The sequence below is a fragment of the Primulina eburnea genome, chromosome 18 (assembly GCF_022965805.1).
Source record: "Primulina eburnea isolate SZY01 chromosome 18, ASM2296580v1, whole genome shotgun sequence".
Classification (NCBI taxonomy): Eukaryota; Viridiplantae; Streptophyta; class Magnoliopsida; order Lamiales; family Gesneriaceae; genus Primulina; species Primulina eburnea.
In genome coordinates, this window is record NC_133118.1 from 5951981 (window position 1) to 6012928 (window position 60948).

The 60948-nt window shown below is 35.5% G+C and overlaps 2 protein-coding genes and 2 long non-coding RNA genes across 5 annotated transcripts; 1 reads left to right on the forward strand and 3 right to left on the reverse strand.

Moving 5' to 3' along the window:
• Window positions 1-32447: 32447 nt before the first annotated feature.
• LOC140820104 (uncharacterized) lies at window positions 32448-48644 on the forward strand. 2 transcript variants are annotated; one of them, XM_073180426.1, is made up of 3 exons: window positions 32448-32543; window positions 32650-33060; window positions 33227-34487. In XM_073180426.1, the coding sequence occupies exons 2-3, from the start codon at window positions 32907-32909 to the stop codon at window positions 34105-34107; spliced, it is 1035 nt and encodes a 344-aa protein (XP_073036527.1). In that variant the 5' UTR covers window positions 32448-32543; window positions 32650-32906; the 3' UTR covers window positions 34108-34487. The 2 variants fall into 2 exon arrangements, 1 of the variants encoding a protein (XP_073036527.1); XR_012115346.1 differs by lacking the exon at window positions 33227-34487 and adding an exon at window positions 47540-48644 and having other exon boundaries at window positions 32453-33060.
• LOC140820106 (uncharacterized) lies at window positions 32523-43622 on the reverse strand. The gene is made up of 3 exons (XR_012115347.1): window positions 43481-43622; window positions 35408-35467; window positions 32523-34893 (listed from the first exon to the last, which is right to left on the reverse strand). It is a non-coding gene; the product is annotated as an uncharacterized lncRNA (long non-coding RNA).
• Window positions 48645-56423: 7779 nt separating the features above from the next.
• LOC140819790 (uncharacterized) lies at window positions 56424-60234 on the reverse strand. Its single transcript, XR_012115272.1, has 3 exons — window positions 59945-60234; window positions 59781-59831; window positions 56424-56563 (listed from the first exon to the last, which is right to left on the reverse strand). It is a non-coding gene; the product is annotated as an uncharacterized lncRNA (long non-coding RNA).
• LOC140820121 (uncharacterized) lies at window positions 56645-58485 on the reverse strand. Its single transcript, XM_073180444.1, has 2 exons — window positions 56823-58485; window positions 56645-56692 (listed from the first exon to the last, which is right to left on the reverse strand). Exons 1-2 carry the CDS (start codon window positions 58461-58463, stop codon window positions 56645-56647), a joined length of 1689 nt encoding a protein of 562 aa, XP_073036545.1. The 5' UTR covers window positions 58464-58485.
• Window positions 60235-60948: the final 714 nt, after the last annotated feature.

The window sequence follows — 60948 nt, forward strand, 5'->3', positions numbered from 1 at the left end:
GTTAATTGTATGTTTTATCACCGTAAAATCTCGAGATTGCTAAAAAGTCTCATGCAAAACTGATTTATTAGTTCCTCGTATTTTCAAATTTTAAACACACATACTCTTGTTCATACGTGTTTTCTAATTACGGGTATTTTGTATTGAAGATTTGAAAACACGAAGAGTTAGTAATCATCAGATTTTTTTCAGCAATCATTAGATTTCATAGGAGTATATAATTAAAAAAAAATTTAAAACATGAGGATGTTTCTCAATCAGGTTTTTTTTTATAAGATAAGTTATCAGAAGTAAGACATGGGAAAATTCAAAAATTAATATAATATAGATGTTTTTGGAATTTTAGAGAGTTACACTTAGAGGTGTAAACAAACCGAATCAAGTCAAATATGATGAAATTTTGAAAGCTCGAATTAGTTATATTCAAGTTCGAGCTCGCTTCGAAGTTCAAAACTGTAAAAAAATTTGCTCAAGTTCGGATCACATTAAATCTGGAATTCGAGTTCAGACTCGATAGATTAAAACATGTTCACAAACTATTCGAACTATTGCTAAAAAAAATACTCGAATGACTCAAAATATATTTATTTAATATATAATTATATTATATTAATAAAATATTAAAGTTAATAAACAGCTCGCGAATTATCAAACAAAATAATATTAGTAAAATACTAATAATCAAAACTATATTTTTTTTTCCAATTTTATATCCAAAAATATCTCTATTATATATATTTTTATTATATATATATAATGACAAGACAATATGATGTCACCACGTAATCCCATGTACGCAAATGGATGATGGAATTTCAAACTGATTTTAGGCACCGAATTCCTATATAATATACCCTTTTGCAAAATCCACTTAATGAACTAATACTTTGGTTCTTGTGAATAAAGAAAGATGCATGTTTTATTCCCCCTTCTACCATTGATATCTAGCTAGCAATGATCACACATTTGACACAAAATCTACTTAAAATACACAAATCAATATAGAATAATCGGAAAATTTCGTCGAAAAAATGATAAATATTCGATATCATATAAATTTTCTTATAACAAAAAATGAAAAGGGCAAAAAAAAAAAAACTTAAATTTTTTGGTTTAGTTTTTAGGTGCAAACACAATATATACTTAAGCTAAATATAAAGAAATCCCCAACCAATTGGGAGAAGGAATCAAACAATAAATATTCCTAGGCTGTTGGATTCCACATGGATTGCGATTCCAAGGCATTAGTGGGAAGTCTAATATCCCCATTTGCTCACATCATGTTTTGCCTCTACTTTTTGTTTTTGCTCACCTCCTCCTATTTTTGACTTGTCTCATTTCATATATCCAAAGATTTGGAGTGCATTAATGGTGCAAATTTACACACTTTGAAAATAAAATGTGTATACATACATGTGTCAATGCGTGTATATCTAGAAGTGTCGGTAATAAATTTGACAACATAGACGTTTGACAGTTCTGTATTAAAAATATTTTGAAAATGGTTAAAGTCGAAATTTTTTGGGCCATGGACCCCTGCTATTAGCATTCTTGCTATGTCGATGGGGCATGGATCGGCATGGACGGAGCTTCCCTTGCTCCAGTGCGACCAGTGGTGAAGCAAGGAATTTGATACTATCCAAGCTAAGAAGTTTTAGGGTCATGGATCCTCGTATCAACCGTGCCTAATTCGTGTAGCCCCACGTGTTGTGTCCGGTGCATGCTATTTTAGCCATGGACGAGGCATGGCTCAGTGATTATCGTGTCGCATTAGACAAGCTCGACTAAGTTGTACGGTTGAATGAGCTAAGGATTTCGGGTGCGTACGTTCTTTCAATTTCGAAATCATTTCGCAAAAGCTTCTTAATAATGAATTTTGATGCTTATGTAGTTCTTTTTTGTTATTGCATGCTATATATGTATGTTATATGTGAATTTTGTAACTAGTATTGATATTTCATTATGCATGTTGATCATCTCTATTTGTTGGAATTTTGCTTCTTTGTATTGGTATGTTCATTAGTCGGCTGAAGAGTCAGCTCTTAGATAAACACATAATATTTTTATATTTGATTTATAGATTTTACACATTTACTAATGAGAAAAATAGCAAAATATATTAAATTTATTTGTCAGAATAAATTACAAAATTTAATAAGAATGTTGTATTTTTCCATAAATATATAATTTTGTTTGTAATGAATATTTAAATGTATAATTTATATTTATTAAGTTCAGTTAAACTCGATAAAAGATTGAATAAGCTCATAAGACATAAATATATATATATATTCGTTAAATAACAGCTTGACTCGGCTCGATAACATCTCTAGATCTTCTTGTTTTCCAATGATCATGGTAACACGTACACCTATTATGTTGTCATACGAATTACCTTTTGGTTCTTCTGACTCAACATGTTGTGTGTACGACAGTGTACATATTTTCATGTACTTTACTATGATCAATGTAGTGCATTAAAAATTTTGTTTTGCGTATGTGAGTAATCAATCCCTTGACACTCCGTGCATTCTGGCTACTAAATCGACTCAAGGGTAACAAAAAAATCTATCGTAACAATAAATAACATCGTGACAAGACGCATAATTCCATTATTCCAAAGGAAAACAGAAGGACAAAGTATATATCATAATTACATCATGCAAACCGTTAACCATAACGAAACAAGATGTGGCTAATGTATCATCGTACATGAAACGCGATAGATAGTACTCTTTCGGATAAACATCTAACGAAAAAGATGAGTATATAGAATACATGTTGGAGATTTGTGGAGGACAAGTTAAAGAAAGACGTGCGATATGACTTTATGGTTCGTCTACGAATAAAACATACGAGACATGATAATGTAAGAAGTGGTCCTCAATCCTAGTTGAATCCAAGTATATATATATATATATATATATATATATATATATATATATATATATATATATATAATCAACTTATTCTATGCAACAATATAAAGTATCTATATTCTACAAATAATTTCGTATCACCAAACTTTATAGAGATGTCTTCATCACGATTAGGTCGGCTGCACCAAAAATTGTACGAAATATTTAGAATATATATATGCTTGATTCTTGTGGTATGAGGTCCAACAAGGATCATGGATAAATATTTTATAACATGTAAATTATATCAAGCATGAAATTAAATTATAATATATATATATATATTATTCGTATTCATTGGTTAAGAAATACTTCCATAAACAAGTGAATGTAAATATTGAAGATTAGGTAAATTTCTACATAACCAATGGGGTATATATGACATAACCTAATGTACGTGTAGAGGACAAATGATATAGTTTTCAAAAAATCTTCTCACATTTGATAAATTTTTTACTTAATTTAAAAGGGTAATATATGTGTTATGATCAAGTGCTTATCATTAGACAAAAAATTATAGCTATCAGACAAGGCGCAATTTTATTATCTTACTTACTCGTGGCAACGTAAAATGCACCTACTTAGGGATCATGAGTTTGGGGAGTTCTTTTTCTATCTGCTAATATTATTTCATTTCTCTTTGTGATCATTGTTACCATTTCTCTAACGTCGGCCATATCCTAAGCAGAAATAGTATTACTCATTAACATCTTGCGTCGACTCTTTTACACACACCTAGCCAACCAGATCAAGCAGTCCAAAGTCAGCAATTTGACGTACGAGATACTACTAGACCAAAAACTTATAGCTATTAGTCAATACACAACTTTATTTACTCATACTCGTGACAGAGCAGTGTATACCTACTTTGGTACTAATTAGTCAGGCTGTTAGTCTCATGAGTGTGGAAGCTGAGTGTCTCTGTTGGTGTTGTCTCATATTCCTTAGAGACCGGTCTTACCCTTTACCTACCGTCAGTCTTGTCTCTAGTAGATATAGTATTATCCGTTAAAATCTGACGTCACTTTTGTAATGCTCACCTAGTCAACCAGATCAAGCCTCACAACTTCAACAGCTTGACACAAGAGAACTTCTCATGATGTCAACCATATCAATACTACTATTATTCATACATGCTTAACCCAACAATAAGTTACATATCAGATGACTGAGCAGATCAAATTAATTTTTAAAATAAATTCACTTGGATTGTGTTTGGATTGGTGGAATTCAAATATATTCATATGCTTTTATCCTAGTTTAGTGAAAGAAAACAATAAACTTCAAATTCACATCTTCCATTTTATATAACGTTTTATGTTAGTTATGTGGGATTTCAAGTTCACCCAATAATGGATGCATTTTAAATTCATTTTACTTCGTATAACAATTGTGTAAACAAGTAATGTGTGGATTTATGATTTCATCTATTGTTTCATTGTTAAAAATAAAAAAATATAGTCAAAATCTATAGATTACAAATCCAATGCAACCTTAATTTTTCGAGAAAAACAAAAACGAATTTGTCAATTGATTCTTTGAGGCCATCGCCTCATGGACCCATCTCAAAATTTTGAAATTCTTTACGAATACCCATCTATTTGCTATTAATTTTTAAGATATTCATATCTATACTATATATAATATAGTTTATAAAGTTACTGTATTTGCTCTTTAATCTTTATTTTGTATTTTTATTCCTCTTTTATAGTCCAAGTTAAGAGATTGATGAACTAGAGGACATCAGAGGTTAGATCTTTAATGAAATAAAAACACACAATATGATTTTGTAAACACAATATACAAGTAATGAAAAATAAGAAATAATAATTGGTGTTCGAGTTGGTGGAGAATGTAAACGTTTGGCCAGTGGTCAGGAGTTCGATTCTCCATTCCAACACTTTTCGAGCAAATATGTCGCACATGGCTTGCAAGTGTTGTTTACCTGGCTAACGTGATTTGCAGGTTATTATGTTAGTTCGAGTATTTACCCAATGTATATCAAAAAGTAGTGACTCTGTGTTCCTACGTAATAAAAATAATAAGGAATAACAATATTGATGTTAGGATATTGTGGGGACCCGAACTTAATTCAATTCTTAATCACTTTCTGAGAATAATTAATCAATTATAATAAATAGGGTCTAATTTTTTTTTTTAAATACGAGAGTACGCAGTATATGAAATAAGTCTTATCTCATTTACAAGATCACTAATCAGATCTAAGTACAAGTCCTGTACAACAAGAAATCATAATAACTACTGTTTCTTTACTACATCTTAGGTGATATAACAGATATACTCCTAAGTCCGGATCTCCACGCTAACTGTCTTCTCTGATATGATTCATATATGATGTTCTTGGCATGTTAGACATCGTATAATCGAAACCGGACTGAGGAACAGATACCATATGAAATTGTTATGATTTTTAGAGTTGAGTTGATTCAGAATTGATATCAGGATTGGAGTATTATGAGTATGAGATGTTAGGGTTGATATCTGACCAATATGGTAGTGCTGGATATATTGAAATTATGACGTTATGTTGTTGAAACGGAATTTGATTTAATTCTGATTATATCCTGTATTGATTGAATGATGTATTGATATCGTACCCTTGATATTGTTATTATCAGATTGAGTATTGACAGGCTTGGGGTTCGAGACTTCGACTGAGTCAGAGTATCAGAAAGAAAGTTATAAATTAATGTTGAGTTGGGATTGCACAACTCGAGTGAGGTTTGACTCGAGTTTCCCTAAATCACATACTTAGTTTATTGCATTGATATTTTTAATTGATGAGATTGATGTTTGTAGTTTATTGATTTATAGTCACTGCATGTATTGACTACTGATTCGTTTATTCAATGGCTGATTCACCTAGTCACCGACTGATTCATCTAGCTATCGGCCGATTCGCCTAGATATTGGCTGATTCGCTTAATTAATGGCTGATTCCTCTAGTTACTGGCTGATTCGCTTAATTCTTGACTGATTCGTCAATTCTGTGGCTGTTTCGCCCAGACACTGGATGTATGAATTATATCGATGCCGTTTAGGGTTGATTCATTCCTACCGACTGAAATTCGATATTATTATTAATATCCAGACATCGGGATCCCTAGGTTAGAGTTGAGTCGAGTCTAAGACGACGCGTTGTTTGAGTCGAGCCTGAGTCTGAGTCTGAGTGTGAGCCATTTCTTGATATTGATTTATGTTTCTGATTTGATACATGTTATGAATATTTATTATATGCTTTTGTACATGTTTTATATGATTGCATGTGTACATTGTTTATACTGGGATTTATTCTCACCGGAGTTATCCGGTTGTTGTCTTGTTTTGTATGTGTGCATGACAACAGGTGGGGCTGGATCAGGGTCAAGAATATATATATATATAGATATATATATAAATACGCTGCATGCAAGGAAAATGGCACATCACACATTTTACACGTCTCGCGCATATGCGCGACATCATCGGCGCATATGCGCGAGACTTACTGGTCTCGACGAAAAAGCTCCTCGGCAGCTCGCGCATATGCGCGCCCCATCATCGCGCATATGCGCGAGACCTACTGTCTCGTGCAATGCAGTTCGCGCATATGCGCTCTTCCATCCGGCGAATATGCGCCAACCTTTCTGCCATGCGCGCGCAGGTGCGCGGATCACATTGCGCATGTGCGCCCAACCTTCTGGACTTGATACTCACCTTACGCATAACTCGTGCACATGCGCGCCCATATCTCGCGCATATGCGCGAGGTCTTCTGCCACCCACGCACATGTGCGCGGCTCCTTGTCGCGCATGTGCGCGAGGTGTTCTGTCCTCGCACAATTCTCGTGTTTTCTTCCATCTTTTCCGGTCCGATCATTTTTATTTATAATCACCTTAATTATCTCCAAATCATTTCAAATTACGGTAATCGAATTCTCGGGCCTTACATTTCTCCGCCCTAAGATACGATTTCGTCCCCGAAATCATAGGTAATCAATTCAGATATATCAGAAAAATCAGGGGCGGATCTAGGATTTAGGGACAGGGGGGGCAGCTAAGTTTATTTTGCGACGGTTTTCTCAAAAACCGTCGCCATATGGCGACGGTTATAAGAAACTCTCGGGAAATTTGCGACGGTTTTACAAAAACCGTCGCTATATGGCCATGGTTTTAATAAACCGTCGCAACTTTTGCGACGGTTTTCGTCACAACCATCGCTAAGCCAGAAAAAATAAGCGCTCCCAGGTTTCGAAATCGGGCGGATGAAACATCATAAGTGGCTTTAGCCACTGAGATACATGGACGTATCATTCATTTTGGGGGGGCCATGTATATATATATCTATTTATATATTTAGTATAAAAAAATTTAATATATACTAAAATTTTTTTTTAAATTTTTTGGGGGGGCCGTGGCCCCCGTTCGCCCTACACTAAATCCGCCCCTGAGAAAAATGTATAGTATAGTTTAATCAGAAAATTTATCTCACTGAATCCATTCTGAAATCAATCTCATATCAGATTCTGTTTTCCAGGTAGTCTCTTAAATAGTCTGAAAATCTTACTAGGTTTTCAACAACAGAATAATTTCCATTCTGAAATATCTTTCTTTACGGATCTCTGATTTCAATCTGGAATATTAATTCAAGAAGTATAATATCATAATACCACTTGACATAACTCTGATCAAATCAATCTCGCAATACTGGCTATACAACATCCGTATATATTAACCAACGATTCGTAACAACTCAACACCATCAGCTGTTATCGATTTTTTTTTATCTCAATCAAAGATATATTCGATCTTTGGTCTCAAATACCAACAGTCATCATCCGACGTTGGCATATTCAGTCTGTTTATTATGAGCTGTTTTCATTTTCTTCTGAAATAGCTTCATCTTTTCAGTCATATCTCTGATCATATCAGGTTCAATCTCAGAAACCTCAGAGAAACTATCCCAATAAAGAGGGGATCAATATGTTTTTCCATACAACGCTTCGAAAGGAGCCATCTCAATACTCGTTTGATAGTTGTTATTGTACGAAGACTCACAAATGACAATAAATCATGTCAATTAGTACTAAAATCCAACACTATAGTTCTTGGATATTATCCAGTATCCGGATAGTTCGCTCCGACCATCCGTCAATCTATAGACGATAGGTGAAAGAGTTTATGATCTATTCTGCCAAAAATACAAAATCAACCGAAAATCATGGTATGATATCATCAACTTTGGCATTCAATACAGTCTAATTACATTTCTAACATACCTTTTAATCGTCTGATTTTATCTATATATCATCATGTATAACATCATACATGCGTATTCGAGCATTCTGTTGATTACAATACTGATCACATCGTATCATAGTCTTAGGAAGATTTCGACAGTTTCCTCACCGATCCATAGAAATGTACTCCCATTTCTATTTAAAAATCACTAATCTATATAACCAATCTCCGGGTTTCCATCGTTCTGTTTTATCTATCGGTGATTAGACATTTTAGTACTAACTTTGCCACATCTACTCTCATCTGTTTCTATCAACACCTTTTCTGCTATCAAACTGCACATTGAATAAATTATTGCACACTTCTGGCAATATTTATAATTTTAAATTCGGAACATCTGGCACAACAGATTGGTTATTCATATACAATACATTATTACTTACCTGATTCAAACACGGATTCAGAACAATAGCAAGATTCAATCAGATTCAAAACATCACTCATTGGTACTGATCTGTTAAACTCATAAAACCGCAAATATCTGACACCAATATCCACCTCGGCCAACTAATTACGGTCTAATTCTGCTAAAATCAACAGATACATCATCTTGAGATATAACACCTCCTGAATTCAATCTGTCTCAATCAGGCTTCACCATTTCAACCGTTTCTGATATCAAATCAAGGCTAAAATCAATCTCTCTAACTGGAATCAGGTCTGAAGTCTTATCTGGGGAAAACATCAATAACTTTCATATCATTGGTAAATCAGCCAATGATAGACTCAACTTCAGCAAATCAACTGAATACATAAGGAGTCCCTCTGCTCCTTTATGTAATAATCGAGTCGTAGATAGTACGGATTATCAAAGGAATTCTCAATCTAGAATCCTTATCTTACAATATTCATCCCTTGGCCATCTCAGGTCCGATTCTCTTCTGGAACTAATCTATGGTAGCTCTGTACTTGATCAGCATATCAATATCAGTAATGCAGTCCCAAAATCAGAGAACATTAGTACAATACCATCTACCACACAATCTAACTCGATCTCATTCTCATCCTACTGTAGTATACAATATTTTACAGAATTCACTGATATAAAACTCTCCCCAACCGGTAAGGAGATACACTACAGTATATAAAGACTCAACAGGCAATGCATGACTCAATGCAATTCGTTCAAAAATAAACGTATGGGAAGCGTCTGTATTTATTAATACAAAAACAGGATAACTACATTAAGAACAGTTACCTGCAACATCATCATCTGGTGCTTCCTGAGCCTGCTCCTCGGTCAAAGCAAATACTCTGGCCTGCTGTCTAGGAGGCTGGCCAACTGTCTGGCTCCCTCCTGGCCTCTGCTGTGACTGAGATGGTGCTGGCTGAAATGAATGAACAGCAGCTGATCATCTACTCCACTGTGCCGCTGATCCAAATGATTCGGCTCCCTGGGATCTTTGAGAACCCTTCTGTGGACATACTCTGGCAAAATGTCCCTGTTGTTTGCAGAAGTGGCAACTACCAAGTACTCCTTGGCATTGCTCAGTGGAATATCTCCCTCCACAAGTTCCGCAATAAACGCCAGTATAACTCTGTTGAGAACCACTGGAGCTAGAAGAGCTGCCCCCAGACTTCTTCAACGGTTTTCCTCTGGCCTTCAGAAAATCCTTCTTTCCACCACTGCTACTGCCACTCTCGAATCGGGGAGGTGGTTGTTGTGGTCTCGGTGCGGGAGGAACATCTGTAGCTCCTCTCTGCCTTATCAGGCCCGCTTTAGCACCCTTTGCTCTATTCATGGCATCAGCAAAGTTATTTGGTCGCCCTGTGTTTACTAATGTCAAGATATCTGGATTCAAGCCATTGATGAACTGATCAGCAACGGCTTCGTCATTTTCAGCCACATGTGGAGCAAACTTCAACAAGGTAGAGAACTTGGTCACGTATTCTTCAATGTTCAGCTGACCCTGTCTCAAATTGGCAAACTCCGCCCCCTTGTCTTTCCTGTACGACACTGGGAAAAATCTCTGATAAAACTCAGTTTTAAATACATCCCAAGTAATAGTCGTACTCCAAGGCCCTCTTCATCGTAACCCACCAGCTCTTTGCAATGTCCTGCAACTGGTGTCCTATCAGCCGAACTCGTCGTTCATCTGTATACTCCAACGAATCAAACAACATTTCTATGTCATTCAACCAACTTTCACAGTCAACCAAAGACTCTGTTCCTTTCAGGGTTGGCGGTTTGAATGACTGAAATCTTTTCAATAACTTTTCCACAGGAGTGGCTGTAACATCCATGGGAGGATTCGAAGTACTACCCTGTTCCGGTATTCTTCTCGGAGGCATATCTGATAATCAAATGGATTAGTAACCCAATCCAATAAACCTGTTTCACTTCAGTCCCATTTTCCGATCATCTTACTGCTGATCGAGAATCGGTTCAAATTCGTTCCCAATAATACATATTACACAATCAAATCAGATAAGTCAAGTAACATGTATTATATAAAGTAGTACAGCATGCTAGCAATCACAAGCAAGGAAAGAAAATTCAATCTACCCCACTCACTAGCTTCTATTTCAGTCTCAAGAACCTACAGTTCTAATACCTACTGCTCTGATACCACCTGTTGTGGGGACCCGAACTTAATTCAATTCTTAATCACTTTCTGAGAATAATTAATCAATTATAATAAACAAGATCTAAATATTTTTTTTTAAATACGAGAGTACGCAGCATATGAAATAAGTCTTATCTCATTTACAAGATCACTAATCAGATCTCAGTACAAGTCCTGTACAACAAGAAATCATAATAACTACTGTTTCTTCACTACATCTTAGGTGATATAACAGATATACTCCTAAGTCCGGATCTCCACGCTAACTGTCTTCTCTCACCCTCTTCTTGCCCCTGATCCAGTCCCACCTGTTGTCATGCACACATACAAAACAAGACAACAACAGGATAACTCCGGTGAGAATAAATCCCAGTATAAACAATGTACACATGCAATCATATAAAACATATACAAGAGCATATAATAAATATTCATAACATGTATCAAATCAGAAACATAAATCAATATCATGAAATGAATCACACTCAGACTCAGACTCGACTCAAACAACGCATCATCTCAGACTCGACTCAACTCTAACCTAGGGATCCCGATGTCTGGATATTAATAATTATATCGAATTTCAATCGGTAGGAATGAATCAACCCTAAACGGCATCGATATAATTCATACATCCAGTGTCTGGGCGAAACAGCCACAGAATTGACGAATCAGTCAAGAATTAAGCGAATCAGCGAGTAACTAGACGAATCAGCCATTAATTAAGCGAATCAGCCAATAGCTAGGCGAATCGGCCGATAGCTAGAGGAATCAGTCGGTGACTAGGTGAATCAGCCATTGACTAAACGAATCAGTAGTCAATACATGCAGTGACTATAAATCAATAGACTACAAACATCAATCTCATCAATTAAAAATATCAATGCAATAAACTAAGTATGTGATTTAGGGAAACTCGAGTCAAAACTCACTCGAGTTGTGCAATCCCAACTCAACATTAATTTATACCTTTCTTTCTGATACTCTGACTCGGTCGAAGTCTCGAACCCCAAGCCTGTCAATACTCAATCTGATAATAACAATATCGAGGGTACGATAGCAATACACCATTCAATCAATACTGGATATAATCAGAATTAAATCAAATTCCGTTTCAACAACATAACGTCATAATTTCAATATATCCAGCACTACCATATTGGTCAGATATCAACCCTAACATCTCATACTCGATAATACTCCAATCCTGATATCAATTCTCAATCAACTCAACTTTAAAAATCATAACAATTTCATATGGTATCTGTTCCTCAGTCCGGTTTCGATTATACGATGTCTAACATGCCAAGAACATCATATATGAATCATATCAGATTCTAGCAATACAATAATTTCAAACATATCAAAACGTAGCAAAACTTACGTCCAGTTGTAGCGAACGTCGATAGAAACACAGTACCGCAGTCAGATTCAAAATCGGATGGACGGATTTCTCACAAAAGGCGTAAGGATTTTCAACCACGCATATGCGCGACATCATCGGCGCATATGCGCGAGACCTACTGGTCTCGACGGATAAGCTCCTCGGCAACTCGCGCATATGCGCGCCCCATCATCGCGCATATGCGCGAACCTACTGTCTCGTGCAATGCAGTTCGCGCATTTGCGTTCTTCCATCCGGCGCATATGCGCCAACCTCTCTGCCATGCGCGCGGATCACATCGCGCATGTGCGCCCAACCTTCTGGACTTGATACTCACCTTACGCATAGCTCGTGCACATGCGCCCCCATATCTCGCGCAGATGCGCGAGGTCTTATGCCACCCACGCGCATGTGCGCGGCTCCTTGTCGCGCATGTGCGCGAGGTGTTCTGTCCTCGCACAATTCTCGTGTTTTCTTCAATCTTTTCCGGTCCGATCATTTTCATTTATAATCATCTTAATTATCACCAAATCATTTCAAATTACGGTAATCGAATTCTCGGGCCTTACAAATATGTACTTTATTTCATCTATATAGTTATGGGTATAGGATGGATTAACCAAAAATATTGTTTAATATATCTTTTCAGTTCATTTTATATGATTTTCTAGTGAAATACCTAAATCTTTTAGCCGAAATGAATAAAATCATGTTTTATTATTTTTGTATTAGTTTATTTACCCTATTTTTAGAATTTATTAATATAGTGTCGAACTTTCTAATGTTGATTAAAAACTATCCATTTTAAAAATGTTTCAATAGTGGTAAGAGTGTGTTTCATATGAGACCGTCTCACGGATCCTCATCTGTGAGACAGGTCAACCCTACCCATATTCAAAATAAAAAGTAATACTATTAGCATAAAAAATAATATTTTTTTATAGATGACCCAAATAAGATATCTGTCTCACAAATACGATCCGTGAGACATTCTCACACAAGTTTTTGCCTAGTAGTAAACTTTGAAAAATCATTAAATTCATTTACTTTGCATTGGGCGTCTTTCAACCAAAAAATTGTCCAACCAACTTATATGCTCACATTTTCACTATGAAATTATAGATACGTATATTTTTTCGCCAACCTATACATACATTAAAACATAAAACTACTGTCCAACATACGAATGACGTAAAATTTAAGTTGTCGAATATCAAACCAACATACGAGCGACGTAAAATTTATGTTGTCAAATATCAGACCAACTGGTAATGGATACTAAATAATAGATATATATTCACAGATGCCAACTTACTGGTACGAGATTCGCGAAGATATAAAACTAATGATTTTGCGGCGCAAAATTTATTTGGAGAAATAATTTCACAAATTTCGATTATTGGGATTCCTTGGCGCAATTTGCATACGCATGCACCATCAATATACAAAGCACATAATTAGTGGAAATCTGCTGAGGCTAACTTTGCGTAAATTCCACTCCACAAATACTAATGCATCCTTATTCATTGCCTAATGCATTGATGGCTCATCACTATATATAATTATTCACGATTTTAAATTTCTTGAGATTTTTTGGAGAAGAAATTTATATTAATTTTTATAATCGTTTTTTTTTATGACGTGGGTGTTAGATTATTTTGTTTAAGTCCATAAAATAATTTAATTATGGTTAGTATATTTCATTAAGATAAATACGAGAGACATCTCATATTTAAAGGAAGGAAAATCAATAATATCATGTATATTAAGATGATAAATATATTGAGATTTATTTAACATATTACGAATGAACATCATCAAGATTCGTCAAATATTTTTTTTTCTGATGATGGTTAGAGAATGTCTATAATAATGGCGTTTAGAGTCCTTAAGCACACACACCAAAGTTACACAACACTACAATGGTGAGATTTGGAGTACTTAAAAAACTCTCAAACAATTAGAAGAAATTTAAGGAGGTGTTCAAGGTGTTCTTCATACTCAATGGCAGGAGGTAACATCCGATCTATTTTTCCGTATTCAGTATCATGTTTTTAAGTTTAAACATCAATAAATTCTTAGAATTTGTATTAGAGCAATGAATGAAAATCAAGAATATTATGTATATTAAGATGATACATATATTGAGATTTATTTACCTTATTACGAATGAACATCATCAAGATTCGTTAAATCTTTTTTTTTCTAATGATGGTTAGAGAATGTCTATAATAGTGGCGTTTAGAGTCCTGAAGCGCACACACACCAAAAGTTACACAAAACTATCAATGGTGAGATTTGGAGTACTTAAAAAACTCTCAAACAATTAGAAGAAATTTAAGGAGGTGTTCAAGGCGTTCTTCATACTCAATGACAGAAGGTAACATCCGATCTATTTTTCCGTATTAAGTATCATGTTTTTAAGTTTAAACATGAATAAATTTTTAGAGTTTGTATTAGAGCAATGAATGAAAATCAAGAATATTATGTATATTAAGATGATATATATATTGAGATTTATTTACCGTATTACGAATGAACATCATCAAGATTCGTTAAATTACTTTTTTCTTTCTGATGGTTACAAAACATCTATAAATAGTGGCGTTTGGGGTCCCTAGGCACACACACCAAAAGTTACACAACACTATCAATTGCGAGGTTTGAAATACTTAGAATACTCTCAAACAATTAGAAGAAATTTAAGGAGGTGTTCAAGAAAATCTTCATACTCAGTAGATGTTAGTAACATTTGATTTATTTTTCCGTATTCAGCATCTTGTTTTTAAGTTCAAACATGAATAAATTTTTAATTTGGTATCAGAGAAAGTTTTACCTCTGCCTTGATAAGATTAAACAAAATGTTTTTTTAAAATCCAAAATCTTTTTTTTTTTTAAGTAATTTTCGAAAATCAAAAAATTTGGACAACAAACCCTAGCCTTGATTTTTTTAAATTGGCTGTCGTACGGAACTTAATCTGGGGATTGAGGATATCGGTAAGCCACTGGATAGATATATAAGTTGGAGTTTGAATGGAAAATCGGGCTTCCAGCTTGCGTGATTTTGAGGTTGATTTTTTGCCGATTTTCGATCAATCTCCGACCATTCAGGGAGCTGACATTGAGGAGAAAAGCTCGCCCAGATGTCCTCATCATGATGGAACTAATACCTGACCATACATCACCGTTGATTGGTCGGAATTTTGAAGAATCTTGTCGTTGCTCCTGCGCGATTTTATGAAAAATTCTTATTTTCGGCCAACAACACGGTATCAAGGGATCGGCGAGTGGTCGGAAGAGGTTAACCATCCATGGGCGATGGCTTACGGCCGGTGATTTCACCGGAGAATGTGGCAAGGATGAGATAGAAAATTGGGTTAGGGTTAGGGTTCAAATTCGAAAATTGGGTAGAAAAAATTAAGGAATGTTTGGCTGGTACAATATTTTAAAATTTTGAATTTTTAAAGTTTTGTTCTTTTGAAATATTATCTTACAAAAATTCATGGATATTTTGCATGTTTAAATTAGTTGGTCAAGATATGTCAAATATTATGATTTATTTCCTTATCTGGCATGCAAATAAAAATTATGTTAAATTTTTATACAAATGAGGAACTTGATCATATTAAATTATATTTGGGTTCATAATTTTATGAAATAAATGAAAATTTGGCTTATAGATATCCATATTATGGATAATTAAGAAATAATAATTATAATAAAGACATGAAAAAAATAATCTGAGCGAGTTCTTCACATACTAGATACTAATGCTAGGCCCTAGAGCCTATCAACCCTACAAATCTTTCCTAGGAGTGCTATTGGAAAGTGTTAATTGTGTTATTAATAATTATTATATAGACAATTAAGTGAAGCCAAAATGTTGTCTAGCGAATCGTATGATTTTTTAAATAATTAAGGTTTAGCCAAAGCACACTTTGTTATGCAAAAGTATTTATTAAATTGATTTGGATCACATTATGGAAAGAAATTGTAATTAATTATGTGAATATAATAAATTTTACCCCACATTATTTTTTAATTTTATTTGTTGATTAATTAGGACAAAATTTCAAAATATATTTTCTTAATTTACCCACATGAATTAAGAAAATTATTTTGATAGTTTTATTATAAATTTACATAAAGTCTAATTGAATTAAAACTTTAGCCCATAAGCAAGTTTTATATCCCTGGATTTTTTGTACATGATTTACATTGGTAAAACATGAAATGTCCTCAATTTTTTTTGTAATATGCATGTTTATTAACTTTATTGCAGTACAACCTGTTAATTTCCGTGACATAAGTTGTGATACACCCGAACTCAAAGGGGATAATTATAAAGTTTGGAAGGAAAGAGTTCTCCTATGATGGATATATATTGACTATGTCATAAGGAGAACAAACCATCTACAATAGATGAATTTAGTGAACCTGATGAGATTAATCTTTATGAAAAGTGAGAACGATCTAATCATCTATTAGTTATGTTCATAAAGACAAAGATATTTGTTGGTATTTGTCATTCGATTGAGGGGCATGGAAAGGTCGAGGACATACTTAAGGCAATTGATTGAACAATTTGAAATTTCAGACAAGGCCCTTATCAGCACCCTGATAATGGAGTTTTTTTTTTTCATAAAGGCTCACAAGTGTGAAAGGTGTGCTAGAGCACATCATCAAGATGAGGGACATAACAGCTCGAGAAAAGAGGAAGAAGACTATTGATAGAAATATGGGACTATCTGATAACTTTCTTGTGCACTTCATTTTATACACTCTTCCATAGCAATATGGGACCTTCAAAATTTCTTATAACATAAGTGATCAATCAAGGACTTGATGACCATGTCTGTTCAAGAGGAAGAAGATTATTGATAGAAAAGAGTGATAATGTTTTTCTGGCTGCACAAAGAAATTAAGTCTAAAAAGCAAGTCAAAGTAAAGGGAAAAGGGAAAGAAAAAATTTCACCTCTATCTGACATTAAGAAAGAGTCCAAGTGTTTCTTCTGTAAAAAGAAAAGACACATGGAGAAAGATTACACCAAATTTAAACATTGTCTTGAGAAAAAGATATTCTTATTTCATTTTTTTACGATATAATCATGTGATGGATTGCCTCTAGTTCTATAATCCATATCACATATACTTTTCAGTGTATGGAAAGCATTAAAAAGCCAATGGGAAGTGAGCGGAACATCTATTAGGGAAACAAGATGCATTCACATGTTGATGCTATAGGGATTCCAATTTATTATTGAATAGTGGTTTTATTTTGGTTTTGGAGAAAAAAATTTATGTTCCAAGTTTTCTAAAAATTAATTTCAATTTTAAGTCTTGTACCGATTGGATACTCATTTCAATTTTTGAATAATTTTGTGAATTTACTCAATATCTACTTTTTTCAAAATAAGCATAAATCGTTTGATGCATGTTTTTAAGGCTTAAGTAGAAAAACAATGTGATAAAAAATTAAAATCACGAGATCTGATAGAGGTGGTGAATATTATGGTAGACATACAGAAAATGGACAAGCTCTTAAGCCATTTGCGAAGTTTCTTCAAGAAAATTGGATTGTTGCCCAATATACCATGACTGGTTCTCCGGACCAAAATATTGTGGCTGAAAGAAGAAACTGAACTTAAATGGATATATCTAGGAATATGAGGAGTAAATATAAACTTCCCAAGACCTTGTGGATTGAATATATTAAAACGCAGTGTATACATTAAACCGAGTTCCAACCAAGGTTGTTACAAAGATGCCATTTGAATTATGGAAAGGTTGGAAACTGAGTTTGCAACATATATGCATTTGGGGATGCTCGTCTGAAGTGGGACTTTATGACCCACAAGAAAAGAAACCGGACCACAGAATCATAAATGGATATTTCTTTTGGAATGTTGAAAAATCCAAGGGGTACAGATTTTATTATCCATCTCACAGCACTAGAAATGTGTAGTCAAGAAATACGAAATTTCTTGAGAATGACTTGATTAGTGAGAGTGATAACTTGGAAGATTTAATTCTTGAAGAAGATCATAGTAATGATCAAACCTCTTGTTAAGTTATCAATTGGTTGTCTTTCGCACCCCTCAAGCCCCAACAAGTGATGGACAACCAATTGTTGAGGATCCACAAGTCGCTGATGAAAATCTAGTCAATCGAAGTTTTAATGAGGAACAAGAAAAAATTGTTGACCAAACAATTGATCAAGAATCTCCTCAAGATGAAAGTTTAAGAAGATATACAAGAATAAGAAAATCAAAAATACCTAGTGACAATATTGTGTATTTGCAAGAATAAGAATTTAACATAGCAGTTGAAAATGACCTTGAATGTTTCCACAAACAATAACTTGTAGTGAATCAAAATTATGGTATGATTCCATGAAGTAAAAAATGAATTCGATGGCATCAAATCGGGTTTGGATCTTGTTCGTTTGCCTAATGGTGCGAGGATCATTGGATGAAAGTTGGTCTTCAAAACAAAGAAAACTCATTGAGTAACATTGAAAGATATAAAGCAAGACTCGTTGCTAAAAGATTCACTTAAAAGAAAGAAATCGTCTATAAAGATATATTTTTTCCTGTTTATATCAAAGATTCTCTTCGAATAATTATGACATTAGTTGCAATTATGAAGTTAAAAAGCAAAAAGTCTATTCAAACAAATAAATAAATTAAACATATAATTATAATTGAATATATATAATTTTGATATACTACATATTTACAGTGTACAGTTATATGAGTATCGATGAGGTGGCACTCACATATTAAATGTGATAAAACATAGAAAAATTGTACTAAGTGTGCATGTTGATGTGCAGCCAAGTGTTATTATATTCTTTTTATTTATTTTTTAAAAATTAAAAATTCACATAATTTTATTTAAAAAAATAAAAACAAAGGTGGCGACAAATGATGACCCTACACGCTGCAGGGTAACAAGACTATATATATGCAAAATATAGTTAGGTTTAATATACTTTCCTTCTAACGTTCTGCATTGTCAAATAAGTATACCAAAGTTGAAATTCCTTTTTTTCTCATAGCTCTATCATGTGAAACCTCAATCACACAATTAATATCTTAAAATATAATTGTCATTCTTGACCATAGACAAATACCATCTACTTAATTTCCATTGAAACAACCAAAAAAAATAATCTCCACACAAAATTAATGATTTTTTTTTTCAAAAAACAAGTCTTAAAAGAATAATTTGCCCTCTTTACGAAAACATTCACTCCCCTTTCATTTTACACCATCAAATACATAGATATTTCGTTTAAGTTCAACCACTTTCCTTTTTAATCATAAACCAAAATCATAAGCTGATATTAAGGATTTATAATCCAATATTATTGTTATAATGTAAATAAGTAGGATATATATTTGAATATTTTTTTGTATGAGTTATTTTGTGGTGACCTGAGCTCCATTTTACATATTTAATGTTAAACATGATTGAGAGATCATTAATTAAGAAAAATATAGTAATTAAGAATGAGTTGGTTTGGAACCACTAAAGTGAGATCGGAGCCACCGATGAGTTCAGACCGTCCGAAGTACTATTGGAACTTCTGTGAAACGTTCACTACTCATTATTCTTAAAAAGTACTACATTTTTTTCTCTAATTAATCGGCCGAAAATGACTATACATATATGTATACTTTTTAAAATAAAATTTGCACCATTTTAAAAATAAAACAACCATCTATATATATTTAAAAATCTAAAGGAAATTAATTTGAAACATAAAATCGTCAATCGTTTACCAAATATGACTTAGCTATATTTCAAAATCAACCTAACTCTAACATCCTCTCAAACTCTCAAAATCATCATCAGTCGTAAAATCTTTCAAGTAACTTAAATCACTAGCATAAGTCATAAACTTATGTGCATAAAAACTAGCACTGGTTATTGGATTGTGTGCACATTCAGTCCAGCTAGTCTAACCATAAACTCCTCCATTAACATCAAGCTCACCTGCATCGATCATACCTACTGAGTCTATTGACTCAGCAAACCTTAACCATGATAACAAGTACTACATATGCATCCACATTCAAAAGTAAAAATACTTTGACATAAAATAGCTTTTCATGAACATGCATAACATAAACATTTTTCTTTTCATCATAAACATTTTCTTTTCATCATAAACATTTTTTTCATCATATATTCATATACGTATACGTTTTATTTTGATTGAATTCTGATCGTTAATTGTGACTCTCGTATCAGCTAAAGGTCGATGGATCCATCTACGTGTAACCACAGTACTGGGCGACAGGGACATATATATATATCATTTTTATTTTAAACCAATCATTCAACACGTCTTTTATCGTTAACGTTTCATCATATAATTCCATAAATATTTAAAATAAACATATTTTATAGCATTCGGGGCACTGCCAGGACGTCTAACAATTTTTGGAGTAAAATGATCGTTTTACCCCTAGAAGCATAATTTTTCGTATTTTTCCTTAGACCTCAAAACGACGTCCAAAATCATTCCAAACTTAACTTAACATATAACCTTAAAACACTCCCATAAATATTCCTTAGACATAAAATTATGCCCCTCGACTAATTTCTCAAATCGTTTTTAAACTTTGATGTACCTCTCGGTTTTACTCGTATGGGCTCGAAACTTGACCAAAACTTACCAAACTTGGAGCAAATCTTAATAACACACAACTAACCCTTCATCAACCCAAACTAAGCCCATTTGAACCCTCGAACCAGCCTATCTACCTACTGAAATTTCTAGTGTTCCTATTTTCTAAAACCCTAGTCCATATCATGCAAATTTTTATCCTACCTTCAAGCAATTTGACCAGCCCATATGAGCCCCTCCTAGGACAGTGACTGGACCCTATGGACACTAATGGACCCTATTGGACCGAGCCCTCAGCCGCTAGCACGCCACAGCCACCAAGTCGTCCGCTACATGCGCGCGACCACCCTTGAACCCTATGGTCATTCCTCCTTGCACCAGCCTCCCTTCCAGCCAACTAGGACCACCATGCGACCCCTTAGGACCCTTAGACCCAGCCCTTAACCCTGACCGAGCCACCCCCTTCAAGGAACCTCAAGCCAAAACCCTAGGACTCTAGAATTTCATATTTTCGTTCAGCCTTGTTACCCTACTGTCCATCCCCTTTAACATGCATCTATGGACCCTTAAACATGTGGAAAAACATCACTTCAAGTTCTTCTACCGTGGCAGCCCCTTTGTGCATCAGTAGAAGGATTTTTAAAAGATGAAAACACTAGTTTGGTGCATGTATATGTTAGAGTAGGTGCCCGGCAAGCCAAATTGTGGCTCGGGCTTTATTGACTCTAATGTAAAACAATCTTTATTTTAATAATATTTTATGATTTTATTTGATTATGGCATTATACTTTATCGGTATACCCATGCAAGCTGCATAGATAAAGTTCTTGAATATACAATAGGTATCATGAGGTCTGCGTCGCAACGTAAGATCATAAAACTCATTCGGAAGTGTACCATATATTCTAAACAGGTTCCTAGTCAAATCAGCTGCCTAAAACAAGGATAAAGGTCGCTTGAGCTTGAGACTAGCATCTGTGGTGTAAACGCCGTGTTTCATTGGCAAGTGCTTGGAGATGGCCATTCACACATATGAGTGATCATGTGATGATGCACTGAACAACCCTCCCTCGGACTGTCCAAGTGGTTCTCACTTATCGAGTGGAATGGTTCGTATTTATGGTTGTACACCATTATTCCTTTGACCCGGGACAATGTAGGGACTATACGTACTAGCATGCACTTTGATCCGTTTACCGACTCCATCGAGGGTCATCAGGTGGCGAGGTTGAGTGTAGTTTCGAAATACGTAGGAGCAAAATGCATTGTAGTCGGGGATTCACCGTTCCCCTACGGGTGAAGATATTCTATGTGATATGATGAGTTAATAGTGTAAGAATTCTCTGTCCAGAGCAAGAAATATGCTTTAGGGAAATGTGTTTTCCTAGTTGCACATACCATGCCACTATTAGTACTCAAAGATAAATCGCATCGTTATCGAATTCATATACAACTCTCGATATACAAATGGTTACAGATTCGATCGTGATATATGTGTTGAAAGGACCGTACTGTATGCTAACCATGACTAAAGGTTCTTGCAGACACTATCAGTGATACCTAGGGGATCATGGGATAATGCTACTAGACGCTCTTACCATGATCCGATGGGTGCAATCAGAAAAGAGTTCTGACATTCTTGATCAAGGTGTTGATGAAAGAATGAGACTAACTAGGGTAAGCCCGAATAAGAATAAATGTTATTCTGAATCACATGGAGATGTGAACCCACAGCTAGTTGTATCCTTGAACCATTGAGGGTCACACAAGTATTGGATTATGTGTTCCCGTTAAGATAGCCAAATTTCAAGGAGTTGAAATTTGGTGACTATAGTTTGATGTATATCAAACAGGAAGCTTATAAAGGAGTTTATGAGCCGATTCCATAGGATGGAAGAAATGGAAGTTAGCATGATTGTTAAATAAGGAAGGAGAGTAGAACTGCCTGTTTTGTGAATGAGTTCACTAAAACTGGCAGCTGCCAAATTTAGTAACTGTCATATATGGTAAGTTCTAAATTTGGTAAGTGAAAATTTTGATCTTCGAAATTTTCGATTTTCATTATATAAACAAGATTTTTATCCTTGGTACATCGGCGCTTTCGGATCGTCGATCGAGTTTATATGAGTTCGGAATCATTTTTTTTAGAGAATTTAGAATTTATTAATTAAATGATTGTGCTAGTAATGGTGACTACTAAAATTTACAAATTCTCATAAATATTCTAGAGGGGTCTAGAATTTAATTTAACCAATGAGTTAAGTTTATAAATTAAATAATAGTTATTTAATTTAATATACATATACATGTATATATATTTTATATGGTGATATAAAAATATGTGTATATAATATTATTATATCATGTATTATTAAAGGTTAATAAATACATTATATATTAATTATGTAGGAGTTTAAAGATAATGAAATTATTAAAGTACTTGTAGAAGATAGACTCCAAATTAAATTAGGAGTCTCACTCTATAAATACACCATTAGGGCTCATTCTTGAATGATGAAATTTTGCACACAGAAATTGAAAAACACTTTCCTCACTTTTCCAAAAAGCTCTCGGCCACCTCATGAGAATTGGAAAAATATTTTGATTAAGAATCTATAATATTTCTTAATGATTGATTAAGAATTAATTAGCCAAAAAACTCATGATTTTGAATCATGAACATTCGGCCAATTCAAAAGGATTTAAAATAAATAAATAACTTTGGCCAATTGTTTTATTCCATCACGCCGTGCCGTCGTTGCTGCAACGTCCTTGAATTTTGGAAATTTGGAGGCTACAGTCTCAACGCACAAATCGCTTGAGATTTCTAGTGTAATCCAGACGAGGAAGATATTCTTCGATCGTGGACCTAATTAGGCGATCAAAGTAGAAGAGCCGTTCGTAGGGATTTAAAAGAAGAGCTATATCTGCCTAAACATCAGAATAGTTTGGAGTCCAGCGTTAAGAACGCAAATGTATAATTCTAAACACCCTAGGGATGTTTTAAACACATGACGGCCGAGAAAAAAAATTTTAAACTTCCACTGTGTCTTGGGTGCGAGACTACGATGTCCCAACAGTATAGCCATAAAAACGAAAATATATAAAGTGTGTCATGTTTTTCATGCAACCATGTATCAAACACATAATATGGTTTGAAAGATGAGAAAAATGAGATTAAGCATGTCTTTGAGTATATTACTTATGAAAACGTTGTGGCGATTCGAAGGAAGTCGACGGAGAGGACTTGCTGAATTTTCCTCAAGCTTTTCGTGGCTTACCCTTCAAAGTTACGTGTGGTGTGTGTGTTTGCTGGTGGGGAAGAGTTCTTGTATTTTTGAGCGGAGGGGCGTGGGTTTTAAGGGTTTAGGTTATGGGTTTAGAGCTTTTTATAGTTAATTAAACACGTGTGAAAAATTGGGCCAATTAGGCTAGTATAATAGGTCCATTAAGCCTATTTGTACATATTTAGAATATATTGTTTTGGAAAGTTTGTGAGAATATTAGCCGAGTTATCGAAAAGTTCATATTTTCTTTCAAATTTTAATATCATTTAAAAATATGACCCGACGTATAAAAACGCTTCATTTTCGAAAATTCATTTAAAATACATCACACATTAAACAATTAAAAATAATTAGTTAATAAAATATATTCCTTAATATGGCCCCGGTCTCAAGTTTTATGCATTCTAGTTGAAAACCATTTTAAACATATAAACATGCCTACCATATTTACTAGATACAATTATAACAATTTAATTAAAAATACATAAGAAATTTTATAATCTTGCATGCATGTGATTCACGTGAACATTCAAATTTACGGGACATTACATTTTGATTCAGCATGGCCAGCAAGGAGACTTTTTCAAAAGTGACATGTAGCAGTTCGGATCTACCGATCCAAAGATTGGATGTTCCATGGCTAGTTTTCCACTTAGGTGTCAAGATGACGATGAGATGTCACATCATGCATAACAGAACGCCCGAACTCTTTTATAAATATTCCATTTATATTTCATTTAACATTCAAATTTTGCATAATTCTTGCCGGTTCTAGCAGTAGCATATATTTTATTGTTTTCTAGAAATATTATCGAGGGCGAGGGAGTAGCAAGGCGCTACGGAAGTTTGAGGGAATAATATATCTATTATTCATCATCTGTGACGTTTTTTAGAGCCTACACTGATTCATAAACCCATGTGAGCCAAGTTCGAACCTGAGAATTTTCTTGGAAAATAACCACATTACAAACCATGATAAATCAATTTTTTGGTTATTTTTCTCTTTGAACCTTGAATTGTATATTCATTTAAACTTTTTACAATTGGCATAGATTTAAGCCCATAAAAGTGAAATTTCGGAGATTGAGGAATTCAAGCTCGAATTCATTTTCTCAAAAACATCTTCTACATAGAATAAAAAAGAAGAAAGAAGAAAAAATGAGAAAAGAAAAAAAAATGGTACTACTATATTCTTTGATGTTAAAATGAGATTAAAATGTTGTTCTTACTTGGATGAATTTTTTTTTGGGGAATGTGTGTGTGATTTCTTTAGTTCCATAAACTCGTTGTTACTTTTTTCCTACCTTACCTCTAGCCATGTTACAACCCATTTACAGTCATTGTTTGTGCATTTCAATCCATTCATATGGTGGAAGGATGTGATATATTTGCAAGTCTATGGAAAAAATTCTCAATTTTTTGACAGAAGAACTCGTTGATACATATCCTATACACTAATGAGTGAAATAAGCAAATCTTGTGAGGAGTGTTTGGATCTCGTGCATTTTAGTTTCTATAAATTTTGGTGAAAGTGATTGTTCATGATGTTGATATGTGAGATGCTCAACAATCAACTTGTTTTTGTGCATGAAAATTTTTATGGATAAGTAGAGGAAGCAGAAAGAGGATAAAGACTTGAAATATTAAATTGAATTCTTTTATGCTTGAGGACATGTATGATTTAGGTGTGAGAGATTTTGATAGGCTTGTAATAGTTCAGATTTTTGTTCTCATATTTAATTTTTCTCAATTCCGACATGCTTAATTGATACAATTTTGTTTATTTTGTTTTAGGAGGAAGTTTTATGCTCTTGAGATAAATTAAGCTAATATTTTAATTTTTATATCACATTTGAAGTTGTCAAAAAGAACTTTGTGGAGGGCTTGAAGCAAAAAAAAAAAAAAATGCAGGAGCAAATTTTCCACAAGGCGTGGGCACGTCTTATGACTGTTTTTCAGCTACTTGTGAAAATTGAAGCTAGCGAGGTTGGTGTACTTTTGAAATACATAGGAACCAATACATTGTAGTCAGATATTCACCATTTGCCTACGGGTGAAGATATCATATGTGGTCTGATAAGTTAATAGTGCAAGGAATCTATAGCTGAAGTAAGAAATGTCATTTTGGAAAGACGTTTCCTCAATTACACATGTCATGTTACTATTATTACGCAAGGATATATCACATCGTTATCAAATTAATTTGCAACTCTCGATATACCAATGGTTGCGGATTCGATCGGGATATATGAGTTGAATGGACCATAATGTAGCTAACCATAACTTAACTTAAAGATCTTCCATGCACTATCAATGATACCAAGAGGATCACGGGGCGATGCTACTAGACGTTCTTACCGTGATTCGATGGATCCAATAAGACATGAGTTCTGACATTCTTGATCAATGGGTTGATGAAAATAATGAGACTTATTAAGATAAGCCCGGATAATAATAAATGTTATTCTAAATCACATGAAGTTGTGAACCCAATGGTAACTATATCTCTGAATCATTGTGGATCACACAAGTATCGGATTCTATTAACCCGTTGAGATAGTCAAATTTAAGGAGTTAAAATTGGGACTGTAGTTTGATGGAGTTCAAACAGATCGCTTATAAAGGAGTTTATAAGGTAATTCTATATAATAGAAGAAGTGGAAGCTAGTTAATTTTCTGATTAAGTGAGTAGAGTGGAAAATCTATTTTGGTGATGGAATTCACAAAACTGACAGCTGCCAAAATTTTACACAGATTTTGGCAAACAAAATTTGCTACTCTCCTCCCTCAAAAATTCGGCCACCCCAATTTTTAGAAAGAAAATTTATCCCACTTCCATAGAGACATCATCGTCGGATTTCTGGAAATCGGGAGATCCAAACTCAACGCAAATTCGTGTAAGATTTCTAGTGCAGTCTACACGTGGAACCGAGTCTCCGATCGTAGGTTTGATTAGGCGATCAAATGAGGGAGAGTCGTTCGAAGAGACTTATAAGAAGGACCAACTCCGCTAATCCGAAGTTGTTTGGAGTCCATTGTTAAATACGTAAAGGTAGAAATATATAAACACCCTATGAATGTTTTAAATCATACGATGCCTACTGCATTTTCGGTGCGAGAAAATGGCACTGCAAGATTGTGACCTCCCGATTCCTTATAAAAGCTTTCTTATTTTACCTAAAAAGGTGGTCATAAGGAAAAAAACTTACTATGATTTTCAAACCAAAACTTCTTCCCACTACGATGTAATGTTAATGCAACCTAATTGATCATGCAATGTAGACATGCAAATTTACCAGTCGCGCTCCATCTAGAAAACATCGAGTATGCCGGAAAATGACTAATTGTCCATAACAAGACAACATGCAACATAAAATTGGTTTTACTTTCAATACCACAAGTCTCCACCCCTTTACTCCATAGTTCCTTAAGCTCAAGAATCAGAGGTTGCAAGATAACATTTATCTTGTCTTTTGATTTCTTTGGACCAAGTACAAGAATAGTAATAAACAAGTATTCGTCTTTCATGAAAATCCAAAGGAGTAAGTTATATGGTATTAATAGAACTAACCATGATGAATATTTCTTTCCTGATTGAGCAAAAGGCTGATTTCATCAGTTAAAACTCCTAACTTCACATTACGTGGTTCAATTGCAAAAGAAAGATATTTATCATCTAAGTGCTTATATGCAACAGATTCAGATGGATGACACATTATATCTTCCCCACGTACATGCTCATAATGCCACCTCAGGTGGTTGGCTGTATCAAGATAAACAATTTCAGAAGTAACATGATTATTTCAAGTACAACTAAGGTGAGTGCTGTATGAAATTTATTCCTTAAATTGGACAATTTTTTGAAGGTATATGTATTTTCTTCAATCCGAAATTAGTATTGTTTTCATCTAATACGATGCATGCCTAATGGTCTATGAATGATCTTGCAATCATCTCTTTAAATATGGTCGTTCATGGTCCATAAACACAAGTTAATTGTGTATGGAATCATGGTTACTCCACAATATGCATATTGAAGTCATAGTCTAACAAAACAAATGTTTGGTATCATATTTTATGAATCAACTTTCATTTTAAAAAGAACAATAAAATATTGAGTTGTAAATGAATATGAATCCTTTCTTTAGATGGAAATTCAATGATAATTTTGAAAAAAAAGGGCAATGATAGATATTCAGTATGAAACCTAATGCTTAGGGATGGGCATTTGAGTCCCAACCGGAATCAGATCGTATAGGATATTTTAAGGATTTTTCGGAGTTGGATGGAGCTCGAACATGATAAAAATAAGTCGAACCAGATTCGGATTGTAGTTTCTTATACTATTGAGTAATTCTATAACCAATATTAATTTTATGTTAAAATATTGTTATTACCCTTAAATTTTGATGATCGACAAAATCATAATAACATTTAATTGTTTCAGGAATCAATCACAATTTATCTTGTAGTACAGGAACACTTCAACCGCTTGGATCTCAACCGCTTGCAGCAGGTTGAAGAATTCAACTATTAGATGTTTTCCAACAGGTTACTTAAAGGCTTCAACCACTTCATTTAAAAGAGCTATTTATGGAACACGTAGTGAAGAACATTCTCTGACCGGTTCAGGACATTCAATGGTTTTGCACCATAAATTCAACCATATCTTGCTCCAGTCTCGATAAAGATTTACATTAATGTCACTATCCTAAAATAAAAAGATCGTTCAAATATCCTACAAGTTCCGATGAAGCTAACAGTTACTACAAAAAGGATATCTAACAGCAACTCTTAAGATGAACTAGATTCAAACTTGCACAAACAAAGATTACATTAAATGTTTTAGCAGCTCATAGTGACACATCACTTGACCGCTACAGGTTTACGTTACATACCCTTTGCCGACCGTTGGACTGATAGTCTATATAAATGAAGAGTTGAAAAATGCAAAGCACCCCACTGACTTTTGCATACGACATACAAGCTTTTCAACCGCTACATTGCCACGTCACTAAGATTGCATTTATTTAGCTTGTAATCATGGGCTTCAATTTAATTTCCTATTTACTAATTCGTGAGGCGTTTAATTCTCGAATTAATTCAAACTTTAATATTTTCTTCCCATATTTTAAAAATTTAGTATTATTACCTAAAATACCATCGTGAACCATGAACTGAACCCCGTGGACCATGGCTCGACCCTTTTTCCTTTTCTTAAGATTAATTCGAACCTAAGATAAACCCTCGAGCCATCTTGCATTTTACCCGAGCCACACTCGAGCCACCTCGAGCGAACTCTTGACCTGCCCACCTATGGACCCTACTGACCCTCCTTGACCCATGCATGAGCCCCCAGCCTACGCACACAGCTCATGCACACAAGAACAAGATGCCGCGCGAGTTCCCTCATGTCCAGTCGAGCCGACTCTAATTTTTCTTGGACCATGGTCGAGCCACCTCGATCCATCACCTGACCAAACCTCCTAAGAACCCTACCGACCAGCCCTGACCCCTTGAACCAGCTCCTACACGCCTCACAAGCCCTGCGTACTGAGACACAAAAGTTATGCAAGTTTTCTCACGTTTTGCTCGAACCACCGTCAAGCCACCTTGCACCAGCTCTGACATGAACCTGACGATCCTCCCTAGACCCTACTAGACCAACCCTGAACACCCATGCCCTAGCCGCGAGCCCCCTTGGCCACAGCCACCTTATGCGTGCATTGGGGAAGGAATCCCTTTCGTGTGGACTCTTCCCCAGCCCAAGGACTCAAGCCCTGGCCCTGCTAGGACTCTTCCCCATCTTACCACGTCCCTCCCAGCCAACTAGCCCAACCCCTGCTGAGCCACGCGTCGCCAGCCCCCAAGCCGAGCCACCATCATGCGTGTATGGCTTGGAAACCCTAGGCGATTCTCCTCCCTTGCCTTCCTCTCGATTTCCATCATGTAATTAGCCCTTAACGACTCTTTTCCCATCCCTATAACATCTACTAGTGGCAAACGTGTCCTTAGGAATCATAGCGTTTTTCAAACAAGCGTAAAATCGTCATATATTTGAAAATAATTGTTATATCATAAATTTAATCGAACACATGTATTTTTCACGCAAATTTAATAAAAACAAGCTTAATATGGATTGAATGATGCATCAAAGGAATTTAGAAACGTGACTTTGAGTTTTAAAACGCTCGAATACGCGATCGTCGACGAGGGGTGTGAAGAAGAACGAACGGGCGATGGAGAATCCTTGTTTTCTTCCTTTGCAAATTTTGAATTTTAGAATGTGCAAAGTGTGTGAATTTCGGCTGTCCTCATGCTTTAGAAGCCTAGGTTTTTATTATATAGATTTTAATTTGCATGATAATGTGCTTTGGTTTTGGGCCTTAAAGTATAAGAGAAATTGTGACTACTCAATTTAGCTAAATTGAGTTCAATAACTCTTATTTAATTTAAACATAAAAGTTTATAAAAATTATTTTCCAAAAATAATATTTTTGATCTTTTAAAAACTACTCATTTGCCCAAAACCGGCTTCTCGGGTAAAAATCGAGCTCGTCTCGTTAAATAATTCGAACTCTAAAATTCTTAGGAAAATTAAATCATTTTTAATCATATTAAGAAGCCTTGAAAATATTTAGTGAAAAAAATTATTCTTGTCTTGATCGTCTCTGATTTCCTTTCCCCATCCTATTATCGAATATTCGGGTAAAATCCTTCAATTTCATGAAATCATGTCATATAATTATTTAATCATGCAATCATACCTTTAATCATTTAGTATTCATCTATTAATCATTTAAAATCAACTAAATAAAAAAATTAAGCAAGTCAAATAATTTACATGCATGTGGTTTACGTAGGTTGGTTTTCCGGAAGTTATAATAAAAGACCCAATTACGATAGCAGGTTGCATTCTAGTCACATGGAGACTGTTCCACGATATTGAGAAGTGATATGGACTAATGACATGCCACCCATTAATCTTGGGAAGAGGACAACACTACAGGAGGACGAGACTGATAGCCATGTGCAACCTCCTCGTCAAGAGTTTCATACTACTAGAGGATAGAAGAACTCTCTTAAAATTTTACCGGCTCGGCGTATATTTTTTGCTCATGACATCTTGGTCAAAGTACAACCTGTAGGAATTAAGTGGAGTGTATTCAATTTATAGTTTTGATTACTTTTAATGACTTTTTCAAATAATAGACTTTTATGAATTTCACAGATTTTTATTGACTTTTACAGAATATCACATATTTATGTGGATTCATGTAGACTTTTTGTAACATTTTTATATACTTTTGTGAAATTTTTTTAAATAAAATTTTATAAATTATGTACTTAATTATACCATATTATTTTTTATTAATTTTTTTGACTCAATGATTAAATTCACATATATAACATACTCAGTTTGAAATAGTTTTTCCATATTTATATTAATAAATAAATTTACTTATTTAAAAATTGAATCATTTAATCACTACATATGTATATATGTGGGTTTGTATGTATGTTTGTAAAAATTTTAAAATACATCAATTGATTAATCTATAACTTTGTTTTTGAATTGATAATATACATGTGAAAAGAATATTATTTAGTTTTGTGTGAAAATAATTTTGTATAAAAATATCGTTACTTACATATTAATTGAAAATGCTAAAAAATTTAAAAAATCATGGTTATTGCGAGGCTATTCAATTATTAAGAATTAATCGACATTTTTTGAATCATCTTTTATTATTATTGAATATTACATTAATTTGTATTAATCATAAATTAAAAATCACAAAATCAATTCTAAAATTCAAAATTTTCTATGATATTAAAATAAATTTTTAAATGAACAATCAGTCAAAAAATAAAAAAATTTGAAAAAGAAAGATGAGAATATATATAGATATACACATCGAAAATTTGAGAGAGTGATAGAGATAGATGAAAAGAGAGAATATAAGAAGAGAGGTGGTGTGAAGCGACACAGAGAGAAATAAGTAGCTTTGTATATGAGTTAAAAGCTCTAAAAGTCCATTCAAATTTTTGGGTTGAATCAAAAACAATTTTTAACAATTTATAGATGTACTTTAGGCTTTAATATTTGTATGCTAATGAATTCTATTAAGTTATTAAAAGATTATTGAAAGTTTGAACACCTTATAGACTTTTATAGAGTTTTTAAAAGTCAATATTGAATATCACTTGATTTTTTAAAATTCTATGAATATCTATTTTGAATACCACTATACTTCTATAGAGTATGTAAAAATCTTAATTGAATATATTTAGATTTTTAAAATCTACAAAAATCATTAAAAATCAATAAATCTCCTGATCGACGTTATACACCCGCATGAGATAACGAATTTGCCATAGTACAATGGAAGGAACGCTCACTATCGATTGCGCCTCTTCTTCGCTCTTTCTTGCTCACTTCTTTTCGGTAAGATTGCTAGCATTTTGTTCTTTAATCTGGTTAAGGTTCTCGTAATTATCTTCAGCGTTTCAGTGCTCTTGTTCTTCAATCGCGATTTCGCTTCTACTGCTAGGGTTTTGTCTTCTCTTCCAGAAGTTTGAAACTCTGCTGGTTCTAGTAACGTCGTGGGTATTGTGGTGTTATCTTTCTGTTTAAGTTTGTGTTGTGGAGTTATTACCTTCTACATCGCCTTCTTCTTCTCTGTTCTGAGTTATCTGTGCAGCTCAAGTGTTTGCTATATTGCCTCAATGACGAAAGGTGGCACTAAAGCAAGTTCATCTTCTTCTGGGCAACATACCAGTAGGGAAGGCATAATCTCACCTGATATCGATGTTCAAACAGAAGATGAATAGTAATGGAGGGCAGAATTCTACTGTGATTGAGAATGATGCTATTCAATCCAATTCCAATGCGGTTACTCCAAATGAAACAAGGGGCGTTGCCAACAAACCTCCACTGGATATTTCTGGACAGCACAACAAAGGTAATCGTGTTTCATATGCAAGATTGTTCAACAAAAATCGTATGTCTAATGCCAACTATAAGTTAGAATTTGTGGAAACCGGAAATGGAAAACTCAAATTTGAGATAGAGGACATTGACTCAATTGAAAAGACTTATGGCATATGTTTGCTGGGTTATATTATCAGTGGCAAACCTCCGACTGCATGCTCTATTTGATTTGGTTCGAAGATGGGGACCAGATATTAGATTCCAAACTCATGATAGTGGTTGGATTATTTTCACATTTCCTACTACAGAACTGAGAGATTGCATCTTGAATGAAGGGTCTTACTTGGTCTTTGGTTTCCATTTATTCCTTAAAGAAATGCCAAGATGCTTTAGGTTCCGGGAAGAGGATATGAATTCAATTCCAGCATGGGTTCAAATCCATGGACTTCCTCCAGATTGTTGGAACTTCAATATCCTTAGCAAACTAGCTTCTAGAGTGGGAAAACCAATTCATATGGACATGCTCACTCACGATCGTAAAAGATTTGAGTTTGCGAGGGTACTAATTGAAGTTGAGACTACTAAACAAAAAACCACGGACATTGTAGTGAAGCTCCCGATTGGTGATGTAGTGGTGAAGTTTATATATGAACAAGACATCAAATACTGCGGTTTGTGCAAAAAGACTGGTCATGCAACAGCTGATTGTTGTAATGCTAACAAAGTTGAACAAAATATTGAAATAGAAGTGGAGTTGGTACAAGTGGATAATGGGAAGCGAATCATAGATATTGCTGAAACAACCGCAGTGGGTACGAGTGCAGCTGCAGAATGTGAGGAAGAAGGATTTCACACAGTAACTAATAAGAAGAAGAACAAGAAAAAGAAGAGCGGTAAGAATGTGGAAGTGATACAACAAGGGGAGAACAAAGAAATGACGGTTTTCTTCCAAGATTTGAATGACAATAGCTCTTGTGAAACTGAATTAGTGAACTTGGGTGACAATAACAAGGATATTAGGTACTTTGGGACTGCGCAAAAGGGGGGGTATCCCGATACTGCCACTTCATGTCAATGATCGTAGCTTGCTGGAACGTTAGAGGCTTTAATAAGCCTCTAAAACAAAAGAGTGTTCAAACCATCATGAACTCTCGCAAGATAGATGTTATAGGTATTTTAGAATCCAAGCTAGACGAGGAATCTCTCCAAAATATGATGAGAATTCGATTCCCAGGGATGAAAGTTATTCATAATTTCTTTCTTAATACTAGAGGTCGGATCTTTGTTCTATGGAATCCGAAAAATGTTGATTTGAATTTAGTAAGTATGGCATATCAATCTCTCCACGTCAATATCGCTTGTTTGACATCAAAAATCAACTTCTCGGTGACTTTTGTTTATGGGTTAAACATGATTGTGCAAAGGAGACTTTTGTGGGATGACTTGAAATTGTTTGTGTAATAGCCCTTTATCATGTTAATCTCTTTGGTTTATTATTGTTATGATCATGTTTTATGATTTAATGGTTGAGATTATGTTAAATGGTTATTGTTTATGGTGTTGTTTATTGAAATGGGATTAGAATCGTGGCGTCCCAAACCTCGCCACGTAATCATACAACATGTGACGTCATATACATAAAAATTTTCTTTTCAACGATGTAATAATATAATGCATATACGACAAAATAGTGCAATCATCACACTATCTACATCAGTGCAGCAGAACGGTATAAAATTACATACACACAACTCAAATAAGACAATAAACTATACTGTCTCTATCTACTATCAACTACAGAACTGTTTGACTAGACACACCTAGTCCTTTACCTCTATCATGTCTCACAGCATAGTCCTGTAACCTGTCCACAGAAACAGCCCCCAAAGGTGAGCATACATAACAATCATCATCGTAATAGATAACAGTTATATTAACAACGATATAAGATATAACTGAAATGATAAGAGAAATACCCCCTTTGCCGTTTCTGGACAATCAGCATCAACAGCCTCAACAACATCACACTGCAACAATAACATCGACGATACGTCACACCCCAACATCGGCGACAACAATATCGTCGAACGAACAACAACATCGACGATAAGTCGCACCAAAAAAACCGACGACAGCAATATTGTCGAACGAATAACATCCACGATACGTTTCACCCCGACTCCGACGACGACAATATCAGTTGTACGAACAACATCAACGTGACGTCTCCCAACAACGACAGCCAACAACATCAACAATAATAAACAATAACAGATATAATATCAAATCATCCAATTCCAGTGATTTATCATCCTTCAACGCAATAGTATTCATCAATATTAAACAATAACAACATATGCTAGTACGTCAACACGTACCTGATAATCGAGTATATATAAAATCTGGCTATTTCTTTGATCCCGAGGCTTGTGATGTATCTAAATAATTCGATAACAATTATCAGATCATTGTCATCGTATCAACACTGTCATAACAACCTCAATATATAACATGAAATAACACAACAATAATTAATTCAACAAAATATAAAACTCGATTATAAATTCTTATCGTTCAACAATTTAATATTATGGTGTATTTAATTCACAATACTACCATCAAATACACAATAATTAATTAACTCAAATAATAGGCTATTTTACAATATCCGTCAAATTACGAAAACTTTGTATCAACGTGTAGCATATACTTCGTAGACTCCGAATATATAATCAGAATTAATAACAACTGACAAACAACCCTCCAATCTCAATCCAACGATTAAAAATCCGTAACTATAACAATTATGAATAATTCAAAACAACATCACTATAATCATCTCTACTATGTTAAAATCATACACTATTCAACAATCTTCAATTTCTGTATGATTTAACAATTTATCAGATTTATTCCAGAAATCAACGAATTTCAAACATCACCAAAAATATAGAATTTATACCTCAAATCGAAGACCTCGTGTCAACTGATTCCAGAACTGAAGTCGGTTTGTCGATTGGATAAACCGATAAGTCGCACGATCGAAAAAAATTCAAAACTGTATTATTTCTTCTATCTGCCTCACTCTCGATACAATGCCTCTGTTGCGGTGGAATTTGAATTTCAATTCAATTCCACCGCCTCAAATTTTTTCTTTTTTTTAATGTTATATTATATTAATAAAATAATGTAATATGATATGATATATAATATTTAACATTTCCAACGTCGATATATTCATTTGGACTAGTCAAACGATCAAATTTTTCAAAACTCAAAACATGGAACTTCTATATCTTTTAGTTTTATATGTTATATCCAAATTTCAAATCATTTAGGCTTCATATGACCAAGATATGTCATATTTCTCTCTTTAAAAATCATTAATTATTTAGTAATATCACATTATTAAATCAACAACTTATGATATTAGCTTCCAGCATGACATTTCTACCTCCCTTAAATGAATTTCGACCCCGAAATTATCAACAACAATAATAACATGCATAAATAAAAGATACGTCATACCATTAGAATAAGTAGGGGTAGAGCTCCCTCATATGCCGCTCTGTCTCTCAAGTGGCCTCTTCGACACCTCTATGCTCCCACTGAACCTTGACCATCGGTATAAGCTTACTACGAAGCTTTCGTTCAGATCGATCCAAAATACAAACTGGTCTCTCAACATAAGACACATCAGGATCTAACTGAACTTCAGAAATATCCAACACATGTGAATGATGCGGCTCATACTTCCGCAACATCGACACATGAAATACATCATGAATATCAGATAAAAATAGAGGTAGAGCCAATCGATAAGCCAAAGTGCCTATCCGCTGCAATATCTCATATGGGCCAACATACCTCGGTGCCAACTTTCCTTTCATATCAAATCGCAATATGCCACGAAAAGAAAAACTTTCAAAAATACTCGATCGCCCTGCTGAAACTCTAAGGGTCTTCGTCTTTTATTTGTATAGGCGACCTGTCTATCTTGAGCTGCTTTCAATCGCTGTTGTACCAATTTTACTTTCTGTTCCATCTCAAGAATCATATCAGGACCGGTAACTGCAACTCGATCAACATCATCCCAGTATAACAGAGATCTACAATGTCTCCCATACAATGCCTCAAATGGAGCCATCTGAATACTACTCTGATAACTATTGTTATACGCAAACTTCACCAATGGAATAGATGACTGCCAAACAGATTTAAAATCCATAACATAAGCACGCAACATATCCTCCAGTGTCTGAATAGTACGCTCAGTCTGACCATCTGTGCATCAAGAATACAACCCTATATATCAGGTTCAGCTAATAAGGTAGATACCTGGATAGGAGTCGTCGAGATATCAAAATCATATCCCAAGGAACAACAAGACATCATCATAGCTGATAAACGACTCACATACTCTGCAGTATAACTCACTTTACGACTCAATGCATCAGCTGTAAGATTGGCTCGACCAGGATGATATTCCATCTCACAATCATAATCATTCAGCAAATCTAGCCATCGTCTTTGTCTCATATTCAACTCTGTCTGTGTAAACAGAAATCTCAAGCTCTTATGATCTGTATAAATCATAAACGAGGTACCATATAAATAGTGTCGCCATATCTTCAAGGCAAAGATAATGGCTGCCAACTCCAAGTCATGCACATGGTACCTTGTTTCATGTAGGTTTCAGCTGTCTCGAGGCATATCTTGCATCAAAACACATCCCAAACCATGTAAGGATGCATCAGTATAAACAACAAACCTCTCGTTTTCTGTAGGGATTGATAACACCGGTGCAGTAGTCAGTCGGTGCTGCAACTCCTGAAAACTCCTCTCATATGCTTCAGACCACTAAAATCGCACACCTTTCTGAGTCAACTGTGTCAAAGGTCTAGCAATCTTTGAGAATCCGTCGATAAATCGACGTTAATAACCTGATAAAACCAAGAAACTACGGATCTGTGGTACAGATGTAGGTGCAGATCACTGTAACACGGCTTCGACCTTCGTTGGATCAACAGAAATCCCATCTCTCGATATAAAATGGCCCAAGAAGACTACTCGATCCAACCAAAACTCGCACTTACTGAGTTTGGCATACAACTGTCTATCTCGCAGTACCTGTAATACTGAACGTAATTGCCCTGCATGCTCAGCCTCACTCCTGGAATATATCAATATATCATCAATGAACACAATAACAAACCGATCGAGATAAGGCTGAAATACCCTATTCATCAAACTCATGAACAAAGCTGGAGCATTCGTCAACCCAAACGGCATAACTAAAAACTCATAATGCCCATATCTGGTCCTGAATGCTGTCTTCTGAATATCCTCCTCTCTTACTCGTATCTGATGATATCCTGATCTCAAATCAATCTTCGAATATACTGAGGTTCCCTGCAACTGATCAAACAAATAATCAATACGAGGGAGGGGATATTTATTCTTAAGCATTATCTTATTCAGCTGTCGATAGTCAATACAAAGCCGCATCATTCCATCTTTCTTTCTCACAAATAAGACTGGTGCACCCCAAGGCGATACACTAGGGCGAATGTAACCCTTGTCCAGCAAGTCCTGCAACTAAACCTTTCAACTCTCTTAATTCTGATGGTGCCATTCTGTAAGGAGCACGAGAAATAGGGCTAGTATCTAGCATCAACTCAATCCCAAACTCCACCTCACGGGCTTGTGGGAAGCCTGGAATTTCATCAGGAAATACATCAGCAAACTCAGCAACTACATGTATCTCCTATATTCTCACTTCCTTCTTCTTTTCTGTCGCATCTACAACATAAATAAAATAACCTTCATGTCCATGCTCCAATAACCGTGACATCCGAAGAGCAGATACCAACGGAAAACGGAGACGAGAACCTTTCCCATAAAATGTCCAACGCTCTTTCTCATCGGTGTAAAAATATACTACCCGCTGATAACAATCAACAGTCGCACAATATCTCCTCAACACATTAATTCCCACAATACAATCATAATCAGTCATCTCTAGAATAATCATATCAGATCTCAGCTCATAGCCCTCATAAGAAATAATACCATCTGATATCATAGATACAACTGATATATCAACTCCAGAGGGTGTCGAAATAGAAAGAGGCATAGACAATGGAGACGGGCGCATATGATGCTCAATCACAAACCTCTTTGATATAAAAGTATGTAAGGCACCTGTATCAACAAGGATATAAGCAAGATAAGAACATAAATAACACTTATCCGCTATCATCTCCTCTCTTGCCTCCTCTGCCTGCTCTCGGGTCAAAGCATACACCTGTGCCTGAGGCGGACCAGCTCCCTGCATACGTGGCTGTCCTCCAGAAGGTCGCGGTGTAAACTGCTGAGATTGTCATCCTCCTCTATCTGAGGATCTACCTCTATCACTCATGGGCTCTCGCTGTTCGTCACGACTAGGACACTGTCTCGCTATATGTTGCGTGTTTTCACTACCGCAAGTATACGGTGTCACGTTTTAGTACTGGTTAGAGTACAGACATCGATCCCACAAAGAGTAAATATTTAAAACTGTATATTAATTACCACAATTGACATAGCTCAACTTTATTTAAACAAATCAAATAGTTGGTTTAAAATCAACTCAAATAAAATAACAATTCCTATAATTCTAGCATGCAGTAGAAATTCAGGAGTAAATAAATCTAGAGATATGATTTCGTCGAGTCTCCCCTATGCTAAATTAATTTTGACTAACATTTGATTAAATAGCACCATATTTATTAACCAAGAGCTCACAATATTTTCTATTCCCTCCGTCGAGTGATAAATAGAAATGTATTACCTATTACCGATTTTAATATGTCTATTCAAAATCATGTAACACGTAACAAATGCACACAAGGTCCTGTTACGAATTCGCCAAAGTTATACGTCTTTTGCACGCTATAAACATCTGACAATGCGATTTCCCCTGTCCTAATTTCGATCACCTCTCTCGAGTGTTAGATCTCAATTATTAAATCAGTCGAATTATGGCCAGTAATCCAAAAGCATTAAAAACAAGAAATCACAAATAAACACGATGAATTAAATCAATGAAAATTCAAAACGTCAATACATAGGTTCGACCTCGACTACGTCAATCTCTAGAAAATAGAATTAGTTCATACTCGAATTTAAATCAATACAAAACCTGTTTGTAATCATTAAAAACGTAAAAGTAAGAAACCGAATTAAGAACGTGTTGGCGAGAGATGAAAGTGCTTCTCCGTGTCCGGATTCAACGTCTTCTATCTTCGTTCTTCGTGTCCCGTGCTCCGTGCTCTGACTTTTAATCTCCTCCTCTCGAGTGGTATGACGGCTACCCTAAGAATATTTCCGGAACCCCTTTTAAAATCAACGCCGAAACCCTTTTATTTCTGAAAATCGCGTCGCGCGCATATGCGCGGCACAAACTCGCGCATATGCGCGGGTGCTTCGGGTGCTGATCTTCTTCTTGCGCGCATATGCACGCCATAAGCGGCGCATATGCGCGTCGCTCTCGGGTTGTCGCCTATTCTCTCTCGCGCATATGCGCGCCATGAGCGGCGCATATGCGCGAGACTCACTGTATGGAACGCGCATGTGCGCTGCTTTGGGGGCGCATGTGTGCCAATCTTTCTGCCAGTTATGCGCATGTGCGTGGGAATAAGGCGCGCATATGCGCGGGGCTTACTGCATTCCACCCTTTGGGGTATTGCTCACACTTCTTCTCCTAGGCGCCATTTTAGCTCGTTTTCAGCACGTGTTGTATCCGCACCTAGATTCCTGCAATTACACCAAAAACAACAAAAGCGCATAATTCCGCCCAAAAAGACTAACAATCTATATGAAATATTGGAATAATTTAAGTGCATAAAATGCACTTATCACTATATGTCCCACACCGCCACATTTAAAACAGGTGATCTCGGTCTGTGTACACTGTCTGATCAGATCCCCCACAACGAAAACATCTCACTGCTTTGGACTCCCCTCTCTGCCCCTGAACAGACTGAGAACTGCCCCCACGACTCTCAACACGTCGCGAATCAAATCGACGCTTCCCAGATGATGCTGAAGCAGAAGATGAACCCTTCTAATATTTAAAAGACTGTCCTTGCGGTCGCAAAGACTTCCTAGTCGGCTCTGATAATCGTCCCTGAGCCCCATACTCCTGCATAATCAACCCAGCCATCTCAGCCCTCGTCACTGCATCCTCAAATGATACCGGGTTATTTGATTGCACATGATCAAATAACTCTAACTTCAACCCTCTCAAGAAATGCCTCATTTTAGTGTGAACATTCGTAGCAACATGTGGCACATATTTTAACAATGTAGAATATCGAGTCTCATACTCAGCAACAGGCATACTACCCTGGGTCAAATCCTCGAATTCTCTCTCTTTCTTTTGTCTGACTGCTATAGAAATATTTATCAAGAAAACGAGATCGGAACACATCCCAATCAACAGTACGACCCTTGTGCTCTCAATCCGGCCTCAGTCGTCTGCCACCACAATAATACATTCCTCTAAAGCTGAAATGTAGCCAATCGTAACCAAGCAGACCTAGCACATGGAGCAGTCACAAATATCTGCTCTATCCTCTCAATCCACTCCTCTGCTCGCTCACCAGTCTCAGAACTATCAAATCTCGATAGAAGATAACTGCTGAACTATGCCAAAGTCAACTCACCAGGTAATAAAGGATGATCTGCAGGTGCCTGTCCCATAGGAGGAGGTGGCAATGGATTCATCTGTCCAAACCCACTGTCAACCTCGTCCGTTTCCTCGCGTGGATGTACTTGTTCTCTAGCTGCCATAACTGGAAATCAAATTGTTAATCATAACATTTAACAATTACAATCCAATAATCATCATCACACCTTTCGCACGAAAGCACACGCAACTAAAGAATAATCAATCATATCGAGAACTCATCAATAACAACTCAAATGCACAGACACACGCAGATAATATCGGCATCCAACTTCCCTCATCACAAACCAAACTCCTAATCATCCTAGAGATCTAACATATGCTCTGATACCACCAATGTGGCGCTCCAAACCTCGCCACGTAATCATATAACATGTGACGTCATATGCATAAAAATTTTCTTTTCAACGACGTAATAATATAATGATATACGACAAAATAGTGCAATCATCACACTATCTACATCAGTGCAGCAGAAACGGTATAATAATTAAATACACACAACTCAAATAAAACAATAAAATATACTGTCTCTATCAACTATCAACTACAGAACTGTTTGATTAGACACACCTAGTTTTTCACGTCTATCATGTCTTACAGCATATTCATGTAACCTGTCGAACAGAAACAGACCCCAAAAGGTGAGCATACACAACAATCATCATCGTAATACATAACAGTTATATTAACAACAATATAAGATATAACTGAAATGATAACAGAAATACTCCATTTGCCGTTTCTGGACAATCAGCCATCAACAACCTCAACAACATCACACTGCAACAATAACATCGACGATACGTCGCACTCCAACACCGACGACAGCAATATCGTCGAACGAACAACAACATCGACGATACGTCGCACCCCAACACCGGCGACAAGCAATTTCGTCAAACGAATAACATCAACGATACGTTTCACACCGACTCCGGCGACAACAATATCGTTGAACTAACAACATCAACGTGACGTCTCCCAACAACGACAACCAACAACATCAACAATAATAAACAACAACAGATATACTATCAAATCACCCAATTCCAGTGATTTATCATCGTTCAACGCAATAGTATTTATCAATATTAAATAATAAAAACATATGCTCGTACGTCAACACGTACCTGATAATCGAGTATATATAAAATCTGGCTATTTCTTTGATCCCGAGACTTGTGATGTATCTAAATAATTCATTAACAATTATCAGATCATTGTCACCGTATCAATACAGTCATAACAGCCTCAATATATAACATGAAATAGCACAACAACAATTAATTCAACAAAATATAAAACTCGATTATAAATTCTTATCGTTCAACAATTTAATATTCTGGTTTATTTAATTCACAATACTACCATCAAATACACATTAATTAATTAACTTCAAATAATAGGCTATTTTACAACATCCGTCAAATTACGAAAACTATATATCAACGTGTAGCATATACTTTGTAGACTCCGAATATATAATCAGAATTAATAACAACTGACAAACAATCCTCTAATCTCAATCCAACGATTAAAAATCCCTAATTATAACAAATTATGAATAATTCAAATCAACATCACTATAATCATCTCTACTTCGTTAAAATCATACACTATTCAACAATCTTCAATTTTTGTATGATTTAACAATTTATCAGAATTTATTCCAGAAATCAACGAATTTCAAACATCACCAAAAATATAGAATTTATACCTCAAATCGAAGACCTCGTGTCAACGATTCCAGAACTGAAGTCGGTTTGTCGATTGGATAAACCGATAAGTCGCACGATCGAAAAAAATTCAAAACTGTATTATTTCTTTCTCTCTGCCTCACTCTCGATACAATGCCTCTGTTGCGGTGGAATTTGAATTTCAATTCAATTCCACCGCCTCAAATTTTTTCATTTTTTTTAATGTTATATTATATTAATAAAATAATATAATATAATATAATATATAATATTTAACATTTCCAACGACGATATATCTACTTGGACCAGTCAAACGATCAAATATTTTAAAGCTCAAAACATGGAACTTCTATATCTTTGAGTTTCTACGTTATATCCAAATTTCAAATCATTTGGACTTCTATGATCAAGATATGTCATATTTATCTCTTTAAAAATCATTAACTATTTAGTAATCTCACATTACTAAATCAACAACTTATGATATTAGCTTCAGGCATTACAAAAATGGTTATGGTTATGTTTATTGGAATAGTTGTTGGAGTTCTGTTATATAATTGTGATTGAGAATGGTAATGAATAAGTAGAATAGAAAGTTGATCTTGAGCCAAATAGGAAATGGAAGTGCAGTAACGGTATGAAAAATGTGGCAGTATTTGTGATTTTAGTATAATGATCCAATTGATGTGAGGTCACTTCCATTAAGGCTATAACTTTCATGTTTTGAAATTTGTTCAAATCATTAGGGAAGACGAGCCAAAAGTGGCCCGAAGTGTGTTGTGTGTATCGTTGTTCCTGCACTGACACATGTTGGGAGAATGAGCATAACTCTTTACTCAGACCTTCAAATTACATGAGGTTAATTGGAGATGCAAGCCAAGACATAGAGCTACAACTTTCATGCTTACCACTTTTCCTAATTATGAAGGGAAGAGGCATTTCTGGAGCAATATTTGAGGAAACTGAGCGCAGAACGCCGCAGGTGGCAGCGCGTAGGCGCTTCCAGGCAGGGCCGCAGCGCTGCCAGGGCCGAAGCCCTGGCAGCAGCATCGCGGAGTTGCCAGGCAAGAAGTGCCGACGCCGCAGCGCCAATAAAGTGGCGCCGCGGCGCTAGATGTTCGAGAGGTGCTACTTTAAAATGCGTTTTTGATGGATTTAAGGCCTATAGTTATCATTCTAGTGGCTTCCTCAGATTTATAGCTTTTCCCTTCTCATTTTAACGATTAAAAATCCTCTCCTTCATCAAGGTTCTCTCCGACTTTTCTTCCTTTCAATCAAGGATTTTATTGAGGTTCTTAGCTTCTCCTACTAGGTGCCAAGCTTCAAGGTATGAGTCCTATCCTTGGAAGTATGAAAGGTTTGAGAGTTGAAGATATATATTGGCTTGATTGAATTCTTATGATCATTAGTAGTGGTTGATGGTTAAATTCATGTATTATGTTGTAGGAATCCCATTGAAGTTATCATAGCAACCAAGTGTTTATTGGGTTGTAACTGAGAGCTTTTCCTTTGTGCTCACATGATTTATATATGTATCAAGTCATGTTATTGTCAATTAGCTCCTTCCATTGACATATAATTGATATGTATATTGTTATATATCCATTGTTCAAAGATTACCATTGAATTCATTGACAAAGGAGCTATTAATTCATTGTTCCTACCAAGTGTTTGTGTAGTGCCTAAATTCAGTACACGTATAACCCATGCATTTATTTAATTAGTAAACCATTTAATTAATTTTAAAATGAGTTTTAAGCCATGCATGGTTTATTTGAATGCATTATTTTAAATTATTTATGTTTGAGTGATGCACGTTAAAATGTTTTTCGAGTTTCATGTTTCAGGCTATTATTCGAGGCGGGATCGAGGAAAAGACCCGGCGACGATTTGTGGAAATTTCAAAAAGTGGTATTTTATTTTAAGTTAAGGAAGAGGCATTTTAAATAATTTATTTAGTTTTAGCATTTTAAAACCTTATTTATGTATTTAGTAATTTAAGAGTTTATAACTTTTAAAATTAATGTGTAATTATTTTAAATGATGAGTTTGATTAAAGTAGTGTGTGTTAACTTTTAATTAGTGTTTTAATTAGTTAATTTAGCACTAATTTATCCTAATTAAAAAAACCCACACACACGTTACACACACTCACACACACTTACACTGTTTTTACACACACCAAACTGACGCACACCACACATACAATCACGTTTCAGCTTTTAAAATTTTGAGAGAAGAAGATAGCTAGGGTTCTTGTCTTTGTAGCAGCCGCCCCTTCCTCTCTCCAGCAAAGTTTTATTGTGTTTTCTTCAAAGAAAATCGCCTCACGTTCGTCTTGGATCAACCTCGCTTCTATCTCCGCTTCGGTAACGCCGTTTCGGTAACGTTTGATATCAAAAGGCACGTATATTCTGTTCTTGATGCATCGATCATGTCATATTATGCGTGTGTTGTTATTTATGCATAAAACCATGCGTATGTTGTGTAGAAGTTTGAGCAATCTTGTTTAAATCGCTTTTGAAACCCTCTTTAGATCTGAAATTTACGTTTTTACTGTTCTGGTTGAAACCCCGTGCCTTTGTTTCTTTTCGGTGTCTTTTTCCAGAGTCTGCACGGACCCCCACACGGACCCTGACACGGGGTCCTGTGTCCTCCCTTCTTTTCGAGCCCTTTTCACCCGAGCCTACACGGACCCCTACACGGAGGTAGGTACGGGGTCCGTGTCCTTCATATTTTGGGAATAAAATTATAACATGTTTGAGGTTCGATGTCTTGGTCTAGTGCAATGATTTACAAGGTCGAGCCATGGGAATTTTAGAACATCCTAAGTAATTGAACGAACTCGTAAGTAAGCATGATTACCTACGTCTAAGTTATGCAAGTTACGTATGTGAATTCATGTTAGTATGTGCAGCAACGGCCCCGATCGAAGTCCAATGAATCCCTAAACGCCAAGTATGTATGACGTGCAAGAAAATATTTTAAGTTTTTGAGGTATGCTAAATGTCTTGTGACCAAATTATGTTTAGGATTGGAAAGCGTTAAATTATGAACAGGGACCAATCCGCACATTAAATTATGAACGGGTTAGATTGAGGTTGGAAAGCGTTAAATCATGAACGGGGACCAACCAGCCCATTAAATTATGAACGGGGATCTCATGTATGTGGCAGTGGATACGTCCCTGTCAGCCCAGTACTCTGGTTTGTCTGATCAGGCATTTAATATGTTATGGGTCACTTGCTTTGAAACATGCCTCTACGCAAAGTGTTGAAGTTACGTATGTTCTAGTATGCAGTATGTTTATGACAAGTTTTCACGTTATGGCACGTCTATGTTATGTACGTATGTTCAAGTTTTATGTACGCAAGTTCAAGTTTTAGTATGTACGTTCTATTTTAAAGTTGCATGCGGTTTTATTATGTAGTACTCGCTATTTCCCAGTTTATACGTGTTGAGTCTTTAGACTCACTAGACTTGATCGATGCAGGTGAGTATGTTGATGAGGAGACAAGAGGTGGCGACCAAGGGGCAGGCTTGGACTGAGCGGGAGGCTAGACCCGAGGACCGCCCACGCTATTTTAACATTTTTATGCAAGTTGAAAATACTCTGATTTTATGTTGGATGCGAGATGCTTCGAGAAAACTTTAATTTTAACAAGATTTTTATTGTAATGGATGATGTAGTGACGACCGTATTGATTTTATTTTCGTATTTAAGAAATTTTTTAATTTTTCCGCAAATTTTAAGTAGTAAAAAGTACGGTTCGTTACAATTAAAGCCAATGAATGGTAGTAATTCTTGCATGTCATTGACCAATCACATGATTATGAAGTATCTCTCACAATTTTGATATTTATATCAAAGAGATACTTGCCTTTAGGTCACAGAACTGTCATTTCCTTCCTTTAATTCATGATACGATACCCTTTACATTGATTTGAGATTTATGATTCATTCTTTATTGCCATTGCCATAGCCATGTTTTAAGCCAAAGCTATTATATGTAATTGCTATGTACAGCTTCTTACTTGCTGAGTTTTATTCTTATTCCAGTTAATGTCATGTGATGCAGGTGATAAAAAGGACTGAAATGGATTGTTCGATGCGGGAGAAGTCATATAAGATGCCATGGGAAAGACTTTTTGGTTATGTCACTTTGAATTGTGATGGAGTGAACATATGTAAATTTTTAAAATATCATGTATTTTGGTAATGAATGATGGGAAAGATTTGTATTGGCTTTTGATTATGTATAGATAATATGTTGTGACTAGTAATGTTGATAGTTTAAGAAATGGTGATAATGTTAATGCTATTTAGTACTTTCTCTTTTAAATGAAATGCTTCCGCGTACCTTATTTCTGTTAAATGTTATTGTCATGGAAGTTAGTTGTTTCAATTTGGGTATGCATGTACTCTCCCTTGGCTAATTTTAGGAGATTTTAATACTGTATTATCTCCGGACGAAAAAAAAGGTGGTTTGGCGATCAAGAACTATGATATCAAAGATTTTGTTGATTGTGTCACCTCCCTTGACTTGATGGATCTTCGATACTTTGGTTGTGCTTTACTTGGAGCAATCCGAAAGTGTGTAGTAAACTTGATCGAGTCCTTGTAAATAAAAAATGGATTTCCTCGAAATTAGATCTATTTGTTGATTTTGTGGCACCGAGATGTGTCTCGGACCATACTATTAGTATTGTTTCTTTTCTTGAAACTAATGCGCAGAAGTCGAAGCCCTTTAAATTCTTTAACATGTGGGCTCTTAGTGATCGGTTTTTGGAGACTGTTTCAAATCATTGGAGGTTCTCGGGTCATGGGACTGCGCAATTTAGACTTAAAAGAGTTGATCAAGAATTTGAAAAAGCCTTTGCAAGTGTTGAACAAGAAACAATTTATTCACATTTCCTCTAGGGCTTCTACTGCGAAGATGAAACTCAAGAGAATGCAAGATGACATGTTATGTTCGGGGATAATTTCATATGAATACAAAAACTTCAAGAAACATATGGAAATTTTGTTGCAAGCAGAGAGGTCCTCCATTGCTCAAAAAGCAAAACTCAGTTATCTGCAGCAAGGTGGCAGGTGCACAAAATTCTTTCATGACTTGATTGAAAGAAATAACAGTAGAAATGCTATTGTTGCTATTAAGAATCATGATGGAATTATTATCACGGACTCATTGAAGATTGCAGGTTTGTTTGTTGAGCATTACACGAGTTTACTAGGGCAAGAAGTTGACAGGATACAGATTATCAGGGAAATCACTCTCGATGGGCCGAGTATTCCTATGGATAAATGGGAGTCGCTGACATCAGATATCACTTGCGATGAAATCAAGCACGCACTTTTCGATATTGATAATGAGCCCAAAGGAGTTTGCGGGTACCACTGACCCGATGGAAGCTGAGGGATGGATCAAGTCCATCGAGGTAATTTTCGACTATATGGAGCTGACAGATGCTGACAGAGTCCGTTGTGCCACTTTCTTATTAACTGGAGACGCTAGACTATGGTGGGAGAGTGCGTCAGTGGCAGTCAATTTGCAGGTGCTGCCTTGGAATGGTTTCAAGGAGGTCTTCTACTCCAAGTACTTCACTGAAGAAGTACGCTCTCGTTTGACCAGGGAATTTATGACATTGAGACAGGGGGATAGTAGTGTGGCGGAGTTTGTCAGGAAGTTTGAGAGGGGATGCCACTTCGTACCCCTCATTGCGAATGATGCCCAGGCAAAGCTGATGCATTTCATGGATGATCTGCGGCCGATCTTGCGCCGTGAAGTGAGGGTAGCTGGCCCTACTTCGTATGTCGTCGCAGTATCTAGAGCTTTAGCGGCAGAGCAGGACCAGAGAGATATTGAGGCTGACAGGCAGGGCAAGAGGCCCCATCAAGCGCCGCAGCACCAGCACCAGCAGCATCAGAGGGGTATCACCAGTATCTGGCCCAAACCCCCAGCCCATATCTAAGGCCCACAGGTAGCTCACAGGTGAAGGGCCTATGACAAGCCCAGGTATTCTCCTATAAATACCAGGTTTGAGCGTACGCTAATTCATTAACTATATTGTTTTCAGCAGCACCCTTAGTTGCTCCCCCCATATATCCTCAGTCACTGACTTGAGCGTCGGAGGGGCTACGCTAGGACACCCTCCTGGCCCCCTCTTAACGGACTTTTTCGTGATTTCAGGCTCGGGACCATTTCAAAACCCTGGGTCTGTATTAGTGACACTTGCTGGGAGCGGACCCTAAATTTCCCGTGAGTATCACCCTGATATGAATTGATTGGATTCTGGGGTTTGTGAACACAATTGCTATGTTGGTATTATATGACCCGTAAAACATAGACAATTGTGGCCCCGATGATTGGATATGAGATTTGGGATTTGATGGCGCTTTGTCGACGCTATCATACGAGTATCCCTTATTGAGGCCGGTGTGCCTGCTCGAGCATTGATTTGATAGCGATTCGTTTTGTTTCTGACATGTGCTCAGTGGATGGGCATATTACCTGATACCTCCACGACATACATGCATTGCATACAATATATCATTGTTTAGATACTTGTGGTATATATGATGGTTGTTCCATACGGAGCTTTGCTCACCCCCAAGGGGGGTTGTTGTTGTCTTTGTGTGTGGACAATGGCAGGTACTCCAGGATATCAGGAGATAGGAGAGGGTGCTTCTGGAGGGAGTCACAGTTTGAGTTGAGGTTTATATTTTGTTCCCAGTATATATGTATATGTATCTATATACCGGGGCATGTCCCGAGGATATGAGTTGTTTGTATGTGATTTGTTTTGATTATGTGTGGGCGTGTTTATAATATGAAACTAAATACTATTTTTAGTATTCAAATTAAAGAAGAGATAATTTGGGCTAATCGTAAAGAAAATTTAAACTCTTTTTCCGCTGTAATTAAATAACCCTAATCAGATTGCATTGTAATAAAGATTAGGAGCTAAGGGCCCCACATTGAGTGGTATTAGAGCATAGCTAGGAATGCTCGATTGAGTCTTGTGTACACTTGAATAGGCACAAATGAATTGTGCCAATGTGTTTGATTTATTTGTATTACTTGCTCCTACTTGATTTGATTTGAGTAAGTATCTAATGAGATTGATGATATGAGACGATGATGATGTGAAATTGATATGAAATTGCGATATTCATCTTTTGGTTTGTAGATGGATCCCACGAATGAAACTGCGAGTAGCAGTACTGAGAAGATAGTTGGACAATTTGAAGGGTTGTCCATGGATGTTGTGATGGCTCGATTCCAGGATCTGAAACCACCGAGGTTCTTTGACACTGAGAGTGTGGAAAGAGCTGAAGCCTGGTTGAAGGATATCGAGCAATTGTTTAATATTGTTGAGTATTCCAAGGCTCGAAGACTGAAACTTGCTTTGTATCAGCTAAAAGACCAAGCTAAATCTTGGTGGGAAGCCGCTGAGATTGGATTGAAAGAGGCCGGGATTGAAGTCACTTGGGATGTCTTCAAGGCCCAGTTTTTGGAGCAGTATTCCTCTCCTTCCTATTATATTGCTCAGGAGAATGAGTTCAATAATGTGCAGCAGGGAACGATGTATGTTGCAGAGTATGCTTCGAAGTTTTCTACTTTGTTGAAGTATGCACCTCACGTAGCTGGGAATGCGAGGGCAAAATATAACAGGTTTGTAAATGGTTTACATCCTGCTTTATATACATATGTTGTTTCTGGATTGCCTACTAGCTACACAGAGGCAGTTGAACGAGCCAAGGCAGCCGAGGTTGGACTTAGGAGAGGAGGTCCACAGTATACTCCTCCACCTCCAGTGTCAGCTTAGCAGCCTACTTTGCGACCGAGAGGTAAGAAGTTTAAGAAGACTGGTTCTGGTTCCTCGTCTTCTTCGAGCTCTAGTGGATCACAGAGAGGGAGTCCTGTGATTGCTCCCTATTGTAGCCATTGTGGAGGCAAACATACTATCGAGCAGTGTCGAGGTATGTTTGGTACTTGTTATCAGTGTGGGCAGGAAGGCCATTTCTCTCAGGTATGTCCGAACAGGGGTACGACTTCTGCTCAATCCCAGCCAGGATTTAGAGGTGGCCCTAGTACTATGATGAGACCTGATGTTCCTGTTCCATCGTTTCAGCAGTCGAATGTCCCACGATATCGAGGATCAAGTGGTCAGAGTGCCCAAGTTCCTCCCCAAGTGAGAGTGTACGCCATGACTGAATATCAGGCGAGAGAAGCTCCTGGTGGCGTGATTGCAGGTATTTGCACGCTTTGTGATTATCCTGCACGTGTTTTATTTGATACAGGAGCATCTCATTCATTCATATCTCATGCATTTGTTGCATATCATGGTATTGAGTGTACCCCATTGTATGATACTTTGTCGATAGCCACGCCAGCAGGAAAGATTATTCTGTTTGAGCAGGTTGTGCATAATTGTGTATTGATATACGAGGATAATGTGATATTCTTGAATCTGATTGTCCTTCCAATGCACGACTTTGATTGTATTGTTGGCATGGATATCTTGACAACAAATCGAGCTGCTGTCGATTGTTTTCATGGAGTAGTTCGATTTAGACCTGTTGATGGATCCAAGTGGAATTTTTATGGCAAGGGTTCCCAAGCCAAGATTTTTTTGGTATCCTCTATGGAAATGTCTCGACTTTTGATTAGCGGAGATGAGGGTTATCTTATCTACGCTATTGATGATATATGGGTCTTTTATCAAATTACCGTAATTTTGAATCCCGTTTATCAATCTAACGTACTTTTGTAAGATTTATAAAAATATTGTAAAAAATAAAAAAATAAAAAAAAAAAGAAAAGTTGTACTCCCCCGCCCTTCCAAATGGGGGGGGGGGGGGGGGAGTAAATTCAATTCACCTCCCCCGCCTGTAGGGGAGGCGGGGGAGGGAAATGATTTTAAATTCTCTCCCGCCTGTACGATAGGCGGGAGAGAGTTTATTTTGCTTGCCCGCCACTGCAATAGGCGGGCAAATTTAAATATTTTTAAAGCCCCTATATATACACACGATTACACGATAAGTTAGTTTGTATTTTCTATCCGAAGTTGTTCACGCAAATTCACTTCATTTCACGCAAATTCCACGATAAGTTAGTTTGTGTTTTCTATCCGAAGTTGTTCACGCAAATTCACTTCATTTTTCAAAGGTATGATAAAATTTTGAATTCTAATAATTTTATATCTCCTGTATCTTGATTTATTTCAGGAAGTGTAGATATTGAAATTATCGTGCTCAGGTAAATAATATTTCTAATTGTTGTTAAAATTATTTGTATTCAATTAATTTATTTGATAGTTGTATTATATTAATTTTAATTTTTGTTTAGAAATTTTTAATCTTAATTTGTTAAATTAAGTCAAATAAAAGGGATTATTTCCTATTATCATCATAATTAAATTTAGTATTAGATTAAATAACTAATCAAACTAACATATTAATTATGTTAATTGGTAAATATGTTAATTGGTTTTTTACATTGTTTTTATGAATACGGACGTTGTTAATATAAATAATCATTTTCACAATTATATTCAAACTATTCTTTGAGAATTTAAAATTTAGATCTAATATTTTGTAATATTTCGTACAAAAGTTATTACTTTCGTATGTAGTAGCGTTTTTTTTAAGATTAGATCTAATATTTTGTAATATTAATAATTTGTAAAATGTAGCAGAAAATATTATGATTTAGTAGTATCATTTAATTAAAATATTAGACATAAATAATAAAATAAAATCTAAAAAATTTATTAGACATGAATTTAATCATCAAGATAAACTTTTATATGTTTATTATTTTTTTAGTGTTAAATTAAAGATCACGTAATATAATATATTTATTTCAATTATTATTCGAGAAATTTTAGGGAATAAAATGAGTCAAATGTTTTTTGATCAAAAATAAAAGTTGTAATAGTGAAAAAGATAGTTGAAGATTATAAAATAATGCAATGCTATATAATAAAATTTTTAACAAACAAGAATATTTTAAAAAATAGTGTCTTAAGATGGACTATAATAATTAAATTTATATCAATTAAATTACAATGAAATTATATATAAATATGTATTTATTTCTAACTGGTAATTTTTTATATATGAAATACAGATGGAATTTAACGCTGGACCAATAGATGGTAATGTTTTATATAGACAAGAAACTCATATATCAAGTGTCATTTCAAAAAACAATTTGGATAGAACTTTAAGGGTGCGGCGATCCGACAACATTATATCCAAATTGTGTGAAGATAAAATACTGCATCATCGCGTTCTTACACGTTTAAATGATATGGGTCTTTATGGCATTATTCGTTGCGGATTCTTCAAATATGATAATCATTTGATTACGGCTCTCGTTGAAAGATGGCGTAGAGAGACTCATACATTTCATCTTCGTGTTGGTGAGGCAACAATAACGTTGCAAGATGTTGAGCTGGTATGGAATCTAAATATTAACGGTTTTGCTGTTACTGGTGTTGACGAATCTTTTAAGCCACACGTGTGGCAAAGTCAATGTGCTGAATGGTTGGGTTTTATGCCACACGTAAATCAATTCAGAGGTAATAAATTGGTAATGTCAGTGCTGGATCAATATTGTAGATCAATTTTGATCAACGATAATAGCACACATGTAGAAGTTGAGCGGTATACTCGGTGCGTGGCATTGATGATTATCGGAGGATGTATGTTACCTAATTCAGATGGTTGTTCCGTAAATTTGATGTACTTACGTCTTCTCCGAGACACGAATCAGGTTTCAAAATACAGTTGGGGAAGTGCTGTACTAGCATTCCTCTACCGTGAACTGTGTACTGCATCAACTATCGGCAAAGGTGAAATAGCAGGACCAATTTTCATTTTACAGGTATACATAATTTTAGCAATTTTTGATTATTTCATAACATATTTTTCCATTGCACATTTATTAATATTATATTTCGTTTATGTATTATTGTTGTAGGTTTGGGCACTTTCTAGAATTACATTTCTTTGTCCAGATCCATTTGGTGACATTCCAGATGACGATGATCACAATGACCAAATTCTTCCATTTCCTCCATTTGGTGAAAGGTATATTTATAAATCTTTGGGTAAATGTATTTTTGTGATGTGATGTTGATTGCAAATTTATTCCCAATTTAATTTCATTCAGGTGGAACCGTAGTTTCACGTGGACACATACTACGAATCACTCAGTGCGAGTGATTCGTGATTTGTTGGATAAGATGGAGCCAAACCAGGTATTTATCAAATAATTAAATATATTAATTACTAGTTACATATGTGTAAAAGTTTTCATCGTAGTTGATTTTCCTTTTGCATTCATTGTAGTTCAAATGGGTGCTATATTCTAATGAATTTGACAAAGAATATTGGCGTTCGGTGTGCCCGCTTATATGTTTCAACATTGTGGAGATGTACCGCCTAGACCGAGTTCTCCGACAATTTGGTCAGTTGCAGCACATTCCAGGGCCAGCGTTTGATGGGGATGAATTTCACGAATGCACCCGACAAGGTAGGCGAAACTATAATTGGGCCGAACATCATAAAAACAGCATATGTGCATGGAATGATAGGCTCAATTTGATTGTTGAGGGTGAACCGACAAACGGAAACGTGGGTATGACACGTCAGTATTCGATGTGGTATGATAACATAACTCGTTGTTTCATAACCCCTATCGATCCGCAAGCAGAATATGGTTATAGACCCGGTGATGCAAATGTGAGATGTGTTATGGTAAGTTGTTGTAACCTACTTTTTATTCCAATTGAAATTACAATATTTTAATTATTTTCGCATTTAATGATTTTTGCTTATGTTTTCAGAGGAACGATGCAGAAATTTTGAGGAATTGGTTTCGTGGACTATCATTACAAGAGCAACCTCATGAGGCACTGGAGTCTGCTATCACAGAAACTATAAAAATTGGTGAGAGATTATGTGATATGCTAGATAGTACGTCGGAGCCACGTCAATTTCAAGAGTTGCCTCATCCTCATCATAATCAAGAATCATCCCATTCACATCATTTTGAAGAGTCGTCTCATCCACATTGGGAGTTCAATAATGATGCAGGAACTTCTCAGGCTACAGATTACCATGCTTCTTCAACACAGGTTCACACACACGAGGATCATGGTTTCCAAACTCCGAATGACGCATATATTCCTTCTTTCACGGATATGCTTACAGGTGGATATGGATGGAACGCAGATCAGATGAATCCAAATTATAACGTATCACCAATTCCATTTCCAAGATATTCAGATATTTGGTGTATGAGAACACCAAACAACGAATTCAGAGGCACTGTGAATGATGATGATTCAGACGAAGAAGAAGAAAATATAAACGAAGAAGAAGTAATTGAAGAAAATGTAAATGATGTCGCTCCGGGTCATGTTGGTTTATTGAGACGTAAAGGAAAATGAGTAAAACGTCGACCTCATTGTGGTACTGGAGGATGTTTGTAGATCGAATATTGTTGTATACTTTGTATTAGTATTGTATTCTACTTTTAAATTAAGTAAATCGTTCAACATTTAGTTTGTATTACTTGTATGGTTTCAGACTACATATTAATTGTAATATTCGAAACAGTAATGTTGGTTTTTCTCTTTTTTGGTGAAACTATATACATGCATTAATAAATAACATATGTCATATATAAAATACAAAAGCAATAAAAGAACATAAGTGTTGCATAAATCGGACACAACATTCCATTAAACAAAAGTAGGAACACATTAGTTTCAAACATAATTTTGTGTTCACATACAATGTACATATAGCCTCGAATATTAAAAGTAACATCATCATTGAGCATTGCCAATATGAGTTATAATCCTGCAAAAATTATTAGATATGAATTAGTAAACAAAAAGATATTAAAATAAATATATGAAATAATGCACATTACCATACGATTGCCATGAAACACAGAAAAGATGTTATTCTCTTGCTGAATTTTCTCTTTGACGACGTTGTCTCTCTCGAACCGTTGGCTGGTCCATTTCATTTCGAATTCTGGTCGTCCTACTTCTCCCTGATCTTCTTCTTTCACGTCGAACTGGATTGTGGCGTAGCTCGAATACTGGTGTATCCCAATAGTGATCATCTTGAACAGCATGAAATCTTCCTTCATATGTGTTTATGTATTCGCTAATCCGGAACCATGGCTGCACAAATGTCGTAGGATCTAACCCAAAGTGTTTTGCCGTACAAATTGCATGAGAACAGGGAATTCCGAAGATTGTCCACTTTCCACAAGAGCATTCACATGTTGTTAGTGTGACAACTTGGACATGTTTGCCTCGCCCTAGACGTACCCCGGTTGTCACAGTAGCCTGCTTTGCTCTTATCTCGATCCGACTCACGCTATGTTCGTTGGATCTGACAGACCATTTCTCATATTTATGCAACACATAGTCAGGCCAAGGTTGGTTGTTCTGCATCATACGTTGACATTTTGTGATGCGGTTTATAAAATACTCCGCACATCTTTGGAAAGTCATCTTAACTATTGCTGTAATCGGAAGACGACGAGCACCCTTGAGTACACCATTAAGACACTCAGAAATATTTGTTGTCATCATGCCAAAGCGCCAACCACCATCATGTGCAAGAGTCCACTTATGTTTATCAATTTCAGACAAATATTTGTATGCATTTGGTTGCTTGTTCTTAATTTCGTTCATTATATCGTCAAATTTTCGAACCTGGTGTTGTGATCCTGCTTGCCAACAAAGGTCTTTCAGATGAACGTTTTTGAAGTGCGTGTTGAAATTAGAGCAAACATGTCTCAGGCAAAACCGATGTACACCGTACGGAGGATTGAACTGAGGTATTCCCTCGACAGCTCCAATGATGGCCCGATGTCTATCAGAGATAATGCAAACTCCTGGTAGGCCATTAATAACATGCACACACAAAAGGTCTAAAAACCATTTCCACGAATCATAACTCTCTTCATCCACGAGTGCAAAAGCCAGGGGTAATATCTGATTGTTGGCATCCAAACCTGCAGCAATAAGCATCTTGTGCTTATACTTCGTATATAAATGAGTGCCATCAATGCTGATAATTTTACGGCAATATCGGAACCCATCTACACATGGTCGAAAGGCCCAAAAAACATAGTTTAAAACTTTTATTGATGGGTTGTTTGTTGGAAAATGTCTCCACTCAACGATTGTTCCGGGATTGAACTTCATAAGAGCACCCATGTATGTTGGCAAAATGCGAACCGAACTCTCCCATGTGCCATACACGTTTTCAACAGCACGCTTCAAACTGTACCATGCCTTGGCATACGAAATTTCATAACCATATTTGTCTTTGATAAGTTGCTGAACAAATTTAATCTCACAAGATGGATCACAATGCACAATACCAATAAGATTCGAGGCGATCATGTTTTTGTCTAGGTTTTTGTGGTCAATCCCAACATGGCTAGAAACACATGTGTGTCGATCACCATATTTAGTGATCTTAAAATAACCCAAATTTGCTTTCAAACAAGCTCGGAGGCCCCATCCACAATCCATGCTCGATGATCGATTCTTGCACCGAACTTTCCATAAAGTCGGTGTGCTCTCAACAACACGATATTCACGCCTTACACATCTAACAGAAAAGTCTTTAACAGCTGCAATCAATTCTTTTTTGCTTCTAAAGACCATGTTTTTATGTAATTCTCCTTTCTCCGGATTATAAAAGACCGTCTGTGACCCAGATGACACACCTACAGAATCAGGACATTGTTCTTCATACACAGCACTAAAAAATTGTGGCATCTCATAAATATTAGAAACATCAAGTGGAACTATGTCTGAAGTTGCGCCATGTAATTGCTCACTAACATTTTCGAACGCGTCCTCGTTACCCTCCTCGTCTGAATCATCACCCACTGGTGTGTCAGGCTCGCTGTCACTCTCTAGACTTTCCAGTAATGCAGAATCAGCAAACATTTGACGTGATGTTTCATCATCTGTTGCCACTACAACGACTCCACGAGCCAAACTTGATGCATTAGAATTCACGTTCGGCCAACAATTATTATCTTTATTTGTGCATCCAATAATATATTGATCCCAGTCCCCAATATTATTGTCCATGGAAGAATAAGGTGGATCAACATTTTCATTGTAAGTAGCAGACGAAGTGCCACCTGACTGATCAAATCCTATCATACTTAGACCTTGGGTAATACATGGAATGTACGACTCAACAACATTTGTTACTACATTATCTTCAATGGCCTCACATTCAATATACAACTCTATGCACTGCACATCGGAACCAGGACCAAACATAAATTGTAAAGTATCATCGTCAAGGACAACATGAACTTCTACTGAACGCGACTTGTCCATATACGAATATTTGGTTGAAAGGTTCAACCTATATTTTCTAGGATCGATATCTAACTTCCGATGAACTATTTCAATCAAATCGCATAATGACATAGATCTAGATATACGAATTAACTTCACCCCTTTATTACTATAATTGACTGTTCCATGTCTTACGATAACATCACCGCCAATATATAAAATGGCTGAAATTGTATCCATGCCTGCATTTAAATTTATGTAAAAAAAAATTTCAATTTAAAGAAAAACATTTCTAGTATTAACATTTCAAATAAAATTCATATGTCTAAAAAATTATATTATACACAAACTAAAGACATCAAACAATGTCATAATATTGTTTTACATAAATATCACGTACACATATAATTGTAAATAAAAAATACAATAAAGATGTATATAAAAATATCACTTTAATATTTTTATATTCGTAGGATAAATATTGAAGCACATAATCCACAACAACTTTCTACTTATCGTGGTCTATATCATAACTTTCCAATCTACCACAAAAATAATTATGAACGATTTGTACGAAAAATATTAAAAAGTTCGTAACATTGAAATTCATAAATTTTATGAGATATAAACCAGGAAAATACGATGAATTATAAATATTAACAATATAATATATATATATATATATATATATATATATATATATATATATATATATATACATATATGTGTGTGTGTGTGTATATATATAATATATATAATAAATTGTTTATACATCATGATTTAATATACATAAATATTACGCACACATATATTTTATAAACAAGATATAAAAAAAAATTATGTTTATCAATGATCATAAATATTTTTGAAATATATAATTAGGTTCGTTCAATAAAAAATAATAGAAGTATTTATCTAATAAGATTTAATTTATGAAATTATGATATATACCTAGAAAAAGATGTCCTTTATCGTGAACAAATCTTTCGTTCGTCGTTCAATCTACAACAAAAAATAATTATGAATATAAATTATTTGTATGAAAATTATTTTTTGATCGATGTAATTTTCAAAACAAAAATTGATATATCATATTTGAAAAATTAGCGATATACCTCAATCAGTCTGGATGCCAAATATTTCTTCACTCCTTAAATTCACCGACGGAACCACAACTCGGGAAAGAATATTTATTATCAGATGCAAAACAAGAAAGATGCAAAACAAGAAAAATAACTTCAGATATATATAGAGAAACAATACATGAATTCTTTATTGCCTATATTTTAAAAAAAATTAAAGAAAACTCGTGATTCAAATAAATACAAAAACATTAATAATTGACGATATTCATGTCGATATTTATGTCGAAATTGAAAGACATGATAAGATAAGACCACATATCAATTCATATATAACGACAATAGATCAAATCGATACAGTTTCGTCGGTTTCTATTAGCAACCAATAATTACACAAAAAACAAATTTATTTTATTATTTAAATTCGCCCGCAACTGTAATAGGCGGGGCAAACATAATAAAATAATTTAAATTCTACCCCGCCCCTCTTACGTAGGCGGGCAATATTTTAAAAATAAAATTAATTAAAACTCTCCCCCGCCACATCCACAGGCGGGGGAGAATAGAATTAATTAAAACTCTCCCCCGCCACCCCACAGGCGGGGGAGAATAGAATTAATTAAAAACAATTACTCCCCCCCCATTTGGAAGGGCGGGGGAGTACAAGTTTTCTTTTTTTTTTTTTTTTTTTATTTTTTACAATATTTTTATAAATCTTACAAAAGTACGTTAGATTGATAAACGAGATTCAAAAGTACGGTAATTTGATAAAAGACCCGTCTTTAAGAAGGAGTCTTCTTTATCTGATATTCCTGTTGCGAAAGAATTCTCGGATGTATTTCCCGATGAGATTCCTGATTTTCCTCCTCATCGAGAAGTTGAGTTTAGTATTGATCTTGTGCCGGGGACTGCTCCCATATCTAAAGCTCCTTATCGCATGGCACCATTGGAATTGAAAGAATTGAAAGAACAATTACAGGATCTTCTCGATAAGAGATATATTCTTCGAGTGTATCACCTTGGGGAGCTCCAATCTT

Coding starts and splice junctions, on each gene's coding strand:
- LOC140820121 (XM_073180444.1), bottom strand. CDS start 58,463: ATGTTTGCTGATTCTGCATTACTGGAAAGTCTAGAGAGTGACAGCGAG. Junction 56,693..56,822: donor AGGCTACTGTGACAACCGGG/GTACGTCTAGGG, acceptor ACTTTGGGTTAG/ATCCTACGACATTTGTGCAG.
- LOC140820104 (XM_073180426.1), top strand. CDS start 32,907: ATGTTCAAACAGAAGATGAATAGTAATGGAGGGCAGAATTCTACTGTG. Junction 33,061..33,226: donor TTCTGGACAGCACAACAAAG/GTAATCGTGTTT, acceptor TTATATTATCAG/TGGCAAACCTCCGACTGCAT.